The 72,089-nt window shown below is 34.3% G+C and overlaps 1 protein-coding gene and 1 long non-coding RNA gene across 2 annotated transcripts; both read left to right on the forward strand.

Moving 5' to 3' along the window:
* Positions 1 to 4,426: 4,426 nt before the first annotated feature.
* RGS18 (regulator of G protein signaling 18) lies at positions 4,427 to 27,201 on the forward strand. Its single transcript, XM_047076562.1, has 5 exons — positions 4,427 to 4,791; positions 5,258 to 5,359; positions 6,431 to 6,492; positions 24,103 to 24,269; positions 25,734 to 27,201. The coding sequence occupies exons 1-5, from the start codon at positions 4,673 to 4,675 to the stop codon at positions 25,989 to 25,991; spliced, it is 708 nt and encodes a 235-aa protein (XP_046932518.1). The 5' UTR covers positions 4,427 to 4,672; the 3' UTR covers positions 25,992 to 27,201.
* Positions 27,202 to 27,668: 467 nt separating this feature from the next.
* Positions 27,669 to 35,983, forward strand: LOC124509948 (uncharacterized). Its single transcript, XR_006961546.1, has 2 exons — positions 27,669 to 29,537; positions 35,754 to 35,983. It is a non-coding gene; the product is annotated as an uncharacterized LOC124509948 (long non-coding RNA).
* Positions 35,984 to 72,089: the final 36,106 nt, after the last annotated feature.

The raw sequence follows: 72,089 nt of genomic DNA on the forward strand, positions 1-72,089 counted from the left end.
GACAATTATTTTTAAATAATATTATGTACCCCACAGATATAAATAAGTTTGATGTGTTCAATCCATTCTAATTATTAAAATTCTTCAAATTCAAATGGTTTCATTTTGTTTAGTGGAAGACTTGCAGTGTCAGTCCTTGAATATCTTTTATATCTATTCTATTTGTCTTTGATAGTTACTTGCTAACTGACATGACAAGATTGACCGGCTCAGCATGTTCATTTCCTGTCTCAGACATCAGCAATATCTCCACTAAACCTAAGCTGCTTTTAGTAAGAGGTGACATTTCAAGACCACAATCTGGATCTTAATGCTAATGCATTAGTAATTATATATAGGTCTTTCTAGTGGAAAGAGGTAGGAAATATTTACAGGTAGAAAAATATATATCCTTTGTCCAATATAAAAGACTAGAAACTGTGACCAATCAAGTATCAACTTGCAATCAAATTTCAAGACTAAGGAGATTTTAATTAAACTGTTTCCTATTGCATCTATGTGTCCCTTATTTCACCCTAAGAATTCAGTTTCTCATTGGCACAGGGAATGATAAATTAGAACATCCACTAATTACTCATTTCTTAAATTATTCTCAGAATAATATAAATACCACCTCCACTCTGATTACTGAAATTTAATAAAAATAGAAAAGCTTCCTTGAAACCTGGTCCTTTCTAAAAGCACAAGAAAACTAATTTCACAACAAAAATGTATCAAAAGAAAATAAACAACAGAAATATATCAAATTCAAATTCCATACCAAGTTATAATAAGGAGAATAAGGAACATAACTGTATAAATTGTGTAAGTTCACAAAAGATAAGTATGAAACCCAGCCTAATTTTAATGGGCCTTAATTTTTCCTAATGCAATGGAAAAGAAGGTGAGGATTCCAACTATCAACTTACTACACTGAAGTTATAAACCAATCATATTAGACTGGAAAATAAATTAGAGTATAGCAATTTTAAAAGGGTTTGTTGAAACTACTAATATTTATACAGAATCTATTTATTGATAAATTTAAGAAAACTAATTGAAAAAAATCTATGAGTTAATTCTATGAGCAATAACAGAATTCAGTAAGGTAATTGGACATATATATGTCAGGTAAAAGATGGCCAGAATCGTGACTAATTGGCCATGATTAATTAATAAACACATTACCTTTTGCCAAAAAAACTACAAAACTGAAAAAATAAATGTAATATAACTGTTTCTAGACACTGAGGAATCTGAGATCCTTAACATATGAGAGACAATGAAATGAACCATACAACATCAGTCACTTTCTTAAAAGACTTTAGTGTGGGGAAGAAATATCAGTCTCATTTAGAAACTGAGAAGTTTACAGGGGTATTCCTTAAACAGAAAAAAAAATACGATTTTAAGTTGAGGAAATAGCAAGAGTAAGGGGGGCAGAAATTTGCAAGACGAAGTATTAGAAAGAGTACAAGAAATTTGTGCAAGGTTACCTTTGAGTCTGGCTTATTACCAAGCAGCTCACATGCAGGATAAAACTCCATGAGTATTGGCAAAGAATACTTACCATAAGATATAAGTTAATAATTTTCAGAGCTCATGCAGAGCTGAGGGACATTCAATTTCTTAACATCCAAAATAGGAAAGCTTTAATGAACACCCTGGGAATTCATTATAAATTTAGGTGTCATCATACCTCAGTAATTAAGGCTAATATGCACCCATAATATCAAGCTTTTAAATAAAAGTCTTTAAAGACAAAGCTGATACTTAAATAACTGCTGATCAATGTTAACTCATCATCATTAATGAAGACCAACAAAATTCTGATATTTAACATCATAAAATTCAAATACCCAGCATCCAATAAATAATTATTGGACATCTGATGGATTGAGAAACTGTGCTGTCATCAGGGAGAAAACAAATATAAAAGCAGACCCAGATCACAGAGATGAATTTTCAGAAATAAACTTCAATATAGGTATTTAAAATATGTTCAAGAACATTAAAAAACATAATGAAGGTAAAATATTCAAATTATAAAAAATCAAATCTCTGGAGCTGAATTAACATTATTGGATAAGCTTAACAACAAATAAGGCATTGTGGCAAAAAAGATCGGCGAAAATTGTTGTGAAGACATAGCGATGAAAAATATCTGTGAAACAGAAAAGAGGCAAAAAACTGAATATTTCCTAAGTGACTAATGGGACAAAATCAAGAGGTCAGACATACCTGTAATTTGAGTCTCTGAAGTTGTGAGAAAGGGAAACAAAAAATGGAGAGCTAGTACCTAAAAGTTTCCAATTTTGACAAAAATTATAAACCCACAAATCCAAAAGGCTCAATGAATCCCAAGTAAAATGAACACCTTTCATATCTTAATCAAGTCTTTAAAAACCAGAGATAAAGAAGAAATCTGAAAAGTGGTCACAGTCTTACATTAGGATATAAGAACTCTTAAACGAATTAGCAGTGACTTCTTAACAGGAATAATGGAGGCCAGAAAACAAAAATACAACATCTTTAAAGTTGCTGAAGGAAGAAAAAACAACTGTCAACCTAGATTCTATCTTGTGAAAATATCCCTCAAACTGAGAAGGAAAACAAAATCTAAGAGACATTTTCAGAATATCAAGAGCTGAGAAAATTCGTTTTCAGCAGACCTTCACGACAACAAATGTTAAAGGTGTTCAGGCTAAGGGACTTGTGTACTTCTGCACAAAGAAGTGAAGAGAACTGGAAATCATTAACTTGTAGGTAAATATAAAAGACTGTTCTCATTTAAAATATATATTTAAGAGATTATTGTGCCCAAGAATGCTGGCCACCATGCAGCATCCACCCTTTTCTTTCTCTCCTGCTTCCGACTGTTTGCATACAAAAAGAGTAAATCCACACATCTCATAGTTCTCTTTCAGATCTTTACACAGGCCTTTAATGTAGTTTCCTTGTGTCCATATTTTCACAATATCTCTCTCCTTAGTTCTATGAGCTTGCACACAATTTCAACACATCTAATGAAAACACCAGTAAGTTTCTGTCTCTCCTCTGGATATAGTACTTCAAATATAGTCTCATTATAGTCAACAGTCAAGATGAATTTAAAAATGTGTTCAGGGGCACCAGGGTAGCTCAGTTGGTCAAATGCCTGATTCTTGGTTTCGGCTCAGGTCATGATCTCACTGTTCGTGGGTTCAAGCCCCACGTCGGGCTCTGTGCTGACAGTGCAGAACCTGCTTGGGATTCTTTCTCTCTCCCTCTCTCTTTGCCCCTCCCCTGCCCTCTCTCTCTCTCAAAATATCAATAAACTTTTTTAAAAATTATAAAAATATGTGCAAAGTAAAAGTTATCGAATCAGGAGGGTGTGTGTATAAATATATACTAAATATTCTTTAATTTCAGTTCTGTAAATGTTTTGAGCTCCTAGGTGGCATCCCTGTCAACTATTTTCTTGAAATCAATAATTTGGAAAAGACTAAAAATAAAACAGGTTTCTTATACATTTGTTAACTTCCTTTTTAGTAGACAAAATTTTAGAGGAATTAAAGCATCCACTACTGGAGATCAAAGACTTTTCGAAAGACTAAATCACATGCTCCTGGTGATCAAAGGCTCCGATAATTCCAGATCTTTTCTTCCACTGACCTCTGGGGCTTTGCAAGAATAAATCACTTAATATCTATCATTCTTGGTTTCCTTTTCTACAAAATGTAAGCTATGGACTACATCAGTATTTCTTAGATATGTGGGTGTCTTAAAATAGTGGAATAAGTGGATGTTGAACCAACTTGGAGTTGTCATTTTTTTTTAATAAGGACGTAAAATAAACAAACACAAAACCTGCATCTCTAGTTAAAATGTTTCATCAAAAAGAATTTTTTAACAATCAAAGAGGTAGAAGGGCAACTTCAAAATAAGTAAATCCTTCATATTAATATATATGTAGTTTAAGAAAAAATTTACATAGTATCTTTTATCCCCATTTTTACCATGGACTGCTTAAAAATTTCTTAAATGTCTAAAATCATTCCATGAAACTATGCTTAAAAATTATTGAATTAAATGCTTTCTACTGTCTCTTTCAACTATAAAACTCCATGATCTATATTCTTATTTTGATACAATATGTTAATCAAAGATAATTTACATTACATAGCATTATGTCAAGTAAATGAAATTTACTTAACTCCTTGTAATTAAAATATGCAAAAAAAAATTAAGAACAAGGGAAAATATCTCCTAATGTTTGATGTAGTACTTCACCACAACATATTTGAATACACACTATACACATTTAAAGATGTTTTAAAAAGTTCCTGTGGGAAATGACAGTGTCATTTGGGTCGATTAAAGCATCATTCTGGTTGCACAAACTAGAAAGAGAAGTGCCACTGTGGTAATACTAGTCTTTATCTTAGGGACCAAGAGTCATTTTGCAAATTTGTAGTATCATTTCCCTAAACAACTCAGAACCAAATTGTACTTCAGTTCCTCAGTTCTACTTTTTTGTAGAGGCAGACACACAGCTCTGGACTCTTTTTTTGTTATTGTTTTTTTGGGGGTTTTCTTTGGCACTGCTGACAGAGTTGAGATAACTTTTTATTGTACCATGTATAACTGTGAAATACCATTAACAAGTGAAAGATGTAATAAACTAGACATCTCTTCCTTTTAGAGAAAGAAGATGGAAACATCTTTGGTTTTCTTTTCTCAATTAAATATGTGTGAACCAAAGGAAAAAGCTTTTTTCAAGTTAATACATGGTTTAGGAAAAGAAGAAACCAGCAAAGAAGCCAAAATCAGGTAAAATCAGTTTTATACTTCTAAAAACATGACTGATGTTGAATATTTGTTAGCAGTTGTTTTTAAAATATCTGGTTGAAAATATATTGACTGTACTGTTAAAACTGGAGGAAAAAGGTCTCTTTGTTAGGCGTAAGCAACTGTCAAATCTAAAGTGTTTTTATTTTTTTTTTAATGCAACAATTTTAACCACACAAAAGAAGTAATAACAATCATAATTAAAATATAGCCTCAAATACTTCCTAGTCACTGTGGGAAAAAACAAATATATTTCACATATGCTCTCCTAATTCCTCCACAAATTGAATGAAATTCATTAGGAAAACCATTTTGAGTGTGTGGAGAGTGGGTGGTGGATGAGAAGGGATGTTCAGGTGATTACCAATTCCAAATTTGTTCGACAGTCAGAAAGAAAGATTTTAATTGTCATCCAAATAGTCCTGAAGCTAATGCGTTTTCATTTCAGAGCTAAGGAAAAAAGAAATAGGCTAAGTCTTCTTGTGCAGAAACTTGAGTTTCATGAAGAACCTCCCTCCAGCAGATCTGGGAACTTGGCCAAAGAAACAAGGTGAATAACTTTTAATTATTTCAGGGAAGATTTTGCTGATTCTAACATTAAAGGTTTAAGAAAGAGGAAATTAGGGATTTGCATTTTATTGGAAATTACACCGTAATATAAGGAAGGTTAGGGATCTCATTTCAAAAAAACTAGGAATATTCCATAAAACTAAACTATTTTAATAGCTCAAATTAAATAACCTTATAAAAATTTAAAGGTGCTCTTTTAAAATTATATACCTGTCAATTTTAAATGATATATTTTACTCCTTATAAACTGATGAAATACTCATTAATTTAAGAGTTTTCACAATGTAATATTGTCATAGAGGAGAGCTATTCATCTCTTCCTTTAGTAGTTCGAAAAAAAAAATTCCTCTAGGTATAAAAGAAAGAAAGCACAAAAAGGGATGTTTTGTCACTTTAGGCCATTTCTTCAATTCAAACAGAAAATGAAATAGCCTTATCTACTAGTATAATACAGATTCTTCCAAAAATGAAATATGACCAATAAAAGATCCAAAACAAATATATTATACTCTGTAAATTATAACTCTAAAATACTTGTTGTATTGCAGCTTTTTAAATATATTTCTTATCCCTTTAGAACTTCATTAGCCAAACTTCCTGTATGTGTTTTTTTTTTAAATTGCTGCATATTGTGGTAAGAGCTTCAAGGAAATTGCAGTTAAAAAGTTTGACTAAAAGACACCGTCAGTTTATGTTCTTCTAATTGTTGAATTAAACTGGATATGCAGAAATGATTAAATTGTTTTCTTAAAAAAATAAAAAAGATAAGTGACCTGATTTCTTTTCCTTTGTTCTTAATCTAACACATGATTAATTTTAAATAAAATGATTTGTACACTCATGAGAAAATAATGAATGTTATTTTATTATATGTTAAACTTGACCAATGATTTTGAAGTTTCCAATGTAAAAACAACTTTCATTGAGTAATAATAAAAGAAGAAACCCCATGAAACATGACTGAAAAGAGCAGTGTAATAGCATATGTTAGAGCAGATCCATAAACAGACTTTCTGCATACTCCATTATAAACATTTTGTTTCTTGAACAGAGTCTCCCCTGAAGAAGCAGTGATATGGGGTGAATCATTTGACAAACTGCTTTCCCATAAAGGTTAGTGGTATTTTCCCCAAATGCTTTACATCTTAATGGAAAACTGCACAAAATATGCATGTAACTATACAAAACAGGCTGCAATAAAAATGTAGTCTGATTGGTAATTGACGGTAATCTGAGTTTCTGATTAAGAGAAATAACTAAAAGAATAGTCAACAAATGGAAAGTATTTCTTCAATATTCTAATTTTACTGAGAAATACTTATTGTGGTTGAAATATTACCTCTTTGTGTCATGATTAACAGTTTCAAATTTTTCATTTATTGATTTTTTTAATGAGATCCTTGGATTTTTTTATTTTTAATATTTATTATTTATTTTGTGTGAGAGAGAGAGAGAGAGAGAGCAGGTGAGGGACAGAAAGAGAGAGGAAGAGAGAATCCCAAGCAGGCTCTGCACTGACAGTGCATAGCCTGATGCAGGGCTGGAACTCACAAACCATGAGATTGCGACCTGAGTTGAGATCAAGGGTCAGACGCTTAACTGACTGAGCCACCCAGGGACCCTAAGATCCTTTTTTTTCTTTATTAAAAAATTTTTTTAATGTTTATTTATTTTGAGAGAGAGAGAGAGACAGAGCATGAGTCGGGGAAGGGCAGAGAGACAGAGACACAGGATCCGAAGCAGGCTCAGGTTGCCAAGCTGTCAGCACAGATTCCCACGCTTCAAGATCATGACCTGAACCAACATCAGTTGCTTAACCAACTGAGCCACCCAGGTTTCCCAATCCTTGTTTTTTTTTTAAATACTTGATTATCCTATGTTACTTTTATTTTTAAGTGATCCAAAATGTAAAGAAATTCTTTTATTGGAAATTCAGGAAACCCTCATGAAAATACTTATTTTTCCAAATTTTGTAAATATTTCACTCTTCGTATCAATAATCTCTTATGATGAGTTTTGTAGGTGACATGGAAGGTGAGGACAAATATTGAGTCCTTGTTTGACTATTCAACACTATGATAAAGCATGAGTCAGAAGATAGGCTGCCTAGCTGGTTACTCTTTAGTGTCAACTTACATAAAGCAGCAGGGGTGTGAGCATTTTTTGTCTTTATTGAGTCCATGATTCCTTTCACGAAGCAAAATTGATAAGTTTAACTGAGTAAACGATGGGTCTATGAACCACAGGGTTGATCATTTTCGGCAACCAAGCAGAGTTGTTTCAGAAACACTTTACCATTACACACTTCCTCAAGTGCACCACCTTTACTTGTATCTCAAAATTTCCCTGGTTCCTCACCTCATTCTTTGTCTAAAACACAAACCCTCCTTGCTCTTGCCCAGACCATTCCAAGATGAGGCTAGCTAAACTACTGTACTGTCACTCTACTGTTTATAGTATTGCTAGTGGAGTTCACATTCTAAGGTTTCTGTTGGAAAAAGAGGTTTCTGTTGCTAGGACAGCTAAGAGTGCACTACTTGTAATTCAGCCTCAAGTACTGTGCTCTGTTTGACGAAACACCAACTTTTCTTGTCTGTCTTCACTTTCTGTATTTTCCTCCTTCCTAGTTGTCCATCTCTGTAAGGTCTTGGTGTTCTGTTAATGCTTCCCTGAATTTACTGACACAAGAATTCTATTTCTGTACACCATCCCTGAATACTTTCCCTCTTCCAATGAAAATACATTCTACCTCTGAATTGTAATATGGACTGAGAGAAAGAAAAATATAGGTAGAAAAACCAAGGCTTACATTTAAGCAAGAATGTAATCAATGAAAATGACATAAGAAAGAAGTTGATGCTAAAAAAAAAAGTAACTTCTTACTCCTTTCTCCTTATTTCACCTTAATACTGTATCAGTCCATATTTTGGAGAAGAGTAATTTAAACATCTTTCCTCAACTGCTCACTTTTCTTCATCCCCGATATCCAATCATTTTTTAACTATTATTCCAATTCTTGCTCAACATATGTCAAATCTGTCTTGTTCTCACTAACTCCACTGTCTTGGTTCAGGAATTTGTCAGTTCTTAAGGCTAATTACAACAATCTGTATAAAACTTTCCTCCATCATTAATTATGCTCCCCAAATTTCTTTTCTTATTTCTTAGTATTTCCAACATTTGAACACATCCCCCTTTATTCTCTTCACCAGTCACAGCAAGAGAAAAAAGGAATGGAATTCTTTCTTTCCCTTTCTTTCTTTCTTTCTTTTTCTTTCTTGTTCTTTCTTTTTGGAATTTGGTAGTTTATTACAAGGAAGCAGATGTCTTTTCATCTGTGGAGGCTCAGCCCAGCCCATCACCTGATAAATATTAAGTTCTTAAATAATATAACCAAATTTGTTGTGAAGAAAAAGTTAGCCCACATTTCCTTTGACATTTGAGTTCTGGTTCTCTTCAGCTACATAATGATTGTGTAATCTTAGTTAAGCTTCCTAATGTCTCTGACTTTCAGCTTCTTCAACTGTAAATGGAGATAACAGTGTCTTTAACTCCAATAGGAATGGGTTTCTCTCAGGATTAAATGAGATGATGAATACGAAACCAGTAACTGACACTCCATAAATGTGAATTATTACTGCTATTATGAAAAAATTAGAATTATCAACAATGAATTTAATAATCTTTTTCTATTTTCCAGTTCATTCCCAACAGGGTTAAATTTCAATTAAAAGAAATATATAAGCTGTATTTATTTATTGAACTTAATAAATTGGTACATAATAATTTCATCATATTCTCACGACTCAGAGAGAAGAAAGATTTAGCAAGGCTAATTAGTCCTACAGAAAATTCTCCCCTGGCATTCTGTAATCATTTTGCTTTGCAAGTAGTCAAACCTGAATGGAAAAAATTGAATCTGCTGCTGTCTCTCTTTTCTCTGCTGGTGGAAATATTAAAGAGCTGTAAAATAGCAATTTGAATCAAGAGAGTTCAACATGATAACAAAAGTCAGCACTGACCCACTTGGACATTATTATCATTGTTCATGATCAAAGTGCTAATTAAATTATATGGCATTCACAAAAAAAATTATGTTACTAGCATTCGTTTAATCAATCCCTCAAAATCCAATTACTTTTAATTGCAAAGCTTATCATAATATTAAATAATAAAGCTTAAAATAATCAGCTAAAAAGGTCTTTTTGGTTACAATGGTTAAATTCAGCTCAATTCTACTGACTTGACTCCAGACCAAAAAAAAAAAGGAAAGATCTTACTCATTAGTACCCTCCCCCCCCCACACACACATATGCACACACTTAAAGAAAGATCTTACTCTATCAAATTTTATGTAATTCCCCTTTGGTTAAATGAATAAGTTTCTCAAATTCTATATGTCATGTCTATATAAAAGAAATAGAGATTGTATTAAATTTAGGCAAATAGGAAATGTAGTGATACATAACAAAATGTAAAATCAAAATACGATGGAAATTTGAGTATTTAGTTTGACAAAAATGGCTGATATTTAAAGCACTGTATGCTGATTATTAGTATCTTTAGAAATGGAGCCACAGAGTAGATGGTTCTTACGCTAGATTTTAGGGGATTAATCAAAATTCACCAGCTGGACGAGAGAACACCCAAGTGGAGAGTCATCATAGGCGTGGGGCATTAACCAGTTTAACTTAGGGAATTAAAAAGAAAGTAATTCTTTGTTGAGAAACATAATTTGAAAAAGGAAGCATGGCTTAGAGTGACACACAATAGACAGATAAGACTAAAACAGAAAAAGCATGATTTTTACTATATCTTCCATGGAAGTGACAGAATCCATGGAGTATTTAATAATTCCACTATTTTATCCAAATTTAATTCTTCAAATGTAGTTTTACTCTTTTAAAAAAACAGAAGATAAAATACAAGTAAATCTAAACAAAGTATGGACTTTAGTTAGTAAAAAGTTTCAGTATTTGTTTATTATCATATATGTACCTTACCAATGTAAGATGTTAATAATAAGAGGGAACTGGTTGTGGGATGTAAGGAAACTGCACTATCTTCATAACTTTTCTGTAAATTCAAATCTATTCTAAAATAAAATATTCCTCATTTGTTTCTATACAGATATTAGGATACATTTTTTCCACCATCCCTGTTTATTGACAAATTTGTCTGTAATTGTGAAATGAATCATAAAAGTCTATAATTTAACTATACATATAAAAATCAGTAATTTTTTTAATGTTTTTAATGTTTATTTATTTTTGAGAGAGAAAGAGAGAGAGAGACAGAACTCGGCAAGGGAGGGGCAGAGAGAGAGGAAGACACAGAATCCAAAGCAGGCTTCAGGCTCTGAGCTGTCAGCACAGAGCCTTGATGTGGGGCTCGAACTCATGAATGGTGAGATCATGACATAAGCCGAAGTTGGACACCCAAATGACTGAGCCACCCAGGTGGCCCTCCAAAAATCAATAATTTCCAAATGCTATTTAATAGAAATAAAATTTATGAATAACTCAAAAACCAATGTCAGATTATATCTAATTCATAATCACCAATTTCATATTTAGGTATCAGTCTCCTCATTCACTGATTGACTTTATAAAAGTAAATGCTATTAATATGAAGTTAGCAAACCAATTAATACCAATAAAATTATATATATACATATATATATATTATACTTACATATATATGTATGTGTTTGTATGTATATAGGTATGTTCCATGTAAGACATCTTTGAAAATAAAATCATGATGTTGATCAATATATGTTTGAAAATTATTAGCTAGTTTTATAAATGTTATATAACTTGCAATGTATCATGTAGCCTTTCAAAAAATTTTTAAAGACATTGGATAAATGGGTACAAGGTTTCAACAGGCAGAAGAAAAAATAATTCCTGAGCTGAGAAAAAAAGGCAGGAAAAGTGCTGGAGATTTTGTTGTAACTTGGAAAAGCAACCAGTTATCTTTCACTGAGGCAGAGTACTGAAAAAAACACATTGGAAAATCAAGTTGGGGACAAATTTTGGAAGAGTTTGTTAGAAAACTCTGATGGACAGAAAGGTAGAATTCTATACATGTAATATGGACTACCCACGAGGTTGTTACAAATATAAAAGCTAACCTCACAGTAAGTGCTATTTTGGAAAGAAAATGGATGAACTTGGTGATTGATTGAATGTGTATGTGTGTTGTAAAGTGAGATGGTGAAGAGATATGAGACGAAGAAAAAGGATGAGCCAAAGGTCCCTAGATTTTATTCCACATTAAATAGGAAGATGACAGTGCCTTTTAAAGATGAGAAAAAGAGGTGGAAGAACGAGATTTGTGAGAAGATAACAGGTCAGAGTTTGAACTTATTTAGTTCCTGGTAAACTACATCAGAAGTTTTGCAGGGTTTTATAAGCATACACCTGGAATGTGGAAGAGTAATCGATCATAAATAGAGATTTTTCTAGCCATCTCACATAATTAATAATTGAGGATGTGAAAGAGGATGTTATTTCCTGCGGGGAGTCTCTATCAATAAGAAAATCTTTCCACTACATAACTGTATATTTTCCTATGCACCCTTTTTTCCAGTCATTACAAATAATTCCAATATTTTTGACCTTTTCATTAATGAGTATTTGCTTGACTTTTTGCACCCTGAATTGTAGTTCAAATAAACTTAATTCTGGGAATAATTCATAATAGATGAGAGAAATAGAATATATAGGTCATTGCACCCCCTTGATTTAAAAGTATAAACTAATTATACTGTGGAAAATACTTATTACTGACTGAGTAAAGGCTGCAAGGAAATGAGTACTTCACTTTTGGGGAAGGAAATGAGTACTTCTCCTTACACTTTCTACCTTGTGGCTTTTCAACTTGCCCTTCCCGATTTTCGGTTACTGATTTTCTGCAAGATAAGGGATTCCAGTGTTCTGCAAAGTTAAATTTCTGAGTCAAGCTGAATCAAGCTAAACACTCAATTTCTTAATCTGTTTAAGAATAAAAATGAGGAAAATCCAGTTAAAACTAGGAATGGGTTACATAAGTAAATCATTATTGCAAAAGTAACCACAACATTCTGTGTAGGGTCAAGAGCTATGAAGCCCAATATTAAAGGGGAAACAATGCAACCTAGTAATACCGTACTTGAGCTTCCAACTTCAGAGTTTCTTGACTTTTTGTTTCATTTGGTTTCTTGGCATCAGAAAAATACTCCAACAGATGCCAGCGTTTCAATTTAGAAACATGCAATCACAAGTGTTTCATATTTGTATGACACATTGAGCCAGCTTCTTCCAGTGTGAATTCTAATCCCAATAGGTTCCAGCAGGCACTTATGGCAGCTGCATTCACCACTGCTGCCTTCTAAAGGACTGTTTGGTCAGTTACTCCGTCCGTGTGAGCAGTGGTTCCATGGTGACCTGACAGTGCAGCTGCCCAGAGTAAGAGAAACAGGAAGTCACTCATGTGCTGGGATAATCTTTAACAACATTGCTTTTTACTGTTTTTTTTTTTAAGTTTTTATTTAAATTCTAGTTAGTTAAGCATATTACTTTTTAAAAAGTAATTTACTTAAACTTTTAAAATGAACTACTTCTCATTCATTTTTTTTAAAAAATTTTTTAATGTTTATTTATTTTTGAGAGAAAGAGAAACAGTATGAGCTGGAGAGGTGCAGAGAGAGAGGGAGACACAGAATCCAAAGCAGGCTCCAGGCTCTGAGCTGTCAGCACAGAGCCCCACGCAGGGCTCGAACTCACGACTGTGAGATCATGACCTGAGATGAAGTCAGAGGTCCAAGCGACTGAGCCACCCAGCCACCCCTTATTCATTATTAACTCATTTCTTGAATCAGTATTTCTTCTTCTTTATTGTATTCATATATGCCAACAAAATCCATTCACTTTGATTTTCCCACTTATCAGCACTTTTTAGCACATAGCACTTCTCCTATTCAGAGTTGGGCTTCACTCTGAGTGTCCATATCAAACTCAAGACCAATCATGGTAACAAAGGCCTTTTGCATGATATTTCAGAGCACAATGGCAGGCATATAGTCAACACTCCTATTTTATGAATTACTAAAGGACTGTATTTTAAGAAACATTTGTGCTATTTTCTGAAGTCTTCGATTTGAATTCCATACAAGCTGATTTTCCTGGGCTGCTCCAAATAGAATAAATCACCCCACAAATATCCTTCCTTAGCCCTTGGTATAGAAGTGTGTGCCTTGTCCATTAACCTTCATATTACTCAACACTAGGGATTTTGTTGTTTTATGGCAGTTTATAACTTTGAACAAAATACACTACAGTTCAGACGTCTACTCTATATTTTACCAGCTATAAATTTAGGGCAACTTAACTCTTTGAATCTCAACTTCTTTATTTATAAAAATGGGTATAAAAGGACTTACTCCACAAGGTTGACATGAAAATTAAATGGAGCCGCACTAATAAAAGTCATATAGCAATGTGCCAAGACCTTAGCAAACACTCAAAACTTCCATTATAATTAATATTATTGCATTTTCAGTATATAATACAGTTCTCGGGCTCATACTAGGTGTTTCATAAATAAAATAGATGAAGAAAGTTATTTTTAATATGTAGCAATTTCAGTTGCCTGGCACATGGATGATCCCTTTTGGATGTTAGTGCAAAAATTGAAATCTATTGGGGCGCCTGGGTGGCGCAGTCGGTTAAGCGTCCGACTTCAGCCAGGTCACGATCTCGCGGTCCGTGAGTTCGAGCCCCGCGTCAGGCTCTGGGCTTATGGCTCGGAGCCTGGAGCCTGTTTCCGATTCTGTGTCTCCCTCTCTCTCTGCCCCTCCCCCGTTCATGCTCTGTTTCTCTCTGTCTCAAAAATAAATTAAAAAAAAAAAAATTGAAATCTATTAATAGGAAAAGTAATGATCATATTCTCCCAAAATTATGACATTTATTAACTCACTTTAGGAATAATTTGGCATTTAAAAATTGATCAATCATGCTTATACATGTCATGGGAATAGAATAAATTGAAATCTGAAAAGTTTTTTCCTTCACTTGGGTCAATGTAACTTTATTCACAAACACAATAAAGCTTATAATTTATTTCCTCTTTCTAAACTAGGTTTAACCTGGAACAGATTATTGTCTTATTGTAAGATAGCAGGATTTTTTAAGAAATTTTTTTAACATTTTATTTATTTTTGAGACAGGGAGAGACAGAGCATGAACGGGGGAGGGTCAGAGAGAGGGAGACACAGAATCCAAAACAGGCTCCAGGCTCTGAGCTGTCAGCACAGAGCCTGACGCGGGGCTCGAACTCACGGACCGTGAGATCATGACCTGAGCCAAAGTCGGCGGCTTAACAGACTGAGCTACCCAGGCACCCCATGACAGCAGGAATTTTATTTTTAGTCTGAAACATATGCATTTTAGGTATTTGAGGAAAAGCTTCTGTGTATCAAAATGCTTCAGAGAATCATTACCCATTCATATTTCCCTTGCACCTTCTGAGAAAAGCACACTGCTCAACATGAGAAATAAATCTTGAAAATGAAACACAAAGTGAGCTAAAGAAATTAGGAAAGTGGTTAAATATCACCTATATTGATCATTCTTGCTATTCTCAGTGATAAGAATTTGTTGACTCACTCAGGAACTGCTTAGCACTGAGAGCTTTTTAAGAAAGTTCTGTTTAACCAGGAATTATCTTACCAGCATCTAGTGACTGTAGACAAGTTCTGAGTTGCTTGTCAGTCTTAACTGATAGCTTCTCAAATCTTGTAAGCCCGATCTTTGCTTGTCTTCCTAGTTTTTCCACGAACAGTTAACCATCAACATCTGCTCAGTGTTAATTTACTGAGAAAGAAAAATGGCAGAATCTCCCTCTTTATCTCAGTAAAAACGCCAGCGGCAGGAGCAGTGGGTAGAGACATGATTCTTTTGTCATGGTTGTGGTTGGAGTGATGCCATAGTCAATATTTTGGAAATACTTGTAGGTTGTCATGTCATTTTCTGTTCCTGTATCTCAAATATATGTTTTAATTGCTTACAACATTAAAAAAAATGATGCTTCAGGACAAAGAGGACAAGTTCTATATATAGGAGAAATAAATGGTGAAATGTAAAGCATCATTTGAGGATTGTATTAGTTTCCCATTGCTACTGTAACAAATTACTATAACTTTAGTGGCTTCAAACAACACAAATCTCTCTTATAACTCTGTAGGTCAGAAGTATGGTATGGGTCTCATTGAAAAAAAAAGTCAAGGTGTGAATAGGCTGCTGTCCCTTCTGGAGGGTCTAGGGGAGAAACCCTTTCCTGCTATTCAGGGTTTTAGCAGAATTCAGTTATTTGTAGTTTTGGACCAAAGTCTCCATTCTCTTGCTGGCTCTAAACTGATGGCCATTCCCACCTTCTAGAAGCCACCACATTTTTTGGCTCATGACCATCTTCTTTCATTTTCAAAGTCATTAACAGTCCTTCTTGTGTTGTATCTCTCTGACCCACTCTTCTGCCTTTTTCTGCTTTTAAGGATTTATGTGCTTAGATTGGACTTGATTATCCATCTGGGTAATCCAGGATACTCTCCCCATCTCATGGTCCTTAACCACACTCACTTTTTCCAGGTAAGGTAATGCATTCACAGGTTTTGGGGATTAGGGCATGGACATCTGTGGAGGGCTGTTGCTCTGCCTACCATAGGAAGTGTTACCTTCCTGAGACAGATACACTTCTACAATTTGTTTTGTTTTGTTGTTTGAAAATGAGATCTGGGGAAATTGAACTTATCTGAAACTCAGTTTCCTCATCTATGAAAATGAATATAAGACATATCCCAAGCAACTGTTGTAAAAGTTAAATGGCTAAATGTGGTGGTGCATATAAGCAGCACTTAGCCCTCAGAACCTCTAAACATGTCACAAATGCCAGATCTCTTAATTGCCTTCATTCTACCAATAGGTTCATTCTTCTTGCTTCATTCAATATGGAACTTTTTTTTAATTAAAAAAAAATTTTAATATTTATTTTTGAGAGAGAGAGACACACACAGAGTGCCAGTGGGGGAGGGGCTGTGAGAGAGAGACACAGAATCTGAAGCAGGCTCCAGGCTCTGAGCTGCCAGCACAGAGCCCAACGTGTGGCTCAAATCCACAGACCATGATATCGTGACCTGCTTATCCAACTGAGCCACCCAGGTGCCTCAGAACTTTTTATATTAGACACCATCACTGACCATAAGGAACAGTGCTAGACAGAAGTGAGTATAAGAAATTAATATAGGTGAAAATGAGTCAAGGGGGAAAAAAAGCTATCACTTTATTTCACAGTATTTTTTCACCATAATGCTAGAATGCTTGCTTCTTTTAATATATTGCTAAATTTAAGTCTTTAATATTTTTTCAGATTCTTTGCATCTGTGATCATGAGGGATCTAGGTCTGTAATTTTCTTTTTGCTTTCTTTCTTAATATTTATTTTATTTATTTTGGAGGAGGTTTTGGTATGAGAGTTTTGGTATGAGAGTTATCCTAGCTTCTTAAAATGAGGGGGAAAGTATTCATCCCTCCACTGTTTTAGAATACTTTCTCTCTTTTTTTAGGGAGAGAGAGAGAGAGAAAGAGAGAGAGAGTACACACATGTGAGCACAGGTTGGAGCAGAGAGAAAGAGACAGAGAGAGATAGAATCTTAAGCAGGCTCCACTCTTCGCTCAGAGCCTGACTCAGGGCTCCATCCCATGACCTTGGGATCACTACCAGAGCCAAAATAGAGTCAGATGCTCAACCACCTGAGCCACCCAAGTACCACTAGAACACTTTTTCTTAAAGGTTTGATAAAATTCACCAAATCTGGGCCCAAAATTTTTTAGGGAGAAGAGAGAATATTTTTATTATAAAATCTGTTTATTAATTGGATCAGGGCTATCAGATTTTTCACTTCCTCGGTGTCATTTTGGGTAGGTTTTCTTTTTTTAATGATTTTCTCATTTTATTTAAGTTACATTTATTGGTGTGAAGTCGTTCATAATATTTACAGTCTTTTTACTATCTGCCAGATATGTGGTAATATCCCTGATTTGCTTCCTACTATGAAGCAGGCTTACTAGGGGTTCTATTTTATTAACGTTTTCAAAGAACCAACTTTTGGCTTTTGTTAATTTTCTCTATTTTTTTTCCTTCATATAGATTTCTGCTCTGTTTTTAATTATTTTTCCTCTCTACTTACTGTGGTTTTAAATTGTTCTTATTTTCAATCTTCTTAAAGTAGAAACTTAAATCTTGATTTTCATACCCTTTTTTTATTAGTACAACTTTACATGTAATGAATTTTCCTCTAAATATTGTTTAAACTCTACCCCACAAATTTTGATGTGCCATATTTTCATTATAATACAATTGTAAATATATCATAATTTCTCATGTAATTCCATATTGACCTATGAATTTATGTGTGTATTTTATTTTCAAATATATAGAGATTTTATAGCTATGTTACTAGTTATAATTTCTTATTAAAACCCTTGTGGGCAAAGGATGTACTCTGTAAGGTATCAGTCTTTTGAAGTTTGTTTAGATTTATTTTATACCCTATCTAGTATGTGGTCTGTCTTGGATAATCTTTTCTTGTTCTCTTGAATTTTATAATTGTTTTAGAATTAGCAATTAGGTCAATTTGGTTGATAATGTTTTACATTACTTTATCAATATTCTGTCTACATGTTCTATAAATTTATACATGAATATAATTAAAATCTACAATTATATTATAATTTTTTTACTTCTTTCAGTTCTTCCAGTTTGCTTCATTTATTAAAGCTCTTCATATATTAAAGGTCTACAATTAAGATCATGTATATGAAGAATTGTTATTTACTACTTTACAATTACGAAATGGAAAGACGCTACTTTGAAGTCACTGTGTCAGGCCACATCAAATTGTGTTTTTGGGTTTGTTTTGTTTTGTTTTGTATTGTTTTGTTTTGTTTTGTTTTCTCCTTCCCTCCCTCTCTACTGAGAGAGAGCCATATCAAATTGTTTTTATACAGATTTCTTATGCAAAACACCTTGTGAATCATTTTCATCTTTTTATACTACCTTCCTGGTATTTTATTTTTAGCATGTGTCTCTTATAGCCAATATATAGTTGTTTTAATTTTTAATAAAATCTGACAATCTCTGACTCTTAATCAGAATGTTTAGTCCATTTAAATGTAATGTCATCATTGATATAAATGGAATCTATAGGTTACATCTTATTTCCTGGTTGTCCCATAATTTTGTGTGGTCATTATTCTTTTCCTCCTTTCCTTTTCCTTAGATTAAGTAATTTCTATTCAACTCTGTTCTAGTTTACTTGCCCTTTCTTCTTAATTTGTTGTCATGCCCATTCAATAACTTTTTACCCCAGATATTTTTAAGATTCAGATCTAGAATTTCCATTTGATTCTGTAGTTTCAGTTTCTATGTTGAGTTTTTTGCATTTATTTACTCATTATGCCTTAACTATTATGTTCTTCAACAAATTAATAATAGCTTTTTTACTGTCCTTGCATGCTACTTCCAATATTTTGGATACTTCATGGTCAGTTTCTTTTTTTTTTAATTTAATTTATTTATTTTGAGAGAGAGAAAGAGAGAGAGAGGGTGGGAGAGGAACACAGAGAGAAAGAGAGACAGAAAGGGCTCACTTCATATGTTTCTTTTCTCACACTGTTTCCAGTTCCTATTACCAGTTGTATTATGCTTGACAACTCCTGCCTTGATACTGGGTCAAGTTTTATGGTTATGTATGGTCAGAGGGCAAATTGGGTTCCTGCTACTCTGTCATGGCCCTCTTATTTATAGTTTAACAGCAAATATGTCTTCTTATTAACATGGGGCTCTGTAGATTAAATCAAGAACTTTGTCTACTTTGTTTAGCTGGATTCTTCAGTATTGAGAACGGTGTCTGGGATATAATTAGCACTCAATAAATATGTTTTATTTTTTTAATTTATTTTAAAAAATTTTTTTAACGTTTGTTTATTTTTGAGACAGAGAGAGACAGAGCATGAACGGGGGAGGGTCAGAGAGAGGGAGACACAGAATCTGAAACAGTCTCCAGGCTCTGAACTGTCAGCACAGAGCCCGCCACGGGGCTCAAACTCACAGACCGCGAGATCATGACCTGAGCTGAAGTCGGCCGCTTAACCGACTGAGCCACCCAGGCACCCCAATAAATATGTTTTAAATAAATTAATGTGTTGCTCACTGGAGAATTTGGGATGAAAACAAACTTACTTAATAAGATAGTTGACCAAAGTTAGGAATACAAAATAGAATTAGAAATATGCTTGAATAGCCCACAGTGATATCCCAAAGGGAGCAATGTACCCCCAGGAAAATATTTCAGCTTGTCTGAAATTACATAGGATGGCATTTACCACAAACTCTAACCTTGAAGGTTGTGAATATTGATTTTGTCATCTTGTTAACACACCATGGACCCAATTCTCAGTAGAAGGCTCACATTGGCAAAACTCATGAGGCCAACCTCCAACTTAGTAATAGAGATTCAGAAATAAAACGCATCAGTTGCCATTTCTCTCCCTTTCTGTTTGCTCAAACAAGTAAAATTATAATAAAAATTCTGCCTGACAAACTTGAAATTAGAACATTAATTAAATATTTAATAACAATAGGCTAAGGTAAGTTTTGACTTTTAAATGAATATATTATTAATCTAATACCTTATGTATCCATATTTATAATATGACAAGATTTTTTGTTTTGTTTCTTTGTTTATTGCCTTTTTATACGTACTGGCTTTAACAATTTCTTTCCTAATTATTATAGAATTGATGTTTTATGAAGAACACAAAACATTTTCCAAAACTTTTTTATTTTTAATGAAATTTTTTCTCATGTATTTAATTATTTGTAGATCATTTATTTCAGTAAGTAATTATTGAATGGTTTCTTCATGTTGGACATTTGGTGGCAAATTAGACAAGGGTCTTCATCTCATGAATCTTAAAAAGTAGCATGAGATATAAAAGCAAGCAAGCAACTATAGCACAATGTTCTAAGTTCTTGGATCTTAAAATGTGAAAAAGAGAGTGGAAAGAGATGAAGGGCACCTGGAAAATTTTAAACAGCAAAGAAACATGATAAGGTCTATACTAGCAAGATAATACTGACCAGACTGTGGATAATGAACTAAGAGGTTGTGGGAAGAAATAAGGGAATCCTGGAGCCAGGGTCACTAATTAGAAGGTTGTTATAATAATCCATGGGTAAAATAATTCTAATAAGTAAAATACGTTTAAGAAAACCAGCCTCTTTATGTTTTTCAATGGGCAAATAGTTAAACAAATGGTGGCATATTATTATCTTACTTGTGATACTTACTGTATTACACTTGACCCTTGAACAACATGGGTTTGAAATGCACAGGTGTACTTACTCTTGGATTTTTTCAATCAACATAGTGCAATACTATAAATGCATTTTTCTCTTCCTTATGATTTTCTTAATAATAGTTTCTTTTCTCTAGCGTACTTTATTGTAAGAATACAGTATGTGATACACATACATACAAAATGTGTGTTAATCAACAGGTTATATTAGCTGTAAGGCTTCTGGTCAACAGTAAACTATTAGCAGGATAGTTTTTGAGAAGTTAAAACTTACAAGTGGATTTTTGATTGCATGGCACCCCTAACCCTTGCATTGTTCAACAACAACTGTATAGTTTTGGAAGATGTTACCTTGGTGAAAACTGGGTAAAGAGTACATGGGACCTCTGTTCTCCTACAACAACATGTGAATTTATAATTTTCTCAAAATAAAGAAGTTTAATTTTTTAAAATGTATATAGGCCAAAAAATGTAGACTATCAGGGACACCTGGATGGTTCAGTCAGTTAAGCATCCAACTCTTGATTTCAGCTCAGTTCATGATCTCACAGTTTGTGGTTCAAGCCCCACATCAGGCTCTCTGCTGACAGTGCAGAGCACTCTTTCTCAAAATAAATAAATATATAATCTAAAAAAAATTTTTAAAAAGTAGAATATCATAAAAAGTTGAATGAGCACTAGTTTTAAAGTCAGTTTGTCTTAGAGAGGAATTCTAAGCCTGCCACATTCTAGCTATGAAAACTTAACCTGACTGAACCTTAAATAAATAATAGTCATCAAGACCATTATCATCACCACCACCACTGAAACCCATACAGTATACATACTATGTGCCAGTCACTGATTTAAGCACTTTGCATGTTTTAACACTTTTAATTCTCTCCTCTCTTGTTTACTTCTCTCATGGTTTGCTGATTTACTTTAGTGATATACTTGTATTTTGTGTCATAATTTACATCCTTTTATTTTCTTAATCCCTTGACCTATTTTTTATAGTTATACTTACTTTTACTGTTTTCGTGTTTTCTACTTTTCTTACTTCTACTTATGGTTTTCCTTTCCTTTCATAGAGTTCCTTTTAGCATTTCTTTTAGGGATGGTTTAGTGGTCATGAATTCCTTTGAATTTTGTTTGTTTGGAAATCTCTTTATCTATTCTTCTATTCTGAATGCTAGCCTTCCTGCATGGAGTATTCTTGTTTGCAGGTTTTTGTTTTTGTTTTTGTTTTTCTTTTAGCACTTTGAATATATCATGTCACTGCATTCTGACCTCCAAAGTTTCTGCTGAAAAATCAACTGATAGACTTTTAGGGTTTCCCTTGTATGTAACTGTTTTCCTTTTTTTTTTTTTTTTTTTTTTTGATGCTTCTCAAATTCTCTTTTTATCTCTACTTCTTCCCATTTTAATTTCTATGTGTCTTGGTGTGGACCTCCTTGGGTTGATTTTGTTGGGTCTCTCTGTGCTTCCTGGATCTGGGTTTCTGTTTTCTTCCCCAGACTGGCAATTTTTCAGCTATTATTTCTTTAAATAAAATTTCTTCCCCCTTTTCTCTCTCTTTTTCTTCTGGGATCTGTATAATGAAAAAGTTATTATACTTGATGGTATTGCTGAGTTCCCCAAGTCTATTTTTCTATTTTGTCCTGCTCTTTTATTTGGGACATAGCCCCTGTCTCCTCATTTTGTCTAGCTCTATGTATATCTTTCTATGTGTTAGGAAAGTCAGCTAGATCTGCTCTTGAAAGTAATGGCCTTATGAAGAAGTCTTGTAGTTCCCTATAGTGCGATGTTCCCTGTTCAGCAGAACCTGGAGCATTAGTGGTGTCTCCTATGTGTGTTATGTGTGTTATACTATTATGGCTGAGCCTGGGGTGCCTGACATGAGGGTCCATTTCTCTCCCCTTTCAGGGCCTTCAGCATCCCTTCCTCCTACAATAGTATGGATCCATTTGACTCCTAACTATGTCTCTTTCCTTCCTACCTACTTCAATGTGTCCTCTTCCCTACATTCTCTACATTTAGCTGTGGAGTGTCTGTTCTGCCAGTCCTGAGGTCATTCTCTTGGTTATTTACACTGATGTGGTTGCTATTTATGGAGCAAAATGAGCTTAGGGTCCTCCTTCTCCATCTTCACCTGAAATCAATGCTTTTAATTCTCTAAACAGCCCTATCTGGTAGGTATCATCATTATCTTAATTTTAAATATTGAGAAAATGAGGCAATGAAAGAAAAGTATTTCACTCAGGACCACATAGTAACTGGCTGAATATGAACTTGAAACCGGGTTATCTTCCAAAAGGCTTGATACCAATGACTAACATTGAAGGAGCTCAGGAAAAAAGTAAAAATGGAGACCCCCATACTAAATGTCTAAATGCTTAAGAGCTATAAATCAAGCTAACAAACGGTCAAAAATGTATATATTTCATCCTTCTATTTAGACAAATATACTGTGTAACCATTAAGTTTAAATTTAAAATTCTCAGACTTTTTACAGTTCTACTCTATCAACATGGACTGCCTTTCTTCTCTTTCCATTCATGGTTTGGTTCCACACTGTGAAAGTTCTTTTTGTACATTTTTTTTGGACACCCCAGCCTGCAGATGCAAGTCCTGTCCTAAGGATATACATACCATTGAGTCAGTGTGCCTTTAGTGGATGAATTTAGGGAAAGAAGACCATGCAAACCCTGGTGACACAGAGCTTTTAGATAGGGAATTCCAGGGTCCTGTATACAAAAGCATAGTCCAGAATTGGGGAGATGAACTCCAGATAGAATGGTTTCTTGACTTTGTAGAATAACGCCCACACCTCTGAGAGAGGCGCTGAGAGATTTGAAAGAAACCCAAGCAAGGTCCTGAATAGGGGTTTGTCACTCTTACTCAGATCTAAGTGTGATACCAGCCTCATTTCAACAGGAATGATACTTACCTTTTATAATTGTGAAGATTACAGCTTATTTACATGATGTCCCTCATTATATTCTTCAAGATGTGTGTTACTTCACTGCATTAGAGGGAAGAGGTAGTTATTCTGTTAACATTTGCAATTGTACTTTAATATCAAGTAGTACATTACTGGAGGGGAGTTGGGCAGGGGATGGGTTCCATAGGTGATGGGATATTAAGGAGGGCACTTGTGATGAGCACTAAGGCTTATATGTAAGTGATGAATAACTAAATTGCACACCAGAAACAATATGACACTGCATGTTAACTAACTGGAATTTAAATAAATATTTGGAGTAAAAAATAATATTATGTAATATAATTTCTCAGCATTTAATTAATATTTTTTAGTTAAAATATATCACTTCTTTTCTTGGTAGATGGACTAGAGACTTTTACCAGATTTCTTAAAACTGAATTCAGTGAGGAAAACATTGAATTTTGGATAGCCTGTGAAGATTTCAAAAAAAGCGAAGACCCTCAACAAATTATCCTTAAAGCAAAAGCAATATATGAGAAATTTATACAGAATGATGCTCCACAAGAGGTATAGTAAAGATGATCGTAAAAATTTAAAACTGTTTGAAAAATTTTTTGAGAAAGTCTGCCTTGATCAAATTGATATCCTCATACATTCCACCAAAAGGTCAATATTTCACTGAAGTAAAAATGGGTATTAATGTAAATTCCTACATACAAACAAAATTCACTATAAGACTTTGCCATGGAAATAAAATTATAATTGAAGTCATTACTTGGGGTTATTTTTATTCTAGACTAAGAGTCAATGCAATTATTTGCAACATTTAGATTCATTCACTTATCCATATTAATAACCTAAATATAAGCAATGTCTCATCAAAACTAATGATTTCTATAAGTGAGGAAGGCAAGAGAAATTAAGAAGTTTGTATAATGTGCCATTTTAGTGTGAACTCATCTACCAATGCAAAGTTTTGATTGCCCCAAAATAATTATTCCTCCACTTTAAGATAGACTAAAGAAAATTTCATAATAAATAGTTGAGGGAAACCTAATTTGGCAATGGTTCAAGTAAAAAAACAGTTGTGATTTTCTTTGACCACAAGCTCAGTGTGAGATAACTGTGTGATACAACTACTAAAACAATAGCTATAAAACTAGCCAATATTACCTGACTACCCTCAAAAGTAATTTAAATAGAGTTTCTATATTTCTGTGTGTTCAAAAAATAGTGTTTCTTCACTAAAGGAGTAGAACTGGTAGTCTATCACTGGTAAGAGTTCTGTTTTACTATAAATTACTATTGTCCATGAGGTAGCATCGTCTATGTGGATATCATTTCACATGGAATGATGATTGTTTTTCTTGTTTCAGCATGTTTCAGGTGGTTCTGTGTTTCAGTGCATTATTCTGTTTTTCCCATGGCCAACCTTATACATGGATTTTTAAAAACAGCTAGTTTTATGGTGTTACCTATGAGGGAAAAGGAAGGACCCTTACCTGAAAACACCTCTACCAGAATCAGATATAGCAGTAGTAGTTTCATAAAACCATTGAAAGATTTTATATCTTTATAAGATCTCCATTTTCAGCACACATTTGCTTGTAAGAAAGCATCATAATAAAATGAAAAGAGCATGGTGATTTAAAAAAAAAAAAAGCCCCACATTGAAATCCTACATATGCTCCAAACTCACTGCCCTCACTCAAAATAATTTGATTTCTGTGAAGCTTAGTTTCCACTTTGAAAATGAGTTACCCTGATGGTCTTTATGATATTTACTATGTTTCATTATCTTAAATTAGCAGAAGTGAGAAGGACCAGGAGCGTAGGAAGAGAAGACCCTGATGAAATGCCAACCCAGAGTAAATCATTGGATCCCTAGACCCATAACAAAGAAAATCACCCAAGCATTCAAGTACATTATCCCCACTCCAACACTGGATCAGTCCTGCACTTTGTTTTTCAAAGGTGTTTACTTAAGTAGATTGACCATATTCATGCTTTTTTGTTATTATTATCATCTAGGTTAACCTTGATTTTCACACCAAAGAAGTTATTACTAAGAGCATCACCCAACCCACCCTACACAGCTTTGATGCTGCACAAAGCAGAGTGTATCAGCTTATGGAACAAGACAGTTACACACGTTTTCTGAAATCTGACATCTATTTAGACTTGATAGAAGGAAGACCTCAGAGACCAACAAATCTTAGAAGACGATCACGCTCATTCACCTGTGCTGAGTTCCAGGATGTAAAGTCAGATGTTGCCATTTGGTTATAAAGAAAATTAATTTTGTTTATTTTGATGGCAAATTTGTAATCTGCTTTTAAGATATAGAATATTTACTTTTTACAAGTGGGTACATCTTTTAAAATAAAATACACCATGTCAATGGATTTTTAAAATGTAAATCAAAACTTACATTCTAACAACACATACTGTATCTGCCAATTTATTCTGTAAAACCTTCCATTTGACTTCATTCCATTCATAATCACAAAAACATTACTTAATTAAAAAGAAGTAAAGAAGTAATAATATTTTATGAGACTGTAAAGTTGAATTAAAGTTAAGCTTTTGCAAAATTGTCAATGGTTAGACCCAATATCTACTTTGGATTATTTTTCTAGATTAAACAATTTATTGCTCAGATATCCATATATTCAGAACACAGTTTCCATACTGATGAAGACTCTTTCTTTCTCTTTCAGTCATAGAGAATGTAGAAGTGATCTGGTTCTACAATAGGAGAAGACAGTCATTTGCTCTTGTGTTACTAACACTGGTTCATGAATAAGCATTGTATCACCTCTAGTTATAAACCAGAAACGGGAACTTTGGGGAAGACACATTCACATCTATAGAATTTCCAAGTTCAACATAACCCATACTGATAACTGAGAATAGGATCCACATGTGGGCTCATTCCTAAATGAACATGGGCTTACCCAATAAGTGGAGCACATTTCTGGTGGTCACAGAAACATGACCAGGTCATACATAGCTCCAGGTTGAGACTAGGAGCATCTTCTTACCTGCTAACATAAGTAACCTGCTACTAAAATAGTGGCAGTCAGTGGTTTGAATGACGCCCAGAGGAAGTTTACCCCAGCTGTAGTTAGGTTTCATGCTTAGAGTTTTAGGATTGGGATGAAAGTTAGAAATGGGAGGAGGTAAAAAAGCAAGGAGTCAAAGGCCCTGGAGACTCATGCATCTGCTACATTGGCTCATAGAAAGAAAGTGTTCCCCATTGATCATGTTCTTTTTTCAAGTCTCACTGAATCATTTAATTCTGTCTTATTCAAAATAAGATTATGCTAATAAATATATGTCTCTACTTTAGGGAAATATTTAATTTTCAATGTGTGCTGCATGTAAATGCGTATATAATTAAAGATGTCACACATTTGGCTTTGGCAAATGTTATATTAGTTGAAATGTAAAATATAAAAATCATGGATTACCTATAGTAATAAATATTTTTAATTTCTTCTTTTGTACAGTTAATGTTTATTTTACCATTAAGTGTTCTTGCTAATTATTGAATATTCTTTCTGTCATCAAATTACACATAGACATATTTTCTTATTTTAGAATGATAATGGAATAGAAAGAATTAAAATGTTTTGTCATTGATTTTAATGCTAATTCAATTCTTTATACAGTTATAGATATGAAAACAAGGTATCATGCTTTTCAAAAATCAACCAAGAAAGTGACTTTTAATTTTTCTTGGGGTTATTTGTATTTTATTTTTTATCTGATTGCCTCATGCACAGTTAAGACTTGATACAAGGTACCTTTTTTATGTTTATTTATTTATTTTGAGAGAGAGACAGCACATGTGGGGGGGGGAGGGGCAGGGGAGGGACAAAGAGAGAGGGAAAGAAAGAGAATCCTAAGCACGCTTTGCACTGTCAGCACAGAGCCAGACACAGGAGTCAATCCCATGAACCATGAGACCATGACCTGAACTGAAATCAAGAGTCAGGTGCTTAATCGACTGAGCCACCCAGGCATCCCTGCAAGCTTTCTGATATCATCAGAAAAATCATGGGCTGATTTTCACAGCATTGTTCTAGGACTACAAATACATATTATGTAGGGTTTTTTTTTATTTGTAATACTTCACAGATGTGTCCAATATCTTGTTTAAAATATTCAATGGGACCCTTCAAAAACATACCAAGGATAATGTGGCCACAAACAGAAAACAAAATAAACATTTGGAGAAGTGAAAGAAGCCGAGTAAAACTGTGCAGACAGTACTGAGCAATGGCTGAAGGAACTGCAGAAGTATATAATAAAAGTCTGAGATCTTGAGAACCTCAGCGCCTGGGCTCCCTAAACAGATGTATAAGCCTCAGAAATTCATTTAACTTCTAAACATATCTATCTTAACCATGTTTTGTTTAATCAAACAGCTCAGCATTTCTAATTCTAATCCTCTTTATGGTCCCTACATTTACTGATTCTAAGTACATCACCTGATATTCTCCGAAGCACCTCTTGATTAATGCCCAAGGAAGGAAAAGAGGCAATTATGTATAGTTAATGAAGGAAAACTTCAGACTAAAAGTTAATATGGGATATTGGTCTAATAGTAAGGAATAATTTTATAGAAAACTTAGAAATACATGAAAGGAAAGAAACCACAGGAAATGTAGCTTACATTTTTTTGACTGATCATATGTATAAAACAGAATGTCTTTAAATGGCTTGAATAAGATAATTTGGAGTATCTTGAAGTCCATAGACAAAAGTCAATACCTATGCTGCCATATTTTGTATATAATAGAAATTCAATACGTGAATATGGAATCAAATGGAAGCAAAAGGAAGCATTATGAGGAAAATTCACATTTCAGCAAAGAATAAAGGCATACTTTAATTGAATGTGGCATATTTTATTTGAATCCTGGGTCTGCCACTTATCAAGTGTAGTATGTTGGGAAAGTTACCTAAATATACCTAAATATTTTGAACTTCAATTTCTCATTTGTGATATTGAAATAAACATTCACAGTGATCTTAAGATGATTAAATTTTAAAATATTTGTAAAGTGCCAAGTATAGATTCATTGAGTTAGTGCATGAACATTAAAATATCGGAATTATTCTCAATATTTACATATCACAGTTTAATTATGATATAAATTTTCCTAATGTTTATGTTAAAAACAAATATATGTTCCTTGAGAATAATGAGATTTTTCTTGAATAAAATACGGGGGCGGGAGAACAGTTCTTGCTCTCACCTAATCTTTTATAAATTTTCCCTCCATTGAAAAGTAAGTAATGACATTTTAGTCATATAAAAATATTAGAAAATTATAAGCTAAAATATTCTTCTAAAGAAAAGCTGAAAAAAACTTAACTTATTAATTATGTGCAATGAAGTCCTTCTCTAGGAGAAAAAAAAAGGACAAAGCATATTAAAGATACATACTTCCAAAAGTGCTCACAGATTTAACAATAACATTAGCTAAAATTTAAACACATTAATTTTATTTTCACTGTGTTACATTGATTGGTCTTCTATTTAATTTCCTTGCTTTTTAATTATTATCTATCTATAAAAGAGAAAACAAATACAAAGATCCTTGCCAATTTAACCATGGGTTTATTCATAAACATTAACTGGAATCTTTTCAATAATGAAAATTAAAGATAATGTAACATAGCCAAACCCAGCTTCTGTTGCATGTTGAATGAATGAACAAATATTTATTGAACACTTTGTGTTTGACTGGTACAGTTAACTGCTGGACATTCAGAAGTGAATCAAGCAGAGTGAAAGGGAGAGAGAAAGAAACTTTCTTCATGGTATGTTCTCTGATAAAATTTGCATAATACAATATTCAGCTAAAAGCCATGCTTTACACAAGATGTTCCTTCATATTTATACCAGATAGTAAATCCATCCATGACTGATGATGCAGATATCATTTATCTTTTGAAGCTAAGAGTTGGATAGCTAATTTCTTCACTTGTTTAAGAGAAACACAGTAGTCCCACTAACTTGTACAAATTTCGTGCACCTTTTATAAAATGAAAGAGGAACAAAAAGCATACACATATCTAAGAATACATTTTATTTAAGACTGAGGGGTTATGTTAATTTCATGTGTTTTTACTTTATAAACAACCAATTGTACAAAAGTCCTTTGTAGAGTAAAAAAAAAATCTAAACAACATTTTAAAAAATCATATCATTTGAGGAACAATAGAGAAAAATGAACAGCACAAGTAGAAAAATATTGCATATGAAAAATAATGAGCCAGTATTAACTGTGCTTTTAAAAGATATGACCATTTTACAGAAAATACACATATTTTTGTGGAACCTTGCCTTCAAATTGAATTTTGTAGAGTGGAAATGAAACTTTTAGAAGTAATAACCAAGGGAAATATTTAAAATATCACAAATTTAGTAAAAACAACAGTATTAACTTTCAGATAGTCTGTTTACAGTCCATTTCTGATATCACTAGCAATACACAAAAATAAATAATAATCAAAATAAATATCCTTTTTGCTAGAGCAAGGAAGGAGATAGAAAATATTTGGAAAGATGGCCATCAACATGTAAAACCCAATAATTATCTTCTGAACATTGAACTATTGTTACCTGTAGAGGAATTAGAATATTTAAATATGAATTCAAATGATGTCAAATCAGTATTAACAATATCTGTAATACATTTATTTAATAACCTATAGTTTGGAATACTCTATACCTAATTTATCCTTATTTTATCATACAGAACCCCTGAAGTTCAATAAATATTGGCTATACTTCACCTTTGTTCCAGTCACTGTACTGGATGGTAGGAATGCAAAAGTGAAAAACATAGAGTATATTGTTGAGGATATTACACCTGATGATACTCCTATGTAGGCAAACACATAAACTAGTCATTTCAATCCAACATGCAAAACAGTCACAGATATCTTGCTATCCCTATCTCTAAAAAATTGCCAGACATTTTCATGTGATGTAACAAAACACCGGAGTCATACCTTTGTGTCTTCACAATACGTCTGAGTATATTTTGTAGTATGAGGTGAGATATTGAATTGTTATCTTGCCATTGAAACTTGCTTTAAAATGCTTGTCTCTATAAACCTGAGATCTCATGGAAGAGATAAATGGACTTCATTCACATTATGATTTGATTCATTAAAGGCTACCTTTAAGTAGGAGATTTCAGAAAAGTATTTAGGTTTTATTGACAAAAAATTACTTAACATAGAGGCTTTGGAAGTAGATCTTTAATAGAAAGTGACAAGCAGAGTATTGAGACTCTGGTAAATGAATATCAACCAAAAAATCAGATTAATGATATCTGAAATTATGAAATATTCATTGAAAAATCATTATTGAAACCATAACATTTTACTTATTTATATTATTTATAAGCATATTTATTGTGAAATAAAATTAACATTCTCTAAAAGGAATCACATGCTTATGAAGGAAACAATAACCTTGCAATTTGATCCACTAACATTATTTGCTAGCCATTTATAGTGTATTTTCTTGTTTGTTTTTTCTCCAAATGGCTATTTTGCCAAGAATTTGTAAGTAAAAGATGATTTCAGGATGGTATACACATATATATAAATATACCAGTAGTGTGATTTTTAAAAAAAATAATAATAATTACCATTATTTTTCAGTCTACTGGGTAAACTGTATTCTCTCTGCCACACAGTATCACAGTTTCTTCATCATTGAAGAAAGTCTTATATAGGCAAATGTTTGGGGTGATATAAGACAATATTTATACTTTGCAAAAAATTTTGACTTGAAAATTAGAATCTCTATTTAAACAGATAAAAATAGAGAGAAATCAATAAGATAGTAATTTTTGTGCTTTAAAAATAATATAAAAAGAAGCATTTTTTAAATCCCTGAATATTGCAAATAGTATTGTGTTTAGCAACTGTATCTGCCTAAGAAAGGAAATGATATCATTTAATCTTCATTTTTTCACTTTTCATACAGAATCTATGAATGTTTTAGAAATTTAGGAATAACTTAGATTGGGGCCTCCATTTTCTTGAATGGCTGAGTCAGAAAGATTACATAAGATTACATAATTATCATAGAACATATCATATTCTCAGCTAATAAATATCTTTCTCAGCTAATTTTCCAGCAAATATTTGAAACATGTCCAAGTGGTCTTGAAGTCATCGGTAAAGGTTAAATGGGGGGAAAATATCTTAATTTTAAGAACATGCATATTGGCAACAAAAGCAATGTATGCATTCTGGAAAACAAGAATGCATTATAGAAAACTGAAAATTATCATAATCTGAATCACAATCTCTGATATCACATCATGGTTTTATTTTTTTTTTTTTAATTTTTTTTCAACGTTTATTTATTTTTGGGACAGAGAGAGACAGAGCATGAACGGGGGAGGGGCAGAGAGAGAGGGAGACACAGAATCGGAAGCAGGCTCCAGGCTCCGAGCCATCAGCCCAGAGCCCGACGCGGGGCTGGAACTCATGGACCGCGAGATCGTGACCTGGCTGAAGTCGGACGCTTAACCGACTGCGCCACCCAGGCGCCCCACATCATGGTTTTAAAAAGTACTATAAACATATCTAAGAGAAACAGTTTTTAATTCTACATATGATTTAAAGACAAATATAATGTATGAAGAAAATAAATTGAAGAAAAAAGACCTAATCTTTCAATTCAGAACAAGCATTTTAGTGCACGTGTATATTTCCTTCTAATTGTTCTAAAATCTATTTACTATTGTCATCATTCTAATGATGGATTATAAACATGAATATTAATTAAGAGAATTCTGTTGATAACAAAAAATTAAATTTTCAAAATAATATTGAAGTTTGGAAAGAATAAATTCTCTTTATTTTAAAAATATAATTTATAATATCAATTTGAACTAGAGCAATAAAGCCATGAACAAAATATAGCCAAATCTCAAATATGACAGGTGATAATATACTTGAAGTAAAAGTATATGTGAAAGCAGTATGTGAAAAAAATTAATGGATTACAAGGTATGAAGATAAGGGATGAGGAAGAGTGAAGGAAGTCCAAAAGCAGAAAGATAGACATGAGGTATACAATAATGGCTTTTAAAAGTCAGTATATTTTTAGTTATAATGCTCTGGAGAGGCACCTGCCTGGCTCAGTCAGTGGAGCATGTGACTCTGGATCTCGGGGTGGTGAGTTCCAGCCCTACGTTGGGAGGAGAGATTACTTAAAAATAAAATCTTTGGAGCACCTGGATGACTCAGTCAATTGAGTGCCTGACTTCAGCTCAGGTCATGATCTCGTGGTTCATGAATTTGAGCCCCACATCAGCCGGCTGCTGTCAACACAGAACCTGCTTCAGATCTTCTGCACTTCTCCCTCTGCCCCTCCCCCACTTGTGCTCTCTTTCTCAAAAAAAAAAAAAATTTTTTTTAAAGAAAGAAAACATTGCATGTTGTTTTTGAACAAGGACAAATTGGCAAGAGTTGAAATTTTCTATTCAAAGCATGACACTGTTCTGGTAAGGGAAATCCACTCCATTATGGGGAAACTGCCTTGGACAATTTGCAGATTTCTTACATTTTATTCCAACACTTAACACTAGTGCTGAAAGGAGATTTAGAGATTGTGTCCATCAATTTTCACATTTTATAAGTCAGGATAGTAAAGTCATCTCTAGAACAGTTAGAACAATAATAAAGAATTTGTGTGAAAACATGATTCCAATATCAACCAATATAATTTATTTATTCATCTCATCAATAAAAATTTATCAGTACCTACTAACTATCAGGATTTTCTTCTGATATAAAATACATTATCAGATGAGTATACCAAATACACCATCCTTTCAAAGAAGTCATCTAGTTTGCTTTACTGAAAATTAAACCTTAATCAAAAATCAAAATAAAACTAGATTCTACCCTTCAAATCTATTTTTGCTGATTTATATAAATATATAAGTAAATATAAGTATATAAATATATACATAAATTTTAGTGAATACACACATGTACATATATAATTGTTTAAAGACATATTAAATTAATTATTTTTGTTTTATTTATAAAAATCTAAAGACATAATTAAATTGAATGGCAATTTTTGAAGCAATGAAAATTCACAGAAGTTTATTTTATGGAAGAAATGAAGTAAATTAATTGCCAGGCATACCTCAGAGATATTGCTGGTTCAGTTCCAGACTAGTTCAATAAAGAGAATATCACAATAAAGCAAGTCAAGTGAACTTTTGGTTTACCAGTCATATAATACTATGCTCACACACTTCTGTATTCTATTAAGTGTGCAATAGTGTTTTAAAAAAAACAATGTACATATCTTAATTAAAAAATACTTTATTGCTAAAAAATGCTAACAATCATCTGAGCTTTTATCAAGTTATAACTATGGATCATGGATTACCATAACAAATAGAATAATATAATGAAAAAGTTTGAAGTATTGCAAGAATTATCAAAATGTGACACAGAGATAAAGTAAGCAAGCACTCTTGGAACAATGGTGCTGGTAACTTGCTCAAGCAGGGTTTCCACAAGCCTTCAAATTCTAAAAAATGCAATATCTGCAAAGCATAATAAAGTCAAGTTCAATAAAATAAGGCATGTGTGTGCATTTATTAGCTAGTACCTGATTTTTCAGTCATAATTCATAACAGTATTATAATTTTAATCATATGTATAGATAGATAGATAGATAGAGATATATATGTGCAATTCCCAACTTCTTGACCTTTGTAACCACTGAAATACTTACTATTATGCTTTACATTAAAATTGTATATTTAGTTTATATGACTACTCAGTTATAACATACTAAGCTAAGTAGTTTGGTATTTGGCTCTTATACTGAGGACGTGTGTCATATATTAAATGGGCTAATCGCTTAAATTCATTTTTAAATAGAAACTACCTTAATTTTTAAATATTTGGTTGAATAATTTTAATAAAACATAACTGGAGCTCTGCTGATTTATTATTTTGTTTTATAAAAAATCTCATTCCTTCTTTCATACTTTATATATACTACATATACTTAAATGCTAGAATGAGTAATGCCAGTTAAAATTAATAATATAAAAAGTGGACATTTAAATTATAAGTTTTGGAGCGCCTGGGTGGCTCAGTTGGTTAAGCATTCAACTTCGGCTTAGGTCATTATCTCATGGTTTGTGCTTCAAGCCCCATATTGGGCTCTGTGCTGACAGCTCAGAGCCTGGAGCCTGCCTCAGATTCTGTGTCTCTATCTCTCTTTGCCCCTCTCCCTCCTGTGCTCTGTGTGTCTCTCTCTCAAAAATAAATAAACATTAAAAAATTAAAAAAATAATAAATTGTAAGTTTTGACCATAGACATTAATTTTTCTCTTCCATATTATAAGGCTAAGTCTTTAGCAAAGATATAAAATGGGTTGTTTGCTCAAGTCTCCTCAAAAGGTAAGTGATAATTCTGACCAGACTTGACCTCAATGAGGAAAAAAAAGGGGGGGTTCAGATACTAAATGTAAAATCACAATTATACATTTGAAAATTTGTGATTAAATATTCTTTTTAAAACCTCTAATTATGCTACATAAAGTAAAGGAGCACGTAAAGTCATAGTAAAACAATGGATTGTTTAGAAGGAAATGTAGGATTGGACAAAAATGGCAAGGAGGAGAAGGGAAGTTCTGGGAGACATGACAATCTCTATGAAAAATTCCTCAAGTGGGAAAGAATTTCGTACATGTATTGATATATGTAACTGAATCATACAATTTATTAAGCAATTATGGAATCTACTTATATATTTTTTTGTTTCTCAACCCCTAACGTCAACAAGCTTGACAATTTTACCACTTCATATATGGCTATTCTTTCTTCTACTTCTTTTAAAATTAAAATTCCTAAAAAATAAACTGGATCTCTTGATTTTATAGATTTGGTTATTTTATCTCTCAGACCTCATCTTCCTAAACTAAGTAATAATTGAGATTATTCTAAAATATGTAAACTCTCTTTTTATAGGTGTGTTCCCTTTAAACCTGGCTTACAAACAAAACTTTCTGGGTGCACAAGTAAACACCAACGCTTCTATTTTTGATGCCATGCATGATGTTACATTAAAAAATACTTTAATATGAAAATTGAATCAGGATGTTTGGATAAAAGAAATAAAGTCCATGTAATATGATTTCAGAGTGTTGAAAACAAGATGCTATGTGAATTTAAAATAAATGGTGCATAGGAAGCTCAAAGTTTTTCTCCTTCTTTAGTATACAAGACATCACTGCCACCAGGCATCATGAGGTTACATTTGCAAATTTTAGGAGAAAGCTGAGATTTTGTGAATAGAAAACACACATCCTGTAGTTTTATTTTCCTCAGAAATCATCAAGATTTAACAACTATTCTGAAAGCACTCTCAGATAAAACAGAAAACAGTTTATTATTTGTAGTAACATGGAAAATAGCATATCTTTTTTGTTTCTAGGTATTTAAGGTATTTTTTATTTCTTAATATGTGAATATATTATTGGAAGTACAAATTGAGGATTTTTAAATATTTCCAGAATTGAATGTCTTTGTTTCAATATGTGTTTTATCAATTTCAAGCAGCCTGAGAAAAATGTCAGCTATGCCAGTATATGGGTTGAAAAGCACCTTCAAATCCTGAAAATATTAAGAGCTAATTGTTGCAGTTACTCTTTTTCTTATCTACTAAATTCTAATATTTTAAACACTGTTATTTCATTTTCATCTTGAGAAAAGCAAAGTATTTTAATTTTTTATCAATTATCTCAAATTTGATTTCATTATATAATAGGATTGATGACTTGGAAGGCTAAAGGCTTCTGTTAAACCTCAACAATGTAGAGCAAGAGACATTTTTTTGAAAAAGATTTTCCTAAGCAGATTCACTTTACAATTTAATTTCCTTCAATGAGGTAAAGGTCAGTGTGAGGCTATAAGAAAGTTAATTTGCATGAGGTATGCACATGGAATATGAAAATAATATAATATGAAATATTCATAATTCAAGCTTTAAAAACCAACCTCAGGGCTAAAAAAGCAATTATTATAGGAAATGGCTCAACAATTACAACAAACTTTTTGTGATGATGTCAACTAGCATACTTTCATTCTGAGAGACACGAAGAGACGATCCTGTAGGATAAAAACAAAGTCTGAGAATTAGCCATTGTTTTCATTGTCTCTTTCATTTATTCATTGGCCTTAGAAAATGTTTATCAATGCGATTTGTCAACTACTAACATAATTCTGTATGCAATTCTACTAATCATGTAAGTCTATGTCAATTTTACATTTATGCTGATTGTCTCTTCGTCTCTCATTAAACCTATATTAGTATTTTTTCAACCATGGCAACCAACACATACATCTTTATTGACTATGTTCCATGTTTATCGATTTGAACAAGATTAAAATTGCATTCTTATGCACAGAAGTGCGGCAGATGTCTGTTGATCTGTTACTTCTTTATCTTAAAATCAAATTGTTTGAATAAAAGTTTCACAAAATTACAGTCTCTCTCCAGGTCACTCAACTGATTCCTATCCTGTTCCCTTTAAATCAGAATAACTAATAATTCTCTACATTTCTTGATAAAGAAGTCTGATTTTCATGAACCTTACTGAGTATGCAGATGAGTTTCTTGAAATTATATAAAGGGTCCTGCAAAATATTAATTCAGTAACATGATCCTGTGTTTCTGTTGATCAGAATGAACATAATGCCTAAAAAACACATTGCATGACTTGTCTTATTCCTAGGTTTCTTCCTGTAGCATTGGGCTCTTGGGTATTAAACTTTTTAAAATGCCTCTTTGCCTCCTGCGGCCTCCTTTGTCCTTCCATAGCCACCTCCACCTGCTAGAGCAACTGTGACATAGAATCTGATTCCTAGTTGCTTGTTAGGCTTTGTAGTCTGTGCTGAGATGGGAAAAATAAAAGCATCAGGGGCAGAATGCACGGTAATAAGAGATGAGGAAAAGGCACAGTACTGTTGTTACCTACAATCAACCGTGGGGAGCTGGAGAGGTCATTACCTAGATTTCTGCTGGCACAGCCAAAATCAAACTTTGAGAGAAACACATCATCTTCTTGCATGACCTTAGCTTCTTTACCATGAGGTCAAAGTTAGGTTACACCAATAAATGAAACCTGGATTAAATGCTTTCCATTCACTATCTTTTTTTTTTAATGTTTATTTATTTTTCAGAGAGAGAGAGAGAGAGAGAACATGAGCGGGGTAGGGGCAGAGAGAGAGGGAAACACAGAATTCGAAGCAGGCTTCAGGCTCCGAGCTGTTGGCACACAGCCCGATGTGGGGCTCGAACTCACAGAGTGTGATATCATGACCTGAGCCAAAGTCGGACGTTCAATCGACTGAGCCACCCAGGATCCCCTTACTATCTTTTTTTTAAAAACTAGTGCAGATCCTATCCTGGTTTATTTATATTATATAGCAAACTATGATGGGATAGCCATTTCCATAAATACACAACCCTGACAATTCCCTTGATTTCAGCATGGTGAGACCCTAAGTAGAAAACCAAGTTGAGCCCTACCCAGAGTCCTCACCCATGGCTAAGTTTGTTGTAGTTTGTCATGCAATAATAAAAACACTAATACATTTCTTTAAACTTCCAAACGCTTATGTATACACATTTATGACACTTACAGAGTCATCATCTGATATGAATGAAGATATTAAGTATTTATTGAACAACTATTTTATATCATAAACATGTAAGAAAGGTTTGGGATACATGAATTGATAAATTAGACAGGATCAATTTCTCCTTTTTAATGTTTTAATGTTTTAAAACATTAGACCTAAAATTGGTTAAATACATTAGATTATTTCAGACCAGTGCAAAGTTCAATGAGACCATTGATCTGACTGTACACTTTGAGGGAGACAAAGGGAGCAATAGATTTTCAGGAGCTATTTATTCAACGTTAGGTCATTTATTCCCATAGAGAAAATTCTTTTTAAAATGACATTTTTTAAAGAGATCTGTTTCATTTTTCACAGAGTTACCGTGAAGCAGTACAAAGATATTTAAAACATACTTTCAGCCTTTTGAAGGAAGCACACTTTACAAATGCAAAAGATTACTGTTAAAAAAGCCATTTTCATGATTTTATATACAGAGACATACTTATCTAAATATTTTGGATATATAATGTACTATTTATTTAAGAACAGACTTAATTTTTAGTTATTGAATCAGGTCAAATATCCTCCATCATTTTTAAAAAATATTTATTTATTGTTGGCGAGGACAGCATAAGCTGTCCTCGGCAGAGAGAGGGAAACAGAGGATCTGAAGCGGGCTCTCTACTGACAGGCTGACAACAGCAACCCCAATATGGGGCTCAAATTCACAACTGTAAGATCATGACCTGAGCTTAAGTCGGACTCTCAACCAACTGAGCCACCCAGGTGCCTTGTCTTCCTCCATCTCTTAAAATGTTAAGCAATGATTAGTGCTAGAAATGAATATTAAATTACATTTTTATAAGCATAATTTTAACTTTAATTTCCATAGAATCAGACTCAGTTGAGTATGGCTTCATAATTTCACATAGTAAAGTAGATTAAAATACAACCTTATATTTAATCCTAGCATTAGTATTCACATTTAGAATTTTTGAGATGAATGTCAGACTACAATATTGTCTAACCTAACCACTTTATTATTATGTTACCACCAATCCTTGTAAGCCTCCAAAAGAGACAATTATAATGTCCAATTGCCTGCTGCCACACTTACTGACTATATATAGGAAGCGAAAGCTTTCAGTCATGTTGCAACTAGAGATGGAAAAAAAGAGCACTATGGAAGAGAACACAAACACTTTTTCAAAAAGCCCAATGAAACCTATGATTTACTTTGAAAAAAAATGTTGGTAAAAAATACTTGCTTTTCATATCACATATGTACACACTTACCTGTCTTTAGCTTGTAGCAGAATAGTAAAATACCAATTAGAAGTTACCGTTGGTGTCATGGAGTGAATCTAAACCTGAAAGCAGTGGACATTTCTGGAAACATCTATTGTAATTGTTTGGAGATTGACACATAGTAAAAATGTTTTATAAACAGCTTGCATAATACTATATATTGAACTTCTGAACACATTTTAATGTACATTAAAACTACTAACATTTAAAATAATTTTATGACCTCTGAAAATAAATATACAAGAAAAACCAGACATGAATTTAGGAAATAAATATGTTTCATTTAAAGCCCTATGTTTTTTCTAGCCTTTTTGAGTATTTTCCCTCTTTATCTTGTGACCAAATTTTATCTCGCTCCCTGGGACACACATTACAGGAGGATGAGGGGAAGGTTTAGAAGATTGTAGGAGAGCAAATGAATTATTCTGAGGTTAGTTCTCCAAAATACAGGAGGCTGTCAAAAAGGATCCTATACGGGGGAAAAACAAGTGTTTATGAAACTCTGCTTATAATAGAACAACAATATCTGGGCCATAACTCTAACCATTCACTTGCCTGTCTTCCTTGAAATCTAGGAATTCCTTAAGGATATCAACACAGTTTGGAAAACAGAAAAACATACTGCTGTTGGAGTTGTTCAGGCCCGTGTTTTGTGCTAGCCTTTCACGTTCTACCTGTGTGATTTTATTAGTCAGAAACTAGCAGTAGCTTTAAAAAAAAATTACAGCCTTGTTTTTCCTCACATAATAAGCAGGCCAGGACTGGTCTGTTGGCTCAATCTGACATATGTATGAGCTAGGGTTCCTCTAATTGCTCTGTTATTTTTTAAGGCCTTTTGTCCTCATGATGGCAGTATGTTGCAGCAGGCCTGAGGTCTGCTTGTCCAACAAAGAGAAGAGAAAGTGAAGAAAGTGCTAGGGGCTTCCTCTGATCACAGCAGGACCCTCTTTTCTGAAAGGACACACTCCCAAAGGGCCTCTGCCTATCCACCTGAACCAGAACTGTGTTTCATGGCCACAGTGGTTTAGAGACCTGAAATTTCAATTTTATAATTTTAAAATGGGTGAAAATTAAATGATATAATATATATGAAAAACCTATCACAGCACCTGACTCATACTGACACAAAATAAATATCAATTGCATAAATTAATACATAGAACATATTTATTTAAAAATAAAAATATATATTTGCTGAATTACTATTGTTTTTTTTTCCATGTGGTGAAGGTGGGAGGTGTCAGGACAGGGTATGGTGGTTTGTATTTCAGCATTTCATTAGAAACCTGAGTTTTTAGAACTAAAAGTAGATTTTCCCAATCACATAATTCATTGAGTAGCCTATTTAGCACAAAATATGCATACTTCTATTTTACCTATAGTATACTTGAACTGTGTCTGCAGAATTATGTACATATTGTTCTGACTCATTGGTAACTGAGTTAAAATGAACCACATCCACATGGGGGGAGGTATCTTGGAATGTATATATTGAGATACTTATACATTTGTCCATGGAAATATTTATATAATTTGTATGACATTTTTATATACGGTGTATACGTATGTGTTTATATGTATTTACCCATTTAAATGGTAGTTTCTAGGGTTTTGTTTTTAATTAAAAATGTGAATTCTATTTGCCTCAATTTATTTTTATATTACCTTTTGAAAGTCATGAGTCAGAATAAATTAATAGATTTATAACTAGTAGATGGATTCTAACATGTCAGTTAAGGGTAGATTGAACAGACCAGGTAAGGAGAACTCTTTATAGAATAATGACTCAAACATCCATTATTTTATACAAATTAACTCACTTAATGAGTATACTGTGAATTTTTGGATAACAAAATTATGGGAGCAACCTGTGTCCATCGATAGACAAATGGATAAAGAAGATGCAGTAGATATACGATAGATGATAGATAGATAGATAGATAGATAGATGGTAGATAGATAGATAAATGATAGATGATAGATGATAGATAGATAGATAGATAGACAGATGATAGATACTATTAAGCCATAAAAATAATAAAATCTTTCCACTTGCAACAACATGGATGGGGCTGCAGACTTAAAAATATATGCATAAGTAATGCTATAATAAGTATAATAAGCATATAGTATACTAACTAATAGTATATAGTATATATGTATAATAGTATATAGTATAATAAGTATTAAGAGGTATATAGTATAATAAGTATAAGTATAATAGTATAAGGGAAAGACAAACACTATATGATTTCACTCATACATAGAATTTAAGAAACAAAACAAAGGGAAAAAGAGAGAGAAAGAAACCAAGAAATCAGACTCTTAAATATAGAGAAGAAATAAACAGTTACCAGAGGTCAGGTGGGTGGGGCGAGGGTGACAGGTGAAGGGGATAATGAGTACACTTATGATGAGAACTGAGTAATGTATAGAATTGTTATATTGTATACCTGAAACTAATATAATACTGTATATTAACTATAATGAAATTAAAATAAAAATGTAATTTAAAGAAGCAATTTTGGCCATTCTAATTACCTGTCTACCTTACAGTCCCAGCCCAGAGCTTAACTATAAATATCAGGTGTACTACAACCTCAGGTCAGTGAATTACCAACCCCACATTAAATCGTTCTTGTGGTAGATCAGAAAATGACTTTGGTACATCATTGGCCTCACTTGATTTCTCTACTTTACACTCTAGTTCTTTAGTGAAAAATACAGCTTTCAACCTACAAGTATTACAGTATTTTAATTGTCTTCCTGGGGTACACAAAAATGTATACTGGTTACAAGTGCAGAAACTGAAATACAATGAAGCCAACTTTAAATCTCTGTTCTAAAACTTAATTGTTGTATAGATTTGCCCAAGTTGCTAATGACTTTTTACTCATAAGTTTCCTCATCTATAAAATGAAAATAATTATTCCTCCTTTATTAGTTGTTTGGAGAACTAAAAGAGATAATGTATTTATCCAATTAATATTTTTTAATATCCATTATGTTCATGGCTCATTTTTACTTAGTATAGGGAAGCTTTTTTAGTTTATCATCAATACTGCTTTTTAATCATCTGGCCTACTCAATGTCTCTTGATTTTGGTTTTTGCTGTATATTGGTGGAAGCTTCATAATCTTTCTAGTCTTATATCAACATTCTGATGCATTTATATTCTACACATATGTTTTCATAAATTTTTTTAATGTTTATTCATTTTTGAGAGACAGAGACAGAGCATGAGTGAGGAAGGGGCAGAGAGAGAGGGAGACACAGAATCCGAAGCAGGCTCCAGGCTCTGAGCTATCAGCACAGAGCCCGACACGGGGCTCAAACTCACAAACTGTGAGATCACGACCTCAGCCAAAGTCGGACGCTCAACCGACTAAGCCACCCAGGCCCCATCTTCTACACATATTTATGGTTATTTCTTTTTTTTTTTTAACGTTTAATTTTATTTTTTGAGTAATGGAGAGAGACAGAGTGCAAGCAGGGGAGGGACAGAGAGATAGAGGGAAACACAGAATCCAAAGCAGTCTCCAGGCTCTGAGCTGTCAGCACAGAGACCGATGTGGGTCTAGAACTCATGAGTGCAAAATAATGAGCTGAGCCAAAGTGAGATACTCAACTGACTGAGCCACCCAGGCGACCCATATTTATGGTTATTTCTATTACATCTTCTCATCCTCTATATGGAAATCTAATTTATGGTTTATTCATCTTTATATTCTATATAGGGTATCATATAGACTAGAAACTGAAAAAAGTTTCAATGAATGAATGAATGTCTGGACTTAAAACAGAAACAAACTTTTTAAAAACTTTACACTAAAAATTTTTAAATATCCACCCCTGTTTTAACTTAAGATGATAGTGGTTAAAATGGGATTCAAAATCAGATCCCAACTCAAATCCATTTACAATGTCCCTCCCTATGACTTTCCTAATCAAAACAATAAGTGCAAAGTACAACAATGGAAACATTTAAAGCTATAATTATACCATTGGTGGAAGGGCTTATTTGGGGTTTTAAATTCAAATTAATTTTATATTAAATACTTTTCGTCTTGTATTAAATTAAAACTACAGAAAAAAATATAGCTATAACTTTTTTTAAAAAAAGGGAAAAAAGTAATAGGTAATTTCATATGCATTGTCATACATCAGACCCAGCATATTTTGTTTTTGAGACTTTTATAATGTGGAGGTGTCTGATATTCTTGTTCGGATTCTGCCCAAACAGCTGCCATTCACCACCTGCTGTGCAAATCCCACTCATACTTTTAAAAGCCTCTAGAATTATGTAAAAAAAACCTCTTCTTCCAAATCAGTTAACCGTACTTCAAATGTCACCCACACCTTTGCTTGGCAGTCAAAAAAAGTATCAAAGTGAGAAGGTAAATAACACTAAGATTTACTTCTTACTCTCATCCAAACCCACAAAATCTTTCACATGCTAGCATAATTTACTTTGAATTATTCTGAAGAGTTAAAGAGTGAAATGGGCACAGGACAAAAATGTGTACAAGGAGCTACCTATATTTTCATAGTCATGTCTACCTGGAAGCCAAGTTGCTAATCCACAGAAGACATTAGTGGATCCTAATTATAGGACTGATGCCAGCTTTCAGGAGACCCTTGTATCTATCAGCTTTATAATGCTTGAGTACTGCTGAAGCCAAGATTATACTTATTTTCATATAAATTCCTGGACACTCTTCTGCAACATCAGCTTCTCAGGGACAATCCAGACACTTCCACCAACATCTCAAAGCTGGGGTAGGCACGGGTTGTGTGGGCTGTGGGTTCAGCTAGGCTAAAACAAATAGCACATGTTTTTAGGAACATAAAGGGACTCCTTTCTCTTTCACAGTTATGACACTCTGCTTCTTCATGGGACTTGATACGTTTGGGAGACAGAGACAGAAGGTGGTCAGGTTGAGAAGCTTGGTGTGGAAGAGACAGTGGCAATTTGTTTTAATGGATATGCACACATACACACAAATCTATATACATTTGAAGTTTTTATAAAGATAACTTTCTATTGTTCAGTCAGTTTCCCAAGACAAGTGGCAGCAGAGGAAGAGCAGGCCCAGCACACAATAGCTGCCCTGATTCATTTTTACTAAAAACGTACCACTATTATTCTGTCACTGCCCCATATACGTGACATGTTACTTGCAGTTTAGAAAACTAATAGAAAGACACTTCCTTTCACATGACAGGAGAATTGTAACATTATATGAACAAGGAAGAAAATTTAAGAGGAAGATTTTCCTGGAATTTCAATTTTCAGAAATTCAGATATCTGTTCCCATAATTTCCAAAGTTTACCTGCAATACTGACTTATCCCACCATGGAATTTTTATATGATTGCCAAAAGTATCGGAAGGGCATTAAATTGGGGAAGTCCCGCCAAAGGAAAAAATAATAACCATGAAGAGAGTTAATTCTGAAAGATAATTTCTTAGCAAATAACCTGATTACCTGTACAGTATCAAAGGAAGGAACACACAGTTTTATTTCATTTCAAATATGCTAACAGGCACAGTCTGCTGAAAAAATAAAGATTTGATGCTCCTTCAATCAAAAAGGAAAGATTTATTTTTAATCTAATTGGAAGTTATTTGGGCCATAAAATATTATAAGAATGACAAAGAATGCATAAAACATGGGTGTTATACACTTATGAGGTTGTTGCCATTATTAAAAGTCACTAAGCATGCTCAATGTATTGGGCCACGTATATAAAAAAAAATGTTGGACCAGATCTTCCCTCAGAATTTAGGAGGTTACAGGGAGGAGTTAAGATGGCAGAGAAGTAGAGGGACCTGGATTTCCCTCATTCCTCAAACACAGCTGTACTGAGGTCAGAACACTTGGAACACCTAAAAAATCAGTCTTCAGAGTGACAGAAAAATCTCCACAGGTAGACAGAGACAGCTTGGTGGGACAGAGGTGCATGTATGAAAATTGGGGAAATAAAACAGCATGGGCACAGAGGGTGGGGGTACAAAAGGCAGAAAAAGAGAGGCTGTGGAAGGAAGTATGGTGTTGCGTTAGGACAAGAGAAAAACCTCTCTAGACCACAGACAGGGGAATGAGAAATACAGAGAGTGCCAGTTCTTCTTTGGAAAAAAGCTCTAAGAAGCTGAAGATCAGAGTTTTCAGGGGTGCATGACTTTCTGCCAACCAAAGCTGCCCTGGTGTGCGTGTGCGGGGTAGAGGATGTGGAAGGGAGAGCCTGTCCTGGGGCATGATACTGATCTCCCGAGTGCACTGGGAAAGACCAATCCACTCCCTTGATCACTGTGGGAAGAGGGTATATTGCCCCACCAAGGACAAAACCTTATAGTCGCCAACCATATAGGCAGGGCAGAGTGGCACCAGCCCAGAACCAGATCCTAGAAGTGAGGGATCCTTTAAGATGTCAGTTACTGAATCCCAGTCAAGCACCTAAGAAGCACCGGGGACCCTGTGAGGACAAGCCACAGCCCGTGTTACGCTGTGAGGGCTCCCTGAACAGCATGGTTTGAGGCACCCGGTCCAGGGAGGTTGTGGTTTTTTTCCCCTTTCCTTCTCTTCCCCAACATGGTGAAGCTTCAGGGGACAGCGCAGCAGCCACTAATGGAGGTAGGACCTGCTTACAACAAACCCTACCCCTCTGTGCCTGGTAACTGCTTATTTACTGGAGCGAGGGACACTGAATGAACCAGATGGCCTCTCCTCCAGACCAGCAGAGCCACTAGTCTCAGGTACCAACAGACAACTGTCTTGCAGTTTTATATGTTAGTCTGTATTTTTTGTTTGTTTGTTTTGTTGTTGTTTTGTTTTTCTCTTTTCTTTTCTTTCATTCTCTTCTCTTTCCCCTTCTTTTTCTTTCTACCTTCTTCTTCTTCTTCTTCTTCTTCTTCTTCTTCTTCTTTTTGTCAGTTGGAATCAGGTTCATAGTCTCTGATTTTAGTTTTGGTCAATTCATATTATATATGTATATATTTGTTTGTGTGTTTTTTTCATCTGTTTTGGTTGTTTGTTTAATCAGGCATTTTTACTCTATTCTTTTTATACCTTTTCTGTATTTCCTTCTTTATTTACCTCTCTCTCTCTCTCTCTCTCTCTCTCTTTGGATTAAGACATAGTTTCTTTTATTCTCTGTCTGGTCTTTTTTTTTTCACCCCTTTCATTTTTCTCTTTGTATAGGATCAGTTTCCCCTGTCCTCCTTCCTTTTTTCCAGTGTTACTTCACTGAACAAATCAAAACACACCTGATGGAAGGTCCAAAGAATCCATCACTATAAGTAAGGAAGAGTTTTGTAGAGGGCTGACTAGTGGAATAGAGCAGCCAAATATTCAACAACAGAGTGCATGCAGCACACTCTAGAAACACTTACTGGAATGTCAGGCCCTGGACAGTGTATGATACCTTTTTAATATAGTAGCACTCACTGGTGCAGGACACATAACAAGCTATTAAAACAAGTAAAAGACAGAAATTTAGCCAAAATGATGAAACAGAAGAATTCTCCTCAAAAGAAATTTGAGGAAGAAATGACAGCAGGAGAATTGCTTGAAACAGAAACAATATGTCTGAACAAGAATTTAGAATTATAGTCATGAGACTAATAGCTGGGCTTGAAAAAGCAGAGAAGACAGCAGAGAATCTATTGCTGCAGAGATAAAAAAAAAACTAAGAATTAGTCATGATGAGTTAGGAAATGCTATAAATGAGATGCAAAATAAACTAGATGCAGTGACAGCAAGGATGGAAGAAGCAGAGAGGATAGGTGAAATAGAAGATAAAATTATGGAAAATGATGAAGCTGAAAAAAAGAGATAAAGGAAATTACTAGACCATGAGGGGAGAATTAGAGATCTAAATGATTCCATGAAATGAAATAATATCCATATCATAGGAATTCCAGAAGAAGAAGAAAAGAAAGAAAGGAGCAGAAGGTTTATTTGAACAAATTATAGCTGAGAACTTCCCTAATCTGGGAAAGGAAACCGGCATCCAAGTCCAAGAGGCACAGAGAACTCCCTTCAAAATCAACAAAAACAGGTCAACACCATGACATATCACAGTGAAACTAGAAAAATGCAAAGACAAAGAGAGACTCATGAAAACAGCCAGGGACAAACATGCCTTAGCCTACAAGTGTAGATATAGGGGTAGTGGCAGACCTGTCCACTGAAACTTCACAGGCCAGAAGGCAGTGGTAGGAAATATTAAATTTGCTGAATAGGAAAAATATGCAGCCAAGAATCCTTTATCTAGCAAGGCTGTCATCAGAATAGAAGGAAAGATAAAGGCTTTTACAGACAAACAAAAACTAAAGGAGTTCATGACCACTAAACCAGCCCTGCAGATGACCCTAGGGAGAACTCTGTGAGTAGAAAGCAACAAAGACTACAAAGGACCAGAGATATCACCACAAGCATGAAACCTACAGGTAACACAATTACACTAAATTCATATCTTTCAATAATCATTGAATGTAAATGGACTAAATGCCCCAATCAAAAGACATAGGGTATCAGAATGGATAATAAAACAAGACCCATTTATATGCTGCCTACAAGAGACTCATTTTAGACCTGAGGACACCTGCAAATTGAAAGTGAGGGAATGGAGAATTATCTGTCATGCTACTGGATGGCAAAAGAAAGCCAGAGTGCCATATTTATATCAGACAAGCTAGATTTTAAAACAAAGACTGTAACATGAGATGAAGAAGGTCATTATATCATACTTAAGGGGTCTATCCATCTAGAAGAGCTGACAATTATAAATGTTTATGCTTCCAATGTGAAAGCACCCAAATATATAAATCAATTGATCATGAACATAAATAAATGTATAGATAATAATACCATGATTATAGGGGACCCTAATACTCCACTTATAGCAATGGACAGATCATCTAGGCAGAAAATCAATAAGGAAACAATGGCTCTGAATGACACACAGAACCAGATGGACTTAACAGATATGTTCAAAACTTTTCATCCAAAAGCAACAGAATACACATTCTTCTTGAGTGCAAATGGAACATTCTCCAAAATAGACCACAAAAAGCCCTCAATAAATATAAAAATATTGAGATCATACTGTTCATATTTTCAGATCACAATGCTATGAAACTCAAAATCAATCACAAGAAAAAAGTTGGAAAACCCCCAAATACACGGAAGTTAAAGAACATCCTACTAAAGAATGAATGGGTCAACCAGGAAATTAAAGAAGAAATTTGAAAATATATGGAAACAGATGAAAATGAAAGCATAACAGTACAAACCCTTTACAATGCAGCAAAGGCAGTCCTAAGAGGAAAATACATTGCAATCCAGGCCTATCTCAAGAAACAAGAAAAATCCCAAATATAAAGTCTAACAGCACACCTAAAGGAACTAGAAGCAGAACAGCAAACAAGCCCCAAGGCCAGCAGAAGAGGAGAAATAAAAAAGATTAGAGCAGAAATAAACAATATAGAATCAAAAAAAAAACAGTAGAACAGATCAATGAAACTAAGAGCTGTTTTTTGAAATAATAAACAAAATTGATAAACCCCTAGCCAGACTTCTCAAAAAGAAAAGAGAAATGACCCAATTAGATAAAATCATGAACAAAATTGGACTTATCATAGCCAACCCTGAAATACAAACAATTATCAGAGAATACTATGAAAAATTATATGCCACCAAACTGGACAATCTGGAGAAAATGGACAAATTCCTAGACATCCACACACAACCAAAACTCAAACAGGAAGAAATACAAAATTTGAACAGACCCATAACCAGCAAAGAAATTGAATCAGTTATCAAAAATCTCCCAACAAATAAGAGTCCTGGACCAGATGACTTCCCAGGGGAATTCTACCAGCCATTTAGTGCCGAGTTAATATCTATTCTTTTCAAGCTGTTCCAAAAAATAGAAAGGGAAGGAAGGCTTCCAGATTCATTCCATGAAGCCAGCATTACCTTGATTCCCAAACCAAAGACCCCACTAAAAAGGAGAATTAGAGGCCAATATTCCTGATGAACATGGGTGCAAAAATTGTCAACAAGATACTATACTAACAAATTGAATTCAACAGTATATCAAAAAAATTATTCACCACTATCAGGTGGGATTCATTCTTGGGCTGCAGGATTGGCTCACAAGTATTCACAAATCAATCAACGTGATACATCACATTAATAGAAGGAAGGATAAGAACCATATGATCTTGTCAATAGATGCAGAAAAAACATTTGACAAAATACAGCATCCTTTCTTAATAAAAACCCTCAGGAAAGTTGAGATAAAAGGCACAAACCTTAATGTCATAAAAGCCATATTTGAAAGGCCCACAGCTAATATGATCCTCAATGGGGAAAAACTGAGAGCTTTCCCCCTGAGATCAGGAACACAACAGGGATGTCCACTCTCACCACTGTTGTATTGGTTCCACACACTGTTATGTTCCACATAGTGTTGGAAGTCCTAGCCTCTGCAATCAGACAACAAAATGAAATAAAGGCTTCCAAATAGGCAAAGAAGAAGTCAAACTTTCACTCTTCATAGTTGACATGATACTTTACATGGAAAACCCGAAAGACTCCACCAAAAACCTTCTATAACTGATATATTAATTGAGCAAAGTTGTAGGATATAAAATCAATGTACAGAAATCAGTTGCATTTCTATACATCAATAATGAAGCAACAGAAAGATATCAAGGAATCAATTCTATTTACAACTACACCAAGAACCATAAAATACTTAGGAATAAACCTAACCAAAGACGTAAAAGATCTATATGCTGAAAACTATAGAACACTTATGAAAGAAATTGAAGAAGACACAAAGAAATGGAAAAACATTCCATGCTCAGGATTGAAAACAAATATTGTTAAAATGTCAATACTACTGAAAGCAATCTATACATTCAATGCAATCCCAATCAAAATAGCACCAGCATTCTTCACAGAACTAGAACAAACAATCCTAAAATTTGTATGGAGACATGAAAGTCCCGAAAAGACATAGTAATGTTGAAAAAGAAAACCAAAGCTGGAGGCATCACAATCCCGGACCTTAAGCTGTATTAAAAAGCTGTAATCATCAAGTCAGTATGGTATTGACACAAAAACAGACACACAGACCAATGGAGTAGAATAGAGAACCCAGAAATGGACCCACAAATATATGACCAACTAACCTTCAACAAAACAGGAAAGAATATCCAATGAAAAACAAGACAGTCTCTTTAGCAAATCGTGCTGGGAGAACTGGACAGCAACATTCAGAAGAAGGAACCTGGACCACTTTCTTACACCATACACAAAAATATATTCAAAATTGATGAAAGATCAAAATCCTACAGGAAAAACAGGCAGCACCCTCTCACTTGACATGTCTTTGAAGGCAAGGGAAATAAAAGCAAAATCAATTTTTGGGATCATCAAGATTAAAAAAAACTTCTGCATGGCCTATGAAACAATCAACAAAACTAAAAGGCAACTGATGGAATGAGAGAAGATATTTGCAAATGACATATTGGATAAAAGGTTAGTATCAAAAATCTATAAAGATCTTATCAAACTCAACACCTGAAAAACATAATCCAGTGAAGAAATGGGCAGAAGACATGAATAGACACTTTCCCAAAGAAGACATTGAGATGGCAAACAGATACATGAAAAGATGCTCAACATTGCTCATCAGCAGAGAAATACAAATCAAAACTACATCGAGGTGCCACCTCACACCAGTCAGAGTGGCTAAAATTAGCAACTCAGGAAACAACAGATGTTGTCAAGGTTGTGGAGAAAGAGAAACCCTTTTGCACTGCAGGTGGGAATGCAAACTGGGAATGCAGCTACTCTGGAAAACAGTATGGAGGTTTCTCAAAAAGTTAAAAGTATAATTACCCTAACCCAGCAATTGCACTGCTAGGTATTTATCCAAAGGATACGGGAGTGCTGTTTCAAAGGGGCACGTGAACCCCCATGTTTATAGCAGTGCTATTGACAATAGCTAAAGTATGGAAAGAACCCAAATGCCCATCAACTGATGAATGGATTAAGAACATACACACACACACACACACACACACACACACACACACACACAATGGAGTACTACTCGGCGATGAAAAAAATGAAATCTTGCCATTTGCAACAACATAGATAGAACTGGTGGGTATTAGACTAAGTGAAATAAGTCAGTCAGAGAAAGACACATATATGATTTCACTCATATGTGGAATTCGAGAAACTTAACAGAAGACCATAGGGGAAGGGAAGGAAAAATAAGATACAAACAGAGAGGGGACAAAACATAAGAGACCCTGAAATTCAGAGAACAAACTGAGGGTTGATGAGGGTGGGAGAGTTGAGGGTGTGGGGAATATGGGTGATGGGCATTGAGAAGGGCACTTGTTGGGATAAGCAATAGGTGTTGTATATAAGTGATGAATCATGGAATCTACTCCCGAATCCAAGACTATACTGTGTGTTAGCTACCTTGACAATAAATAAATTTAAAAAAAAATTTTAGGAGGTGACAGTTTATGCGTTGTTTCTGCCTTCTTTCATCTGTGGACTATTTTGTACCATTCTTTGTTCTTACTGCTTACTATGTGCTTTCAGAGCAATTACATTCTATTTCTGCTATAAAAGTTTCAGTAATTCAGGGGTGCCTGGGTGGCTTAGTCAGTTAAGCATCAGACTTCAGCTTAGATCACAAACTTGTCATTTGTGGGTTCAAGCCCCACATCAGGCTCTGTGCTGACAGCTCAGAGCCTGGAGTCTGCTTCGGATTCTGTGTCTCCCTTTCTCACTGCTCCTCCCCCACTTGCACTGTCTCTCTTTCTCTCTTAAAGATAAATAAAGGTTAAAAATAAAAATTAAAAAAAGTTTCAATAATTCAAAACCAAGGTGAAAGTGGAAAACCATTATAAACTCACCAAGAAGATCATAAGATGAACAACAGAGGAGAGTCAAGGAAAACTGATTAAAACAAACTGTCATCTTCAGTATTAGACATTATGGACATAAGGCTATGTAACAACAAAAAATAAAGGTGCAAGTTACCATTGGACAAATGTAGATTATTGTTGTCACCTGCCTTCTTTATTCTAAGTTCACAATATCTCCAGTTGGAATCTCTCTTTACTACAATAATCACAACTAATCCCTTGGCACAGCAACACAAAAATCCTCTATGAGATGCTTATACAGAGTGTATTTTTAAATTTATCTTGAACAGCCTGTGGATATTACAGTACAGACATCAACATCATCATTGCTTGAATACTGGAAGTATAAGAAACGTTTGAGACTGTTTCAAAAGCAAGGTGATATTGAGACACATCTTGTATAATAGGTGGAGTTGTATAGATGTGGAAGATAAAAAAGGGGCATTGCAGGTATGTGAGGAGAAGATAGCCCAGATGTAGACGTTTAAAAGTGCTTGTCATAGTCTAATAAATGGCTACTACTGAAGCATATTGGTACATAAAGCAAGAGGAGAGGGGCTTTGTGGATGGTGTAGTTGGGAAGAAACTTAGGGACAGATTGTAAAGGGATTCAATGGTTGTTGAGTTTTAGAAAAGATAAAAGATTTTGGAGTCTGATTTATATTGTGGCAGTTATTTAGAAAATCTTTGGGGCATCTATTAGGTATTAAGTATTGTTTGAGACATTCAGATCCAGCAATTTAAAAAAAGTAATTTAAAAAAAGCAAAAAGCAATTTAAAAAAAGTAAGCCTTCACAGAGGCTACAGTGTGACTGGAATGTGACTACTAATGATACCAAATCTTGAGAAATGTATGCCATGCCAGGCAGCAATATGAGGACACTTAACATTTGAGGATGTCAGGAACAAATTCCTGAGGAAGTAACATTTAGACTAAGAACTGAAGGATGAATCATAGCCCTCTGGAAAAGGAAGGAGTCTAACATAAAAGGAGATTAGATTCCAGAGCAAAAAAGAGGAAAATATTGCAAGACAAAAATAATAAGTACTGGCGAGGATGTAGAGAAATTGGAACCTTTATACACTGCTGGTGGAAATGTAAAATGGCACAGCAGTTTTGTAAAACTGCCTGGTAGTTTCTTAAAAGATGAAACATAAAAGTGGCCATATGACTCAACAGTTCTATGACTATGATACATCCAAGAAAACTGAAAACATATGTCCACACAAAAACATATGCACAAATGTTCATAGCAACACTATTTATAACAGCAAAAAGTGGAAACAACCCCAAAACCTGTCAACTCAGAAACAAATAAAATGTAGTAATATCCATACAATGGCATGTTATTTGACAACAAAAAGGAACGAAATATTTATTCATGCTATGATATAGATGAACCTTGAAATCATTACGTGAAGTGAAGGAATGCAGACACAAATCATAATTATATGATTCTATACATGACATGTTCACAATTAGCAACTCTAAGTAGACATAAAGTAGATTAGTGGTTGCTTAGGGTTTCAGGGGGAGAGAGGAAAAGAGGTGGGGAGTCAAGGAATATAAGGAATGACTGCTAATGGCTAGGGGGTTACTTTGGGGAGTGATGAAAATGTGCTTAAATTGGTTGAGTTGATGATTATACAATTCTGTGAATAACTAAAAGCCGTTGATTGTACACTTTAAATGGGTGAATTGTATGATATGAGAACATCATTGCAATAAAGCTATTGAAACTATTGCAAAGCTCAGGATGAGGGAAAAGCAGAGGTCCATCAAGAAACAGAAAAATCTAGGGGCGCCTGGGTGGCGCAGTCGGTTAAGCGTCCGACTTCAGCCAGATCACGAGCTCGCGGTCCGTGAGTTCGAGCCCCGCAACGGGCTCTGGGCTGATGGCTCAGAGCCTGGAGCCTGTTTCAGATTCTGTGTCTCCCTCTCTCTCTGCCCCTCCCCCGTTCATGCTCTGTCTCTCTCTGTCCCAAAAAAAAAAAAAAAAGTTGAAAAAAAATTAAAAAAAAAAAAAAGAAACAGAAAAATCTAGTACAGTTAAAACTAGAGTGTATGCCAGATACTAGAGATGGGAGCAAGAGTCGGATATTTCTGGATTTACATGTTGAGAAGTTTAGATTTTATTTTAACACTCAAAAGAAACAATTAAATTTTATGAACTAGACAAATGATATAATTGAAATATTTTTTTAGAGAGGTCATTAGGTCTGGCATTAAGAAAAAGAGATTAGAAACAAATAAGGCAAGAGACAAAGAGATAATTAAGATACTGTAGCCATAATCCAGGAAAAATGATGGTGAATTGGTCAAATGTATTGGCAGTGGAACATAAGGAAGTGGATGGGTTGGAGAGCAATTTAGAAGCAGATACAAAGAGACTTTGGTAATTCCTTAGAGGGTACAACAAGGAGCACAAAATAATTACACACTATGCCTTGGTGGCTGGTTTGGCTACTTGGGTAGACATTAATATAATTCATGGAAATTAAAAATTAAATAGATTAGGTTTTGTGATGCTGCATAAAAGAAGGCTACAACATTATGCATACTTTCAAACACCCATTAAAGAATCAAGGATATAGGTGAAGTAGGAAAATAGCCATATGGCTCTAGAGCTTATATTTTAGGGATGCATTAAACCTATAAAAGACTTACAAAAAAATCATGTCTTTACAATTTTACTCTTCACAAGAGCACACGTATTAAAGTTTTCTTTTATATTTCTCAAATAACATTTTGCATTATTCTTTAAAAATCAGTAATAGAATCTACAGAAGTTTCCTTCCATTTTGAAAACATATTTAAATGCAATTTCAATAATTATTTTTGTTGGGCCTACAATACTCTGTAAATCACATCACAAATTGACATCAACATGTACAAACAAGGCAATGCATTAAATATTCAATATTTGATATATGTATGTATTTTTAACTCCCTTTATCTATAAACCTAACATATCTATCAAACTTTTAGCAATCCTAAGCAATATAAAAACCTTGTTTATTTTTACTTATTCAAGTAAAATACCAAGTATAGGATTTTACCAAGGCATAATGATCAAATTCTCTCACATTAAGACCTTGGACAATTTCATAAATAACAAAATAATAGTGGAAAATGTTTTCAAGTCTAAATCTAAGTCTTTAACTTGTACTTAATTTCTGAGCCAAGAAATTTGGCTGTTAAAAATATTTCATGTTAAAAATATTGATTCTATTCTCCTGATGAACATGGATAATCACTATGTAATATGGTATCTTAGAAAAGAAAAAAATGTTTAAATAAATATACAATTTTAAAACTTAGTCTCTTCTATTTAATGATGGACATTCAAATAAAATTATAAAAATAATTATATTTTAAAAACAGTAATAATTATAAGTATTGATAATAGTGATTTGGTAAAGTTAAGGCAACATAAAATTAAGTGCTAAGTAAGTACTACAATCATAGTAATAATGACAGTGGTGATATGATTGTTTGAGTATCCATTATGTACCAGGAATTTATGTATATATTCCTGATCCTCATAAGAACCCTGAAAGAATTGTACATTTTCCAACTGAGAAAACTGAGTTGGGAGAGAACAGCAGAAGAATCAGAAATCTAAGAAAAGTAATTGGATCACAATAGCAACATTTACTCACTCCTCCTCTTCTGGAATTCCAGAAGACCAAGTCTCTGCACATTGTGTAATAATGTTTCTAGAAAATGGTGGAATGGATTCTTTTTTATTTAATGCAAAATGATGAGCACTGTGGTATCTCTGTTGTTGAACATACATACCATAAGCAAAATCATCTACTTTCTTCATTCAAAGTCTTTCAGGGTTTTAAATTATTGTCATTTTAATATCTTAAATGATGCTGAGTATTCACATTTGAATTGCAAACTTTTACCAAACCTAAATTATATTTTGTCTATCTTTCAATTGTTAAAATGTCTTTGTATTTGGTTTTGGATATGTATGTGTAGGTAAAAGCACAAGTGCAAAGATGATTTTCTATTCAAACCAATCTTGAGAAACTTTGTTTTATAATAGTAGAGTATAAAGTAAAGTATAAAGTATAAATTTGTTTTTATCCTGATTACTATTTGGGTTGGTTATATTTCAATTCTTTCTATTTTTGTCTGTGTTTTCTATAATATGTTGTGTTTCTATAATATGGGAATTAATCTATTTTCTATGCAAAAATAATCTGTGAAGTAGATATCATTTAATTTATCATTTTCTCCTTTAAAATAATTGTATTTTAAGACTTTTAAAAGTTTTTTTCTTTTAAAATTTTATAAGCATGTTTACATTTATTTAATCTTATATTTAATATTGTGGAGATGTTAAGATCGGCTAGATTTTAATCTTGTGAAAGAGAACTCTAAGGTCAATCTCATTTTTACTTTTGTGAATATTTTTTTCTTTTTGCTTTTTTCACTTCTAGAATTTTTAAAAAATAATTCTTAGGAAGCAAAGTATTTCCACTACACAGTCACAGTGAACTAGGTAACTCAGAAAACTTCTGAGAACATTTAGAAAATATAGAAATATAAAAAGCATCTTCCTTAGAAGAAAAGCCTCACAAGGCAGTAAAAATTATGTGGCCAAGATCCATGAAAAGAAGAAATCCTAGAGAGATAAATTAAACATTTTAGGGTCTTTTCTTGTACTAACTTCAAGCCTGGTGTGATGTTCAAATACTAGAGATGTTTTTAAGGAACTGTACAGACAGAAACTGAATCGAGGGCACCAAAGGAGGAAATGCTTGATAAAACTGATCTCACAGAGTTTGTACCCTGAAGGCTTATGCCCAGTGGTAAGGGTTAAGGTTGAGCTAGGAATCAAGTGAATGCTGGCTTCTAGATGCCACAATCCCAAAAACTGAATTATGAACATCTGAGATTACCAGTCCTTTAGCCTCAGATCAGAAGCAAAAATTAAGGGGCACTTGGGTGGCTCAGTTCACTGAGCGTCTGACTTCAGCTCAGGTCATGATTCCCTGGTCTGTGGGTTCAAGCTCTGCATCAAGCTCTGTGCTGACAGGTTGGAGCCTGGAGCCTGCTTTGGATTCTGTGTCTTCCTCTCTCTCTGCCCGTCCCCCACTTGCACACTCTCTCTCTCTTTTTCTTTCTCTCAAAAATAAATAAACATACAAAACAATTTTTTTAAAGAAGCAAAAATAAATCTTCTCTATGGGCAGATAACATCATCTTAACTCAAATTATCTTCACAAGTTTTGACATAAACTTTCCACAACTCAATTCAAAATAAGAGGATGTTGTTAATATAATAAAAGGATAAAAAAATAGATCAAGAAACACCACCAAAAATTGAGATACTGTACACAATGATTTCATGAGTATTTTCACCATGCTCCAACAAGCTCCAAAATATTAAAAAAAAAAAAAAGAAAAAAAGTATATGGGCAGGAAATTAAAAATATAAAATGAAAATTCTAGGACTGATAAAATGAATGGGAAAAAAAGTGAACATTCATGGGTAGATTTAACAGCAGATTAAACACAAACAAAGGCAAAATTATTAACCTGAAAGGTGAGTCAGAAGAAAATATCTAGATTGATAGTTGAAGAAAGAAAAATAATGGCAACTTCAGAAAACAAAAAAATGAAGAATATAGTAAAATATTCTAATGGTTATTTTAATTAAAGTACTAGAAGAAAGGACAGAGGAAATTTGAAAGATAAAATATTTGAAGAGATAACAACTGAGAATTTTCCAAAGCTAATGAAAAGTTAATAGTCCTCTATATCTCAAGCCAAAATTATTATAAAATTAACCTAATCATTCCCCAGTAGAACTGCTGAATACCAAAAACAAAGAAAAAAGTCTTAAAAACTTCAACAACAAAACAAAAACATCATTGCTAATGGAAATGAAAAATGGTATAGCCTCTTTGGAAGACAGAGTTTGGCATTTTCTTACAAAACTAAACATACTCTTACCTACTGTCTCACATCACACTCCTTGTTATTTACCAGAAGGAACTGAAAACTTATATCCACACAAAAACCTACATGCATATGTTTATAGGACAGATGGTAAATGAATAAATACACTGGTGCAAACAGACAATGGAATTTTATTCAGTACTAAAAAGAGATGAACTCTCAAACCATAAAAATGCATGGAGGAAACCTAAGTGCAGATTGTTAGGTTAAAGAAGCCAAACTGAAAAGGCTGTACACTGTGTGATTTCAACTGCATGACATCCTAGAAAAGGTAAAACTATAAAGAGAATTAAAAAATCAATGGTTGCCAGGGATTTGGGAGGAGGGAGGAATGAATAGGTAGACCACAGAACATTTTTAGGGCAATTAAACTATTCTGTACACCATAAAGATGGGTACATGTTGTTATATATTTGTCAAAACTCACAGACCATACAAGAGTGTGGTCTGTGTTCACAAGAGTGAACTCTAATGTAAATTATTGACTTCAAGAAATAATGATGTGTCATTGTTGGTTCATCCATTTTCACAAATATGATGGTGTGGAATGTTAACCGAGGAGGATCTGTATGTGGGAGGGGCAGTATGTATTAACTCTGTACTTTCTGCTCAATTTTGCTATGAACCTAGCACCACTGGAAAAAACAAACTCTATTTAAAAAAAAAAAATCCTAGGTAGAAAGTCAGTGTAATAACCAGTTCTATGGCACAGAAACTATATAATTATTTGAATAGAGAACATTTAATTTAAATAATAATTAACTGTAATAGGGGATTGGGGTAATGAAGAATTGGCTAAAAAGAGTAAAGAGAAGTCTATAAAAGTAGGAAGAGCAGATATAAGGAGCAGCCACTATAGTAAAAAATAACCTCTCACCATACTGAAATCAAGGCCTCAATGGTGAGGGTGCAGCTTTAGGGCATTGGATAGTAACGCTGTTAAGGTGTAGTGCTGGTAGAACTGACTAGAAATCTATCAGGAAAGGTGAGGGAAGCTTTTCAGAGGGAGGTGTCACACCTAAGAACTTGATGCAAAGCCGCCAAAGAGGCAGTAAGTCATTAACGGTGAGGTGGCTTACCAGCGGCACTCCACTGTGAAGTCCCCCAATGGGGTGCTGGGTGCTGGGTTTCCGACAGCTTCTGTGTGCATAGGAGATGGTGTTGGAGAAGCTGTGCATGCTGCAGGAGCCAACCACTGGAGAAGTCCTGCACAACGCAAACGCTGGTGATAGGGCACCTCGGAAACAGGAAGAGAATACCTCCATTCCCCACTGTCTCTTCCATGCCCTCTGCTGACAAAGCTAAGTTCACATCAGCCTGTTAAGATCATCACGAAGTTCATCCCCGTGATCTCAGAGTAGACAATGAGTGGTTTCGGAGCTGAAAGGCAATGAATGAAGTGATAACTGGCACCATCAGAGATGTTTAGGAACCCAAAGCAAAGAAGATAGTAAATAAGTAAGTAGAAATCAAAATTGACTGTACAAAGTATAATAATCATTTACTTTAGGCTTTAAATTGCAAAGAGAATGAAAATAGCACCACTATAGTGGTTATATGCTACTGGTTATGAAATATGATACAAGTAGTCCATTCAGTATTAAAACAGTAAAGGAGTATCTAATAACTGAAGAAGACAAAATTGTTAAAATATATATATTTCAGGGGCACCTGGGTGGCTCAGTAAGTTAAGCCTCTGACTGGCTCAAGTCATGATCTCACAGCTCAAGAGTTCGAGCCCCGCGTCGGGCTTTGTGCGGACAGCTCGGAGCCTGGAGTCTGCCTCAGATTCTGTGTCTCCCTCTCTCTCTGCCCCTCCCCTGCTTGCGCTCTCTCTCTCTCTCTCTCTCTCAAAAATAAATAAACATTAAAAAGAATTAAATATATATATATATTTCAAGAAAAAAGTTGAAAAGATAAAGAAAATACAAAACAAGGCAGTAGAAATAACAGTATATGGTAACATGGTAAATTTAAACCCAAGTATATCAATAATTATGTTAAGTAAACAAATGTAAATAAATACATAAATGTGAACAAATTAAATATTGCAATTAAGGATGCTAGATTAGAATTGGGATCCTGCTTTTAAGAGACAAACCTTAAATATAAAGCACAAAAAGGTAAAATGTAGAAAGGTAAGAAAAAACAACTGACAAAAACTACCCTAAAGATGCAGAAACAACAGTGATGAATAACAAAACTATAGCTAAAACAACTCTCATAGTAAAATATCATAATATACCTTTCAAATAAATAAGGATTAATTATTTGTAAGTGAATTTAGGAACTTTTTTTATACAATTTCAATACAAGAGGCAATACAAATACACTCTTCAAGAAAACAAGTTGGGTGGACATTCTTTACCAGATATGAACTTATTAAAAAATATGATAAGTGAAATACTATTTTATTAAACAAAACAGTCTAATGTTAAAGACCAAACAAAAGGTCCAGACTAAAGGTCCAGACTAAAGAAAAAGACCAGAAAAGGTCTTTTTATTGAATATCCATTAAAAAAATGGCCCAACATTCAACCATAAACAAAATTCACTTCTACATATTCCATCTGTATGGGACAGGTAAAACAATAAAACAATAAAGCTACTACACAATAATACAGTAAGATATCCTCATGGCCTTAGAATAGGAAAATATATTTTAAACATGACAAAGGAAGGATTAGCTAGAATAAATATTGATATTTTGGTGAACATTAGAATTAAGATTCTCCTAATCACAATAACACTAAGAGAATGAAAAAACAAGCCAAAGGAAAAGACTTTTTTTTTGTTTTGAGAGAGAGAGAGCACGTGAGTGAGGAAGAGGGGCTGAGGAAGAGAGAGAGAATCTTAAGCAGGTTCCACATGGAGGTTACATGGGGCTCAATCCTGCAACCCTGAGATGGTGACCTGAGCTGAAATTAAGAGTTGAATGCTAAGCTGACTGAGTCACCCAGGCACCCCAGAAAAACCTTTTGATACATATTGGCTAAAGAGCTAACATCTAGCACGCACACACACACACACACACACACACACACACACCTTTATTTATTTATTTATTTATTTATTTATTTATTAAGAAAAGAAGGTCTGGGATGCCTGGGGGGCTCAGTCAGTTATGCATCCCATCCGACTCTTGATTTCTGCTCAGGTCATAATCTCATAGTTCATGGGATCAAGCCCCACATCTGGTTCTGTGCTGACAGTACATAGCCTGCTTGGGATTCTCTCTCTCCCTCTTTCTGCCCCACCTCCATTCATGTGCATGTGCGCTCTCTTGCTCTCTCTCTCTTTGTCAAAATAAATAAATAAACTTTAAATGAAAAGAAATTCTATAGCTTCATAAGACTGAATGGGCAATAAACATAAAATAGTGTTCAACATCATCTGTCCTCAGTAAAGTGCAAATTTAAAATACAATGGCATTTATGCATGACGTGTGTGTGTGTGCCCACCACACCTGTGTTTATCCACCAGATATATGGCTAAAAATAAAAACTCATGAAAATATGTAGGTAAGAAGGAATGGAGGCCTTCACATACTGCCCATACAAGCATAAATGTGTAAGTGCAGTCTTTTAACAGAGGCTGAGAGGTGCTGATGGACACAGAAGCACTATTTCAGAAAGTTTTCATGGAGAAATCGATATGCCTTATAAAATGTTGGTTACTGTAGCATTCATTTCAACCAGACCAGATCTTAGAGGGCTGGGTGTTGGTCTCCACTGGTGAATCTTCCCTTAGAGTGCTTTATTTCAGACTGGCAGAAAATATGACTACTATTTTTATTCCTTACTTAAATGCTAGAGAGCTTTGATATAAAAATAGTTGCTGCTGGTTTCTACGTCATAGATATTTTGTTCTTTGTTTTCAGTATATTTGAAAGTCTTCTTTATCTCTCCTTATATGAGTTTATTTTTCTTTCATTTTAAATGTCCTTTTGTGCATGATATACTATGTAGAAAAAGTCAGCAAGTTGCCTTTGCCTGTTAACAGCTTAAAACATGTTACCTAAATAAATTTCAAAAAAAAAAACCCATGTTTTATTATGCTTCACAATCCCTTGAAAACCATGAAAATGTAAAATGGACAAATAACATCTGATTTCTACTTTCCTAAGTAGCAAAAGCTAGTAGTGCTTCAAACATTACACAGTCTATCTTCACCCAGTTCTTAGGAAACTGCTGAGATTTTTTTTTTTTTTAAAAGCTCTGACCTTATCAAAATAATGGCCATGCTCATTAATCATTCTATTAGATAAGTGTAATTAGTTGTATTTTATTCTAGATTATTTATCTTTGGCTTAAAAAATTGATAAAATGGTATCTAACTAACATCATGTTTCTTTTAACAGGTTAAAATCATTATTCTTCTGAGAACATTTTGTTAACTTCATTCATGGCAATAAAAATTCTACCCAAGCCAAAAAAATAATATGATAAATGAAAAAATAATCAATTGGGAAAAAAAAGCAGGTAGTGTTTTTATATTGTAGAAATAGACTTTAAAATAAAATTTCAATTTCATAATTTTAATGACCTTCCCTTTTGGGAAGATATGTGTGGAACAAAACTCAATTGTCAGATGAAGGTGAAAAGAATATGATAGATAGGAATAGTGAAGTCTGTGCCTGGTCCTCAAGGGACTGAAGCAAAGCGGAGAAAAATGTTCCCAGTGTCAAACACTGCAAATACAATGCATTTAAGACAAAAGAATAGAGTCAGGGTGTGTTTGGAGAATGTGAACAGCAGTGCTGTGCATAAAACACATTATGAAAAAGACTAAGCTGCTAATAGGATCTTTGCAATGGGTTCAGAAAATTCCCCAAACAACCTGGGCTGAATAAACTTATTTTCTCTCAGTCACATGTTTTTACATGTTTTTTTCATTATGGTATATATTTTAAAATTTGTATTTATAGATGTGTAAATAATCTCGTGGTATAATTTGTTTTCTGAAGAAAAATTTCCCAGATATAGCTATTAGCTTCTCCCTAGTGGAAGGCTATATGCCGTTTTTCTGGTTGATTTTGCTCACCTCTTTCAATTTCTAAAACAGTGATCATACAAATGCAAAGAGGAATTCATCAGAAGCCAACTGTCATCCCTAAAGATGATGTAGGTGAAAGAAATAGAGTTAAGCATGATAACATTTACAATTGTTTTGACATTTTATTTGCATCAAGAAAATGGAAAATCAAAGCAAGCATTTTTCTCTTATTTTGCTCAACTAAAACCAATTTAATTTATTTATCTACTTCCTATTGTTACTTTAAATAGTATCAGAAACATGGAAAATAAACTGTAAGGTTATTTTTATGAGAGTATGTGATTAACTAAGGTATATGACACTATGATTTAAAAACTGTGGACTGCCTTCATTCAATGGGCCAAAGAGTATTCATTGTTCTATTATGAGAATTAACTTTTAACAAAGTTCTTAAGAGCCAAGCCTCTAAGTTTTTGGGTGTATTTGTAAACTTGGATGAAGATTTTATTTTGTTATTTTATTTTATTTTATTTTATTTTATTTTATTTTATTTGGATGAAGATTTTAGATGTCTTGTAATAAGCTGAGTATCTTAAAAATAGAATGCAACAAGTTAAATGGAACGAGAATATTCAGATTTTATTTTTTAACATTACCTCTTTTTCCTTCCTCTTTTATTTCTCAACAATTCTCTTTTTTGTGATATTCTTTGACTCAGGTATCATTTAAGTCTTGGTTGCTCTTGAGACATCACAGATGAATGATAAAACAATAAAGATCCAATAAATTGCCAAAATATGTGTAAATATGACATCTGGTTCCCAGTCTGACATGCACAAAGCTTGGAAGTCATCACCTCCTTCCTTACAACAGGAAAATAGCCGAACAAACTGAAAATCAACAACTCTTTTTAGAGCCATCAGAATTGAAGTCACAGGACAAACTACTGCCCTGAGAACTGGACAGACAGATGGATATGGAGAATCAAAACTTACCAGGAGCAGAAGCCCACAGCTGAGCCAATATCAGAACATTTTAAACTATAACTGGTTGTTGAGGGCTCAGTGTATACTAGCTGGCGAGTTAAAAATTCCAAAGGAGTCCAGGCTTAGAGGAGCTCCCACATTTTGCCCTATTGGGTTCCTATTGTGATGATTACTAAATAATCCCCTAGTGCATCCAGCAGAGACAGAAGGAAAATGTAAACCTTGTCAGATTATGCCGAGTTCACTGTTCTCCTTAACAAGACCTGCCCTGAAAGGAAACTATTTTCCCAGAGCCTAACCCACTGGGGTTATACCAGAGTTTAATTGACATGGGGATAGAAAAACACCTAATTGCAGCCCCTTGTAGCCTTTTATGTGGGGAAATAGAAATACCCAATTCAATCTCACTAAAAGACAGAGCCCTAATCATAGAATCATAGAATAATCCCCTTCCTCACTCAGTTTACCACCACCTCAATAGAGTTCCTGTAAAATAATAGGTGATTACAGATAAATGAACCTTAAACTTCAGATTTGACTTAAGTCTCTAGGGACACCTGAAAACAACAGGAGAGACACAAAGGATGATACAAGAGAAAAGCTAAGCTTCTGACATCAAGGCTACAGCAAACAATAAAAACAACTTAACTTCCAGTCTGATAACCATAAAGCTTCACCTGAAGGTCTATCTACATTAGTTCCATTTACCTGGCACATCATGCCTGGTTTCAACAAAAAAATTACAAGGCATGCTAAAAGGTAAAACCCAAAATGTGATGAGATAAATTGAGTCTGAGAATCAGATTCATAAATGGCAGGGGTTTTAGAATTATCTCATAAATAATTTAAAATAACTATGATGAATGTGCTAAGGGTTTAAACGGAAAGTGTAGACCCTCGCAAGAACAGATAAGTAATAAATAGAAACAGAGTGATGGAAATGCCAAGAATCAAAAGGTAATGTTACAAGTCAAAGATATTTTTAAAAAATAAAAATAAAAAATGTAGTTAATGAATAGGCTGGACATGGTCAAGGAAGAAATCAAAGAACTTGAAGACATGTCAGTAGAAACTTCCAAAACTGAAATGTGAAGAAAAAATAATGAAAAATATGGAACAGAATATCCAAAAATTATAATGGAAATCCCAGAAGAAGAAAATAAAAAAGGAACAGAAGAAATATTTGAAGAAATAATGACTGAGAATTTGCCAAAATTAATGACAGTCGCTAAACCACAGATCCAGGAAGCTCGGTGACTATCTAGCATAATAAGTACAAAAATAAAAACAAAATAACAACAGCAAACAAAGAAACAAACAAAACCCCCCAAGGAACATCCTATCCGAGCTGCAGAAAATAAAATACTAAGAGAAAATCTTGAAGAAGGAAAGTTGTGACTCTGATTCTTCCAGATATTAACTACCTTTGACAGGACATTGGAAAAAGTGATTGAATAACAAACATAAAATATTTGATATATGACATATGAAGCAGGTAATAAGGTGTCATATGAACAAGTACCCAAGAGTACATTAGGAGAACAGTAACCCAAAAAAATATAGTATACAGCCATGGTCTAATAAATGAGGTAAAATATGATATTTCCTTTGGCTGATGCATAGAATTTAGTTAGGGGTTGGTCAAAAATGTGGATATTTCAGGAAGGAGAGCTGTGTGATTGATTTACCAACCAACAAGTATGTATCTGTTGTTTCTGTTGCTTGCAAGGTACTTGGCAAAGTGAGGTGGATCATAAAAATGCATCACACATAGACTCATTTTTTTCTTATGTTTATTTATTTTGGAGAGAGAGAGAGAGAGACAGAACGTGAACAGGGTAGGGGCAGAGAGAGAGGAAGACAAAATCCGAAGCAGGATCCAGGCTCTGAGTTGTCAGCACAGAGGCTGATGCAAGGCTCAAACTCACAAACCGCGAGATAATGATCTGAGCTGAATTCGGACACTTAACCGACTGAGCCACCCAGACGCCCCTAGACTCATTTTTTAGTAACTTAAAATTCTATTGGGAAAGAAATAATAGCCATCATATAAAAAGAACATGCTATAGTTAGAATCAGAGGTTTGAGAATCACTTATATTCCCCAAAATTAATCAGTTGTGTGGCTTGGGGAAATTATCCTATTGTTAAAGTTTATTCCCTTGTAAGATAAAAATAATTACACGTATCTCATGTGTATTTTGTGAGGATTAAATAAAAGTATATGTGAAATTACCTGATACACACTAGTGGTTTAGTATTGTTGAATTTGTTGACTAGGTCATTAAGACATGAAAATTAAATAACACAAGAGTTTAAGAGCAACTCAAGGCAGCCACAGAGTTGATGTCAGAAGGGCATTTCCAAAAGCTTTGAATTTAGATAAAGGCAATATCACCACACAATGGCTTCATTTGGGAAGGCTTTCTAAAAAAATGGCACTTTATTTGGATTTTAGAGAATATGTCATTTAAATAGAGAGGAAGAGAAAAAGACAGTGAAAAGTAGGAGGAATTTGTCTAAGAGCCATAAGAAAAAATTAGGAAAACCAACATAACCTAGAATGGAGATACCATTATGAACTCTTGTGGAAGATAAGATTCATTACTTTAAAAAGTTTATGGATGTTGTATGGAAACCAATTTGACAATAAATTATATTAAAAATATAAATAAAGAAGTAAGTAAGTAAATAAATAAATAAATAAAAAGTTTTTGGAAATCTAAGAGAGGGAAGTATTGATTTTAATGGTCTATTAATTAAAAACTAACAATGAAATTAGATTTGGAAAGATGCATTGGCAATAGAAGATATTAATGTGCACACGTTATAGGCTTATACTGAGGAAGAAGAAACAGGAAGTTAAGGAAGATTCCCAACCTGGGAGTTATTTGAGGAATACAATTCTTGCTGCACTGAAAAGGTTGCATTCAATTCCGAGTAAATCATAACAGAGCATTTAGCTGGGAGTTTACTGCAAACAGCAACATGACAATAAATGCTTGGGTCAGTGATGGTCTTGCACACTATTCCCTAGTCAAACTCCAAAAACTGCATTTCTGGGAAGTGACATTTTATCTTTTTTTTTTTTTTAAACTTTTGTTGCATTTTATTTTATTTTTCAACGTTTATTTATTTTTGGGACAGAGAGAGACAGAGCATGAAGGGGGGGAGGGGCAGAGAGAGAGGGAGACACAGAATCGGAAACAGGCTCCAGGCTCTGAGCCATCAGCCCAGAGCCCGACGCCGGGCTCGAACTCCCGGACCGCGAGATCGCGACCTGGCTGAAGTCGGACGCTTAACCGACTGCGCCACCCAGGCGCCCCACGGGAAGTGACATTTTAAGAGATAGAAAAATGTTTTCAAACTTGCAGCCTTCCTTGTCTATAATGAACAGGGTTGTGAGTTTAAAATAAGGTGGACAAAATTTCATTTTCATAGGAAATGGTAGGAGGAAATAAAGAGAATCAGAAAATATGCAAGCTTTATATTTAATTGCCTTATTATCTATTTTACCTTTTGCACAGACTATTTATCAATATCTGTAGCTTGTATTTGTTCTTTTCTCAGTCAGTCCTTTCTATAAGCTAAGAGGTAACTTCAGGGAATTTAAGTTTCCTTTTTTTTTTTTTTTTTTTTTTTTTTTTTTTAATTTGCAGTGCATCCTGAAGGCCTACTTCACCTGTAAAAAGTGTGTTAATAAGATAGGTAGATAAATTACTTCACTTGCAAACTCTCAACTTAAAAGCTTCCACAATGAAGAACACAATTGTGAGTTAACTATTCCTGACACCAAAAAATGGCAATACTGATCACTTGGTCACTTTAAACAAATAGCGTTAAGAAGAGTCTTTGGGGGAAAGCCTGCACTAGTAAAAGAGTCTTATCAATTACTATTGTCACTTCTTAACTTTGGTATAGTCACATTCATTCCTCCCAGTCTTGTGTGAGTCATCTTCTGGTCCCTTGAGCACAGCTGTTCCAAAGACTGAACACAGTAAAGGTGACTTCAAATGAAGGTTTGGAAAAAGCTTTGAGCCGTGGCACCATCATTTCAATAAATACACAGAGCTGACATTGTTGATGCCTCACTTCATAGTACAACATCCTTTTCTGTTTATCTGCTGCTATATCCCCCAGCACAGCAACAGCTTGTCACCTTAAGTGCCTGCCTCCCACCCCTTCTCTGCCTCAGGTTTTCTTTGGCATCACAGAAGATTGTTCCATTTCATCCAGGAATTCAGATCCTGAGAGCACTCTTCAAACAATGGTGGAAGAGGGACGTTGGATAAATGTCCCAGTATCCCCATAGTCTGGTACAACAAGTGTGATATATGTTTCTCAGAATGTTCCCTGTGGTATTCAACCCCAGTTTCCCATAATGGTTACCCGTTGAATAATATACTCTGTTATTCACTTTCCACCTTTCCTTAACTCACTGTCCACACTTCTCCACTTGAGCTTTCTGAAATCACCTCCCATACAAAATATTTAATTTCATATCTTTATCTTAGGTCTGCTTTTGAAGGAACAAAACTGAGAGTCAGTACCAAAAGTAGTCTCTGAAGATAAGACTCTGGAATCGGTCCATTTGCTAGTCAGAGGACAATAGGGATCAAGTTACTGGGAAATACCTAGCAATGCTATAGCATCATAATTAAAACCCTCATTTCTGCTGGGTTGGGGTGAGATCGAGGTGGATGGAGAAGTACTAGTTTAGGCAAGATCTCTAGCACTTAATGATGTGAGGACAAAGGTGACAATAAAGATTGTGGAGTTACTTGCCCTAGAAGCCTTTATATAGAAGAAAGATAAGTTTGGGGCAGCCAATTATCAACTAGCATCATTCGAAGAGACCTTTCTCTTAAGCAGCTTGAATACACACTGAACTGATTATTTTTGTCTAGAATTTGATCATAAAGTTCTTGGAGATACTGTATACATGGTGTCAGCAGGTCACCTATACTAAAACCAGTGCCCTGACAGAGAAGTGAGACCTTGAGACTTGGGATGGGAGCATTAGTTGAATGCTTGAGAAGCTTGAATCCTGTTGCCCTGAGCTCTCTAGCCTACCTGAGTGTCCCTATTCCCTGAATTTGTTGCATAGAAGCAGGCCATTTTCCCAGTGGCTAGAGATCAAGCAAAGACTTCACCTGAGGTACATGCCTCATGACAATATTTGTCCTCATCAGTATTTGTCCCTTCCTCTCTCATTTTCTCTCATCTATTGGAGGAAGCAGCTTATTCATCAAGGGATCTTCAAGACCTGGTAATAACATGTTAGCAGGAATAAGGAGAGTCTAAGTGGGAGAGAACCTTGAGGGTATTGACCACCAGGGTAGTAGAATATATGACTGATTCCAGGAAAAATTATTGATGTGGGATACCCTCCTGAGCCCCCAACGATTCGGTATTTAATTTACTGCCAAAGGTATCTGGAGCCAGTTTTGTCAGTTTTCTGAGATGGTTCTACTGGAACTTTGATTCCTGAGGTAGATATCAGGAGGCTTAGAGAGGGAAGCATGTTTTAATGGATTTATTACCTATTACAAGTTATCCCACTAGCTGGCTATGTTCCCTGTGAGGACCCAGAGGACACTTCCTTTACTAAAGCAGCAGAGAATATACTAAAGAGCTAGACTGTAACACAATTGAGAAAGTGGTGGCTGTTCTCTGTAGGAGGGCTTAATGTCATAAGATACTGTCATGGAACTGGGCTCTACAGGATGGGCTCCATCTATTGTGTGGATAATAGTATTCTAGAATTGCAGGGATCAGGTTGTGTCAGAGGTAAGGTGAGCTTTATTTTATAATAAATAACAGTGTCTAGGTGATAATTAGGACCCTAACCTTGAAGGATCTATAACAATGGTTTATGAAGCTTCAGAATGTAATATAATTGAGTAGTTATTCAATGAGGGTATTGTTTGGCTTTTAACAACAAAAATAAATCAAGAATGGGTGAACAGAGAAGGTTGAAATCAGATCCCACAGCAGAAAAACACAAACTTTCTACCAATTTTCAGAATTCATTAAAATCTCACAGCAAGAGGGGCGCCTGGGTGGCTTGGTTGGTTAAGCGTCCGACTTCGGCTCAGGTCATGATCTCAGGGTCCGTGAGTTCGAGCCCCGCGTCGGGCTCTGTGCTGACAGCTCAGAGCCTGGAGCCTGTTTCAGATTCTGTGTCTCCCTCTCTCTCTGCCCCTCCCCTGTTCATGCTCTGTCTCTCTCTGTCTCAAAAATAAATAAACGTTTAAAAAAAAATCTCACAGCAAGAGTCCACAATTAAATCAGAGACACGAGTCCCACTGAGGAAGATCCACAAAATTCCACCACAAGTATATTCAGAAAATATATCACAATTCTGGCTATTTATCAGGGCAACATAAGACTGAAAAAGAGAATTACCTAGTGTTTTGAGAGCCATTGGACATAGACTTTTAGGCAAGACAAAGGTTATCACGGTTCTATTAGTATGGTGATTTAGGAATGCCAGTGAAAAGTGAGGTCCTAGTTTCTTTCCATTTGGCAAAGGGCCCCATGGGTTTGTGGACCCATTCTGTATTTGCTTCCCTGTCTCAGTGCATATAATTGAGACGGATATGCTTAGCCAAACCTCTCTAGCCAGTATAAAAGGAGTCATTATGGTGCAAAAGGTCAAGTCAAAATCCCTAAAACTATCTCCATTGGCCTTAATAGTAAATCAGAGACAATAATGTATCTTGGGTGGAATTATAAATGTTAGTTACAAGTATTTAGTTGATGATTCCCACTCTACCCCATTCATCACACCAGGATGCTTTTTTTTTAAAAAGTGAATGGGTCATGGGGATGATAATAAATTATCATTAATTTAAGCAAGCAGTAGACAAGTTGCAGCTGTTGTGCTATATATGGTGGTATCTTCTATCAGAGGTTAACACTGCTTCTGGCACTTGCCATGCAGCTCTTGATCTAGAACTGGAATGAGCAATATTTCTTTGTAAAAGTCCACTCAGTAAAAATTTTAGATTTGCAGGCCATATGTTCTATGTCACAATTACTCAACTCTGTCATTGCAGCAGAACAGCAGCCATGCACAACATGTAAATAAATGGATGTGACTACATTCCAATAAATGTTATTTATAAAAATAATTTTGGGTCAGATTTGGCCCATGGGCCATAGTTGGCCAAACCCTGACCTAGAGAATATGATTTTTCTATCAGGAAAAATGTACATCTTCACTTGAGAAAGAAATCAAACCATGTTCACTATCTTTTCTAGGGCTATTTTAACTCTCCTACTGTCTATAAAAAAATTAATTATCTTGACTCTTTGTAGAACATATTGATGACTTTATACTAAATGGGCTTAGTTAATAAGAATTATCAAGAATATAATGGATCTCTTGGTAAGACATACATACACGAGAGGGTGGGGGAGAAACCCTACAAAAATTAGA

The sequence above is a fragment of the Lynx rufus genome, unplaced genomic scaffold, assembly GCF_022079265.1.
Source record: "Lynx rufus isolate CCGP_SWC_20201006 ecotype Redwood Valley unplaced genomic scaffold, mLynRuf1.p SCAF_15, whole genome shotgun sequence".
NCBI lineage: Eukaryota > Metazoa > Chordata > Mammalia > Carnivora > Felidae > Lynx > Lynx rufus.

What these genes read in the sequence shown, in the direction of transcription:
- RGS18 (XM_047076562.1), top strand. Translation starts at nt 4,673, where the DNA reads ATGGAAACATCTTTGGTTTTCTTTTCTCAATTAAATATGTGTGAACCA. An exon ending in AGCAAAGAAGCCAAAATCAG is followed by an intron (nt 4,792 to 5,257) that starts GTAAAATCAGTT and finishes TTTTCATTTCAG; the next exon opens with AGCTAAGGAAAAAAGAAATA. An exon ending in AACTTGGCCAAAGAAACAAG is followed by an intron (nt 5,360 to 6,430) that starts GTGAATAACTTT and finishes TTTCTTGAACAG; the next exon opens with AGTCTCCCCTGAAGAAGCAG.